The sequence below is a fragment of the Coturnix japonica genome, chromosome 3 (assembly GCF_001577835.2).
Source record: "Coturnix japonica isolate 7356 chromosome 3, Coturnix japonica 2.1, whole genome shotgun sequence".
In the NCBI taxonomy this organism is placed as follows: domain Eukaryota; kingdom Metazoa; phylum Chordata; class Aves; order Galliformes; family Phasianidae; genus Coturnix; species Coturnix japonica.
This window is the reverse complement of record NC_029518.1, coordinates 13,532,051-13,603,157: the sequence shown is the minus strand read 5'-3', so window position 1 is coordinate 13,603,157 and position 71,107 is coordinate 13,532,051. Positions and strand designations below refer to the sequence as shown.

General features: G+C 45.7%; 2 protein-coding genes and 2 long non-coding RNA genes across 7 annotated transcripts; 1 reads left to right on the top strand and 3 right to left on the bottom strand.

The window, feature by feature from the left end:
• Nucleotides 1-15,972: 15,972 nt before the first annotated feature.
• LOC107310890 lies at nt 15,973-18,989 on the bottom strand. The gene is made up of 2 exons (XR_001553790.1): nt 18,811-18,989; nt 15,973-16,695 (listed from the first exon to the last, which is right to left on the bottom strand). It is a non-coding gene; the product is annotated as an uncharacterized LOC107310890 (long non-coding RNA).
• A 17,149-nt stretch (nt 18,990-36,138) lies between these two features.
• LOC107310933 (cystatin) lies at nt 36,139-38,358 on the bottom strand. The gene is made up of 3 exons (XM_015857040.1): nt 38,041-38,358; nt 37,514-37,627; nt 36,139-36,534 (listed from the first exon to the last, which is right to left on the bottom strand). Exons 1-3 carry the CDS (start codon nt 38,266-38,268, stop codon nt 36,457-36,459), a joined length of 420 nt encoding a protein of 139 aa, XP_015712526.1. The 5' UTR covers nt 38,269-38,358; the 3' UTR covers nt 36,139-36,456.
• Nucleotides 38,359-40,209: 1,851 nt separating this feature from the next.
• On the bottom strand, nt 40,210-61,196 carry LOC116653173. 4 transcript variants are annotated; one of them, XR_004306626.1, is made up of 6 exons: nt 61,101-61,196; nt 58,943-59,008; nt 57,291-57,383; nt 48,222-48,287; nt 47,427-47,507; nt 40,210-40,610 (listed from the first exon to the last, which is right to left on the bottom strand). It is a non-coding gene; the product is annotated as an uncharacterized LOC116653173 (long non-coding RNA). The 4 variants fall into 4 exon arrangements; XR_004306624.1 differs by having other exon boundaries at nt 58,943-59,040; nt 61,101-61,184; XR_004306623.1 differs by lacking the exons at nt 47,427-47,507; nt 61,101-61,196 and adding an exon at nt 59,149-59,720 and having other exon boundaries at nt 58,943-59,040.
• Nucleotides 61,197-61,278: 82 nt separating this feature from the next.
• Nucleotides 61,279-70,591, top strand: DSTN (destrin, actin depolymerizing factor). Its single transcript, XM_015857039.1, has 4 exons — nt 61,279-61,490; nt 68,434-68,741; nt 68,966-69,042; nt 70,287-70,591. The coding sequence occupies exons 1-4, from the start codon at nt 61,488-61,490 to the stop codon at nt 70,394-70,396; spliced, it is 498 nt and encodes a 165-aa protein (XP_015712525.1). The 5' UTR covers nt 61,279-61,487; the 3' UTR covers nt 70,397-70,591.
• Nucleotides 70,592-71,107: the final 516 nt, after the last annotated feature.

The window sequence follows — 71,107 nt, the reverse complement described above, 5'->3', positions numbered from 1 at the left end:
GAGTAGATGCTCAAATACACCTCCTGCCAAGGCCAGTGTTGGACAGAGCCTTGGGGCACCCTGGGAAACACGACAGGCCTGTCATGTTGCCATGGATGCCTGCATCCATAACCATGGAGAGAATTACCAAATTGCCCTCTCCTTGACATCCTGCCTGCAAAACTTGACCCCAGTTTAAAATGGCAGTATAAACAGGCAAGCATTTAAATGCTACCATTGCAACTTCGTCAAATTACATGGTTTATAATAACCTTAATTACTTATAATTGCTTCACATACTAATGCCTAGATCTCATTAACATGGCTGAAAAATCAATCAGACCAAAAAACCTCCTCATATTTTACTGTGTACATCAAGAATATAGCGCTATAATACACACAGACAGCTTTTTACCCTGCTTGCCCAAGAAAATGTCTGTGTGTCTGTCAACAGCTACTGCTGGTTTTCTTCCCTTAAAACTTTCCCAGTGCAGTGTCTAAAGCTTGCACAATATGAAAGACACCCAAAAAAAAAAAAAATAATGCTTAACTCCTTCAAAAACCATGAAAGTTAGACAGGTAGGAAGAAGACAGAAAATCTACTGCTGAAAAGATCAGTTCAACCTTTGACAGACAGCAGTGTCCCCGTTAAAGAGGGCATTCTTGTATAAAACACCTCTCCAGGCTTTGCTGTTCCCTCTCTGTGATCACCCCAAGTGGTGGAAATGCCACGTGCCTGATGCCACCAGTTCCTCTTCAGGGGAAAAATGTACTCCTAGGAGCCCCATGAAAAGCAAATAAAGCAGAAATTGCATGCATTTAAGGATATACAGCATTCACAGACCACATCCTGGTCCCACGAGCTCTTCAGCTGCAGATCCACTCTGGCATCACATCCTCAGCTGACTCATGGCTTCCCAGGACTTGGTCTCTTCTGGTGGTAAGGCACAAGATCCTTTCTCCTGGAGGAATAACATTCTCATGCATTACAGACATGCTTGCTTAAATCATCCAGATTGCTATGGATTCCATCCCTCCTTTTTTCATTCTTTACCTTCCCGTCACCATTGACAGCAAGGCAAACATTATCAGCAGTGATTTCATATTTGCTTAAAAAGCTATAGTGAGAACTTTTAGACGCATATTGCATATCAGACTGGTCTCCTCTAGGTTTCTGTCTGAGGACTATGCAACACCACATCCCTCTGAAATATGCCAGGCCATTAGCTGCCAGTGTACTTCTTATTTCACATGCGATTCCTTCCTTCTGCTTCACTCAGACCCTCAAACGAGGAAAAAAAAGCACTTATTTGACAAAACATATTTTCCATAAACCTGCAGCGTCTGGCATTAATTTTGTTTGCAAGCACTCATTATTTATTAGTTTAATGCTACATCCTCTTTCCTCTGTACTACTTGATGCTGACAGCAGACTGAGCAGTTCAGTATTAATTGGATCACCCGTAGCATCTTTTGGTCAGGCACTGGCACTGCTGTCCAGGGAGGTGGTGGAGTCACTGCCCCTGGAGCTGTTCAAGAACCACAGAGATGTGGCACTGAGGGATGTGGTCAGTGGGCATGGTAGGAACAGGCTGTTGGTTGGGCACGGTGATCTTAGAGGTCTTTTTGAAGACCAGTAGATCTTTCTTTTTCCCTCCTCCCACACTGCAGTCTTTACAACAAGGAAAATTTGTGTTCTCTCTTTGACTTTTCTCTGCCAACACCGACTCCTCTCTATTGGAGACCTCACAATCCCTGTCCTATTCTGTTCTGCTTCTCTCCTTGAATGAGTGACAACAATGACAAAGCCACCCACTCGTAAAGGAAGATGTGAAGAAACCCAAAGAAATGTGTTCCTCCTCATCTCAGAGATGCTGAATTTTCTCCCCTTGCCAGAAAAACACACAGTTCCCATGGATGGCAGCTGAATGTACACCAGGGAAAATCCATATGGATTTATATTTCTCCAGGTGCTAACATCATTTGCACACAATGCACATGAATTTCAGCTTGACAGCACTTACCAAAATTGCATCTATTTTCATGAGTTACTAGAAAATCTTTCCTCCTTAGCCCAACAGCTACTAGATACAGCTACAGCACACAGGGAGCTTTGAAAAGGCTTTTAGAAACATCTGGCAAGATGAGGGCAATTCTCAGCCTGTTAAGCATTGTCTCCATTGGCATCAACAGGCCACATCTATTGACATCAGCCAGCATCAGGTCTGGCACTAAAAACGTATTTAGCTTTATTTTTATGAGAGCTTAAGAGATACTCGTGGTTCATAACAGAGTTCCATGCCAATGCTGCCTTGCAAAACCTGATGTGTTAGTTTAACGTTATTAGTAAATCTTCAGCTCTGCTGCAGCAGCACTTCATGGTTATTTAATACCTGCAGGGACAACTTACTTAAAATAATAGGTGAAGGTCTTGGGACTTGCGAGCACAGTGACAAACATCCCAGGGTCTGGGTTGGGGATAGTCTTATTTCCACAGGGTCAGTGTGTCCCTGTTCATCCTGTGAGGACTTGGTTTGGCATTCAGTCTTTGGAGTCTTTACCCGTAAGCATAGTGAGTGCTGGAACACACCCCAGATGCAAAGCTTTCAGACCTCCCCAGCTATTTATAACAGTGACTTTACACAGTGACTGCTTTTGTCATTCAGCTGCCCATACAGTACTACTTTCCTTGGCAGGAAAATGCTTCAGAATAAGAATGCGATTAGTTAAGAAGGTAATGTCAGGCAACCTGAAGGTGGGAAAGGCTACAAGATACTCAAGATCATTGTCAGCATCACTATTAAATCTGAAAGTCAACCTTTCATAAACACCTTCATTTTTTATTTCTCATGCAAGGGATATTGCCAATACTGAGAGTATCTCTCCTTTCACTAATTACCATCAAACAGCTTGGCACCAGGCTCTAATTCGAAGTTAATTATATTCAGCAGACAGTATGAAACAATGCTTACATTATTTTCCACAGATATATAAAACACACAAATGCATGACACTAAAAATCCATCTGAGTTTGATTGATAGATTCAGAACACACTGGACTTCCTACATACATTTATTTCTCAAATTGGATTTTATGAATACTTTCGTATTGCAGTCTTTCTTTGCCCTTTCTATAAAATGCTTTTATGATGACAACTTTATTGGTGCTGAAATTATTCCTTTCCTGACTTTCAGATCATACTAACCTTGTTTGCCTTTTGAATATTACCTATTATTATTTTTTCCCTATCATAATGATATTCATTATTTCCCTTTCTTTCTTTATAGTTTTTCCATAGCGACATCTCCTTGAGAAAAAGAGACACAATAATTAAAAGGATGGGATGTCTTTCAATGTCTCAAGTCTGTGATGTGTGAAATACTCAATTATTAAAGAGAACTTTGGCAAGTGTGTATTGTCTTCAAAAATACAGATGAGAATCTTCTGATAAAGCCTTTTTCTTTTTTTTAAACTTCCAGATAGCATTTATACGTGCTTTCTAAAATTGCCTAATTTCTAATATGTTCCCCAAAGGAACTTCAATTTTCAGGTTGCCCCATATGTGGCTGTGACGAGCTGCCTAGCATGGGATAATGGTGAAGCTCAGGCGTCTCCTAATGCTGCAACTGCAAGAGAACACAGATGCTCAAATTGGTATTGTAGAATCATAGAATGATTAAAGTTGGAAGAGGCCTCCAAGATCATCAAGTCCAACCTCAACCCACCCTCACTATCCATGTCCCTTAGTGACATATCTCCACCTGAACACCTCCAGGGACAGTGACTAATGGCCACTGAGCCCCAACCCCCAGCCATGGGCAGCACTGCCCCCCACCAGCTTGGGCTGCCCAAGGGCCTCAGCCAGCCTGGCCTGGAGCACCTCCAGGGATGGGGCACCACAGCTCTGGGCAACCATGCCAGGGCCCCACTACCCTCTGAGTAAAAAAATTTCTTCTTAACATCTAACCAGTATCTCCCCTATTTAATTTGAAGACATTCCCACTTGTCCTATCACTGTCAGACATGTAAAAAAGTCAGTCCCTCAAGTACTGAAATGCTTCAATGAGGACTCCCCACAGCCTTCTCTTCTCTAAGCTCAAAGTCCAGTTCCCTCAACCTTTCTTTGTAGGAGAGGTGCTTAATTCAAACAGCTTCAAACTGAAACATCATCTTGACGGGGAAGATTCAACATTCAGCAAGCATGTTCTGCTGTGCTGGGTATTTTCAATTTGCTACTGGACCTCCCAGTAGATCTCTCCCCCCTGCAAGATCTGCTGAGACCAGCCCCTCATTGACCAACATCGCAACCATTGCTGATCCATTCTGCTGGCTCTGGCAGAATCACTCCTCATTGCTTAGTCTGGCCATTGGAAGAGCATAGCTGCACTCACTGTGCTCTAAGAAATACAGAACACAACTCAAAGGCAAAGAGCTACAGAGATCACCACTTCTGGGACCTTCGGCTTTTGTTGGTCGATATTAAAAGTCTGCATGTGCTGGGGAAGCCCCACGCATAGAACTAGCAATGCATCAGTAAAGTACATTCTCCCACAGTACTTACAGGTTTTTTTCCTTCTGATCCTTGCCTTGGAGCTATGGTAGTAGAAGACAATAACTTCTGTTTTTCAGTTTTCTAGCCTTACAGCCACAGCTGAAGATTGACAAGATAAATCTCTAAAGGCTTAAAAGCCATTTGGTAGGCAAAAATTAACCTACATGCAGTCTTTTTAAAAAATCTCACAAGTCATTTTGTGGCAGAACTCTGGACTCACATTATAGCTCTGAGAGCTGATTAAATTGTTCTTCTGGCCAGAGTACATCTCTCTGTTTAAAAGTGACGTGGTCAGAATCACAAAACAGAAACCAAGTAGAGACGATGCTCCAGACCTTACCAAAGAGATGGATATGTGCTGCAAGTATAGCTCATGCATTTATAAACTATTAGACATCGCTCGTGTTTGGCAAGTAAGCAGGAAAGCGCTTTCTGACCCTCTGTCTGCTGAGCTTCTTGTCACAAAAATACTTTCCTGTATCCACATCTGTTAGCGGTTCTGCCATCACCCCCCTGCCCCGTCACAACTTCATCAATCACATATTTAAGGCTCTAAGGGAACGTTCATAAAGGAAATGTAATTTGGATTATTATGAATCTCTTCATGTTCAATTCATTAGCAAAGAAAAGCTGTTTGGAGCACCCTCGTTACTCCCCTTGCTAGTAATGGTTCAGTCATCTCCACCTTAATTTGATATGCCAAGGAGAGCTTCGTTTCCTTCATCCTTCTCAGCAAATGTAAACTGTGACTTCCACCTTAAACAAAGAAATAGGAGTGAAGACCAAACAAAAAAGAGACCTGGTTAAAGAATATCTGGAGAAGTAACAATGCCCGAAGGTACTGAAATTCTCCCTTCTACACTAAGACAAAGAGATCCCCAGGCCCTCAGGAGCTATCAGTATAGATTCCCTCCACCTGAGGAACTGAGGAGGGCAAGAGAAATAGATCATCTTTTGGGGACAAGGAACAACCCAGGAAATTGAAGTAATCTCATACTCAGAGAGACAGAAAAAAAGTATTAAACAATAGCTTTGTAGTCACCCAGGGAATAACAAGCTGATAAAAAAAACCAGCATAGATCATTCAAGAACCAGCTCTCTCAGTGCATTTCTAATTTCACTCCTTGTCAAAGTAACCAGCCAAGTGGATAAAGAGGAAGCAGCAGATGTGATATTTCTTGAGTTTATTAAGAGTATGACATTGTCTTGCATGATGTTCTCTTAGCAAAGAGGGAAATACTGCCAAGAGAGTGAAGTCATAAATCTGTGGATGACTGTCTCAAGAACAGTACTAAGCACACTGGAGAACAGGATGGGCTGTGTCTGGATTAGCTGGAGAAATTACTGGAAATAATAATAATAATAATAAAACAATGTACATAACTTCACTGAAGATAAATGCAAAGGAGTGAGGGCAGAAATGGATGACTTCCATCTACCACAAGAGGAAAGCCTTTGCTGTGCCAGTTCTTTCAGAAAATTCTGTCCCATTGCCAAAATGATTTATTTTGGGGTTGCTTCCCCACCTCACATAAAAGGTCAGGGGAAAAGCTCACAACTTCCAGACTGTATTTCTCCAGAAGAAAACCAAAACTCTCCATGCTGATCTGCTCCTCTCCTCAATTATTCCAGCCCCTAACCAACTACAAATTCCTAATCTAAACCTGTAGATCTCATGGAAAACAGCATCACTAACAAAACCAAACTCTCCTGTGCCATCAGAAATGATGATGTCTTGGGAGAAACCTTACAGAGCATTCAGTGACATTTTCCAGTGCTGAGAGCCCTCACTTCTGGTCAAAGAATGGAGGAAAGGGCATCACTATGAAGGTTTTTGGTTTGTTTTTTTGGTTTTTGGTTTTCTCCCCGTTTTTGTACTGCTGTAGATACTATTGAAGGATGAGAGAAGGGCCCCACAGTAAGGGAGAGAAAGGGACTTCACAGAAACTGGGACAGGGGTAGTGAAAAGATAGTTTATGTAGAAGTTGTTAGAAGAATGGGGATTGCAGACACTGGGTCTGGGATAACAAGGGGGATTGAAGGCCATAAAGATAAGGGCGCAACAGCCTAAGGAGATTAGACATCTACAGGGCAAGCTGGAACCAGTTTGGGGGGTGCCCCTCCCACAGGGTCGAAAGTTTACAGTGAGGAAGATGATGAGCCTTCATCCCACTACCACCCCCACGACTACGCATGGGGAGGAGGGACTGAATGCGAACGGGGTCTCAGGAATGTAATGAATACGTATCTGAATTCCTGCTAACATCATGTATTAGTTCAGCCTATATCTGTAGCATGCATTCTCCTAGCGGTGTGCAAGTGAGGTGGAGCTATCCCCCTTGCACTATGGTGCAATCATTCATTAAACATACCTGCTTTATAACCACTTCATGGTTGTGGAGTTTGATTTCTGCACATCACTATCTATCCTCTGTTCATTTGTGAAGGATGTTGTTGGACTGTGCCAATGAAAGAGAGGATGTTGTGAAAAATAAGTACATCAGCCAGTAAAAAATTCTTTGGCTTCTATAGGACGTATAAAATTGCTTCAGTACTGAAAACACTGAGATGCTAACAAAGCTATGTAAACTCTTACTAAAAAAGGGCTTAGAGCGCCTTCAGGGGAAAAAAAAAACTGTAAAAACTAAATCCTGTAGCAGGTAGTTTATCAGGAAGACAATTAAGCATAAGGTGATTTCTACAATGCTTGGGTTAGCATTATATAAAGGGGTCAAGCCAGCATTGCAGCTGAAGAGAAAAGAATATGCGACTCTAATTTATTAACATCCCAGGAAAATGCCTGCAGAATACAAACCCAAGAGTCTGCATCTCTGTGTAGAGCTGGAGGCACAGATGCTTAGATGAGCTCACATTTTCAAAGCTATTCCCAACCTGCCTATCATAAAGAAGTAATATTGTGTAGGGAGATTAAATATAAAAAGGAAAAAAAAAAAAAAAAAAAAAAGAAGTCATGAATTCATTCAACAACATGAATGCTTAAGTGAAAACCAGCCCCCAGACCAACACTACCAGCACATCCTCAGTTTGTCACTGATTGAAGCATTCCTTCTGACCTGCTTGCCCTGTTGCAAGTACAGGAGTAACCACAGTGACAGATGAACCCAGCATGAGGTACAAGGGGCAGCACCAGCAGACACACCTGAAGAGCAGGGGGGCTGGTGCACTGAGTTCTGTAAATGTGGCTCTGTAAGGGTCATTTTAACATTAACCAGTGAAGATGTTCTTTTTGGTTGCTGGGCCACCTGTTCTTCATTTCCTTTTGTGGAGATGGCAAGAGCCCTGAAAATCAGTAGAGCAGTGACAGAAATAATCCTTGCTACGCAAGGCAGAGGCATTTTAAATTAATCCCTTCCAAACACTTGGAAAAGCATAATAAAATGCTGCACTTTGAGACATTTTTATTATGACATATCTAGACATAAAAAACAGAAACTAATTTTTAAGTTCCCAGCAGCACACACATCCTGGAGCTCAGGTTAAACACAGGCTATGCATGTGATTTCCTATATGAATTAAGAAACTTGTTTTCATCTTCCCCCCACGCCCCCCCCCCAGGGTCTTTGAAAAGTTAATAGGACCAAACTCATTTTCCCTGGCTTCCTGCCAGCATTGCCACTGTAAATGCAATAAATGGGCACTGCCAAACGCTTTGCACTGCAAACATGCCAATTTTAATATGTCAATATGTTATTTGCCTAAAATCATCGTTCTAAGATGCATTCAACAAAAGCTGCTTGATGTACATGAGACGCAGGGCCTACAGCTGTTCCATCTCTAGTTCAGGGCTATTACAAAAAGCAAGGTGTCAACTGAGATTCAGGACATACCCAGGATTCACCTTTCTAACTTCACATTACACCAAAAGCAGGATAATATCTAAGGGCAGGCTCCACACAGAAAGGAAGAAAAGAAGCAATATTGTATGCTCACTGCATTTCCTTCCCCTGGATCCTGAGGTCCATGATATTCCCACCCGCTCTGTATCCCATCTCATATATCTGTACATTGCAGGCTTCCAGCTTAGTACCCATATTGTCACACTCCACACAGCCTGCGGCCCAGGGGCTCATGAAGGATTATCCCCGGGTCACCAAACGCTTTCCTACAGCAGGACATATCAGTAACCCCCTTTCAATCTTTAATCTCACTGCATTCATCGCCATGGACAAGTTGTCTCCCTGAAGGCTTGCCCCAAAGTAAGTCAGATAACAACTCAATCCCTCACAAAATTATGGCCGTGTTAGATGTTTATTTCCCACCCTTCTCCTCATTTTCATTGCTGCTCACACCTCTGTCAGCTGTGCTCTCATTTGCCAGCCTTGCAATTTCTTTGTCAAAAATCTCCTCCACCATTTCAAGGTCAAAAGCCCCCCAGTATCACAGCAGTTTGTAGGTCCAACAGAATGAATTGCTCACCAGAAAGATGCCAGAATTACTGAAGCACAATTAAACCTTGTTGTTTCCAGTGCTGGGCCAGGTTTAACCAACCCCAGACGAAATTCATCTGCTCCATAAATCCCAGTTATGCTAACATTTGATGTCATAAATGCACACAGTCTGACAGGTGTATTTCTAATACGCTGGGTACAATCTCCATTCACATGGTAATGAAGCCTTCCAAATGCATTCAGGAGATGAGATGAGAGATGACTTCCTTCCATCAGCACCACTACCTGCACCTCATGACCAGCAGTTATTTATCAGAAAAAGGAAAAGCTTATGTAAAAAAAACCCTCCAGCTGCAATAACACACTGTTGCCATTATGCTACAGAACTCTTCTAAACAAGCTTTGCTTGAGCACAGAGCTAGGACCTGCCACAAGCAGAACATGCTGCTGCTGAACCTGTTTGTGGGTTACCCAACTCAAAAAGATCTTATTATACGTTAGTTTATACTCACTGTTACCTTGATACTGGATAACTTTGCAGTCCTTAGTGGTTTTATGCTCTGACATGCTGTGTCTTCTGTAGATAACCTTAAGTCTTCGATTCCACAGAAGAAGAATTTTCTACTGCCAGATATCAGAGTTAAACTCTTCGTAGCTAAGAGGTTCACTACATGGGCAGCACCTAGCATCAGAAAGGGGACTGTTCTAAGGCAAAGCTCAGACCTACAAGAATAAACTTCTACAGCAATACCTACATCCCAGCTGTAGCATATAATCCTAAAATAAAGGCAACAGAGAGATCTTGTTATGTCTATTCTGAACCCACACTGGCTCCTCAGTTGATTTGTTGTTAATTGATGCAATCAGGAATTCAGCTGAGGCACATTAGATGCTCAGCATTTGTAATGCAACCATTTCTGACAGCACATCAACAAGAGTGGTGAGGGTAAGCTCTGCGTTCTGGATGTGGTTTGGCAGTGGGGAAGCTTCTGAGGTCTGTGTGAGAGGTTCATGCTGTAAACAGCAAAAATTACCCACCTGTATGCAGCTGGAGAATCCCCTTCTTGGCTAGGTGTGAGAGCGGACATGGGCAAGATCCCTGCATCTCCTTGGGTCAGGGTTACTCCAAAACCTCTGTCTCCAGATTTCTTCCCTTTTTGGCCTGGTGACATAAGGACAGCCCATCAGGCCTCTCATGGTTCAGCACATGCAGGTGCCACGTGGCATTTCCTTCTGAAAACATCCCATTAAAAATGTTTTTCCCCTGAGTAGTCGTATTTTAAACATGCAGCCACAATAAAAGTAATGATGGTATGGGCATTCTTTTACTGAACTTTGCATAACCCACCTCCTTCAGTGTTTTGAGATGATTCCTAAATCACCAAAGAGACTATTTTTACGTGCTAACCTAGTTTCCAAAGTATCCAGAAATGCAGAGATGTTATTTACTTTGGGTAAAGATTTCGTAGTTTCTGATTCTAGCCTGGTTTTTCATCATCCCAAGCAAAGCAACTTAAAAGCCAGTCATAACTTTAATAAGAAGAGTAGGCATGCAACCAGAAATAATAAGGAGCCTATTTAAACTGAGCTCTGGTGGGCTCTAACCCCACTTTCATAATGAGACAGAGTTTGCACACTGCATACCTCATCTGCCTGTCTGCCTTCTCGCAGTTATTACTGAAGCGCTTGCCCAATTTAAAGCTCATAATTTGAGCTCCTGAAGATAATTAAACTCCTCTAAGTTGTGAGAAAGTTGCTGGCTGGATAGAAAAATGCAAATTGAATGTGTCCTCTGTGGGAAAATTACCGGGAAGAAATCAGCAGTTAGTTTTATTGCTGGCAAGTCCATGGGCACAAAGGCTCCCACTGGCCACCAGCACAAGTGGAGCGCAGGTCAAGCCTCTTATCAGCAGAGGAGGTTATTGCCTATTACTCCCCTGTGCACTGCCCAGCCCCAGAGAGGAGCTGCAGATGGTGTCCAAGGTGCAGCCTAGCAGTAACCTCCACCCAATGCCATAAAAACAGTGTTCTCCAACACCTTCATTCCTTCTCTAGCAATGTTTAACACTATATTTGTTTTCCCAACGTAGGTGGCATTTGTCCAGGCATCTTCTAAAGCTGTCTGTTGTCACATCTTTCCTGGCACTGGTGCTGGCCACTGAATGTTTTTCCTGCATTTGAGATGGTTCAGAAGATTATGTCTCAGCCTCTCCTCACATTGCATGGAGGTTAAACTGGACTCATGGCTCCCATGCATTCTCACTATTTCATTAGGTTATCTTGGAAGTTAAATAAAGATGTAACGCTGCACTGAAATGCCTTTCCCCAGACAGTGATTGAATTCTGCTGATGTCATAAAAGGATTTGTTCCTCCGTTGTTTTCTGTAACATCAAGTAATTCCCATTAAATAGTAAGTAATTTATTTACCATGTTTGCCAGAGGCTTTTTTTAAAAAGAGTAATTGATTTATTTAGTCATTGCAATTACGGTAATGCAATTAACTAAAAATAATGCCAAATAATTAATTTACTTAGTATTTAAATATTAGAAATTGCCATGAATAACTACAAATTGCTTGCAGACAAGGCAAATTTTCTTATCACTTGCAGGAAATGGGATGATTAATTTTAAAACGTTATTTATATGCGCTGGTTTTGGTGCTTTGCCACTGCTGTTCCACCTACTGAGCAATCCACAGAGAAATCCATTGACAGGCTGATCCCAAAGCACCGAGCCTGCTGCCTCTCCCTTCCCAGCCTCTTCTCATCTGTACAAAGCAGAATTATGTCCCCAGGAGTGTAAAGAGGAGTTTAAAAAGCCTGTTTTCACCTTACATTCCTGTTGTTCCAGTTGCTCCTGCAAGGTCTTCCTACATGGCCATCTCACTAAAGGGGTAAAACTTTACTTGATTACTGTGAGATCTCTTCCCTACTGTTAAATCTGTTGGAAACTGACTAGCAGAGTGAGAAAGTGATGGATAGAAAACTGAGACGTGCCACCAAAGCTGCATTATCTTTGCTGCTGTGAGGAACAGTTTGAATAGAGAGATTTTGTTCCTTTCATTTCCTAAGATGCTGAAGTACCTCAGCACTGGGGAGGATGGGATTAATGGTGTGTGCTGCTCCAAAAGTGCTTCATTCCTAGCAACCTGTCCTTAATTGCAACACCTGCACAGCAGAGATAACAATTCATGCACTTGGCTGTCACAAAGCAACCCTCAGCTGCTATGGCACAGGAAAAGGAGTGACATACAGAGATCAGACTTCCCTGTGAGCTGCCTCAGTCTTTGGGGGCAACCAATAACCATTAGATATATTTAAGTATATTACTCTGCACACAATATTTCTTGAGGAAAGATCTGTACTTTCATGCAGATGTGTATTTCTTTAAAGCCAGGAAGGAAATGTAATTCCTGGAAATCTCTCTACAAGGGAAATTTGTCTGCTTGCAGATGGAAGCATTTGAGATACTCATTAGAAGAGAAATATAAGAGATCTAGCACATGGAATAGTCCTGAGATGGGCAGGGAAAGCAAGCTTCCCTCTCCATGATTGTTAGGACATATCTGTGCTGTATTCAACTGTGATTAGAGGGTAAAGAGCCAAAAAGAGAGAGGTGTGATGAGACAGTGTGATATGACCTGAGGACAGGCCAACCAGGAGGTTTTCCAAGACAGTCTAAATAGATTGGAAAGAGCAGAACAATGTGCTGCCGGGGGACTCTCCCTCCCCTCTTTTCTGTGTTTATTTTAAAGTATTATCTCCTCCACTGGAGACGTTCAAAACTCAGTGAGCAACCTTCTTCAGCTGGCCCTGTTTCCAGCAAGGGGGTGGACCTCCAGAAGTTCCTCCTAGCCTAACTTATTCTGTGCTTCACATGTGTGCATTACATATTAAATCCTTTCTGCCTGAAAAGGCCCAGTAGTTGGTATGTCTCAATGACACCTCTCAAAACTTCCTATCGTAAGATTTCTCTCCTCATTTCATCTGTCATGTGCTTACGTGGGTGTTGGAAATCCAGATTAATTCTTCATTTCAGCATGTCTAATTAACTCTAATTGCACCATTCTAATATTCTCACCAGTCTCACTGACTCCTTAAATTGGCTTAATGTCTTCACTGTGGAAAGATGCTCAAGGCAGGACAACGTGTGTGCAGGGAAAAACAAACCAGACTAGTAAAAACTCTGCCTGGATCACTTGTCATTCTCTCCCTATTCTCTCTGTCTTCATAAAACCTTAAAATAAGAATGTGAGTGGGATTCTGTGGTCAGACCAGAAGTTCACCTGATGCAACACACTCTCTGGCAAGGAGAATACAGATGACTCAGAAGAAGGGTAGCAGTCAGATGCACATGCAGCAATACTTCCAACTAAATTCTCTTGGCCTCCAGGTGAATCCCACTTGAAATCAGCAGATCCTCTACTGGAATCAGTTGGAATCAGGGAACTTGTTACTCCTGGAGCATCTCAGAGAGACGCTGTTGGAATCTCTATTTCCAGAAGCTCCTTTTTTTTTATTTTCTTTCACTTCTGAGGTGAAAAACAAAATGAAACAAACTGGTATTACATCTTAAATACACTAGTCTGGAGTTTACTATTCCAGAACTGCTGCAGCAACCGGTGTGAGCAGGAACTGTTACTGAGGCCCATATTTGCGGGGCATGTAGGCAAGTACTTCAATGAATCTCATGCTTGCTCAAGCGTTTTCTTGTCTAAATGGAGCCTGAAGTGTTCCCATCACTCCTGCTAACCAGGCTGGAGAGTAACAGTGATTTTAACTGCCTCCCTGCAATGCCCACCCTGCCCGGAGATGGCTGGTGGGTGAAATCTTTTTCTCAAGGGAGACAAAATGAAAGAAGCCTGTTTTCACAGACTGGCATATTACTATGGCAACCAACACACTTCCTCCCCTTCTCTCCCCTTTCAGCACTGCTGAAAGAGGTCAGAGAGAAATTTCAGCTGACTCTGCACATCCCTTTCCCCACATTGCTGTGACCACGCAGGCAATGCTGGAAGTGATATTAAAGGGAAATCCAATTAATCAACATGCCGCACATATCCGGGCAGCTTCGCTAATGAAGCACCCTCTGTGCTACCTGATCTCTGTGGAGTGAGGAGAGCCTGAAACAGGGTTTCTCTGTTCTGCATGACGATGACAAACAGCCACACTGCTGCAAAACCAGAGCCCCGGATGTGCAGCCCATGGAAACACTTTGCAACAGCACCTCTCATTCTGGGGAGAGGCAGAGGGTTTGAAAGTGAAGGGCTGAGATTGGAGAACAGTGTGTTTGCCAGAAGGATGTGCAGAAGTTTAACTTGCCATGGAAGGAAAAGTAAGCTTCTGCTTGAGACTACTTGCTTTCATAGCTGCTTAAGAAGATTGATTTGTTTTTAAGAAGGAAAGGGGTTCTCTTCTTCATTTCTAGCCAAAGCAAATGGGAGACAGAGACGAAGCTTCACTTTGGGCAGTCTAAGCTGCTGGAGCATTTTACTCTAAGGTATTTGCACAGGATGCTGAAGCATTAAAATGGCTCATATTCCTGCAAAAACAGCCCCAAAAGAACTCTATCTCACCAGAGAGCTTGGCTTGCCCTTTCCTCCTGCTCTCAGATAATTGGTGTTTGCAGGTCCGTCAGCTCTGGCCTCTCCTGCAGCCTGATTGCCTTCTTGTTTTCTAACATTTGCATAGAACATGCTGGCAGTCCCTTTCCTCCCCATGGAATGTGCAATATGGTTCCAGCACTGGCCATCTCTATATCTATACCTGAAGTTAATGGAAAGATATCACTGTACAAGAGGAGGGATGTGTTTCAGAGACCAGTGTTTGGAAAGCCATTGATTACCACATCCTATGCTGCTTCTTTATACTGGGGTCTGTTAAAGGCTTTGCTGTGTTCCACACAAAACGTTTTCACTGTTAGAGAGTATTTATCCTCTCCTAATGTGCAAAACCATACTCATAGACCACAGTAAGCATAAATCAGATCTGCATATGTTCAGAATCTTGACTGAGCATTGATTCACTTCGCAACAGCGACCTCGGTTCTGCTCGTGTCAACTGATCTGTGAAAAATCTATGCCAGCAGGAGAGCTGGTTATATTGCATTTCCAGCCTCAAAGCCCAGAGGGCAAATAAGAAGAACCCCTGATTTATCGCCTTTTACAAGAGAATGAGTTCTGAGCCTGTCCTACAAATTCGGAGCATTGTCTCCTCCTCCTTGAACTCATAAGCTTGACAATGCTAAGGTGAAAGAAAGTACATCTTAAGAATTCAGCGGCACAAGTTCTTCCCAGAGTCTGTCATTCATCCTTCCCCCAGAGAGCCAGGAAACTGAAATGAATGTCTCTGCTGGATTCACCCTGCCTGGATTAGTGAAGCGGGACTTTTCTCCCATGCGCTGATTGACTTCGATTCAGCCTGGCTCAGTTTCAATGAGCCCTGTCCAAATGCAGCCATCAGCCATACTCTGAGGGCAGGAGGGCTAATTGATGCTTTGGGAATGGTCCTCTAACTACAAGCATGGTAAATGAGCATAGAGGGAGGATACACAATGCTCTCATATATGTGTGTATTTTGGAGAACATCCCTGTTTGAGAGCCATGGAGATGTGGCACTGGGTGACATGGTCAGTGGGCACAGTGAGGATGGGTTGCAGTTGGACATAATGATCTTGGAGGTCTTTTCTGACTGTAATGATCTTGTGATTCAATGTTTCTAAAGTACAATGTACACCACATGGGTCAGTGGATGTGACTAAACCTTGAGACCTCTGGAACTGCTATATCCCTCACAGGCTTTTAGTTTGAAATATTCCGAGTATTTCATGGTCTTCTTGGATTCTGCTGTCTAAGCAGTGGCACTCAAGTCATCCTGGCACACTGAGCGGGCACTCATTTTGAACACACTCCACAGTTAATTGCAAGTAAAGAGGAGAGACATATAAACCACTGCAGTCTCCCGGGCAGACTTTAACACTGTTAAATCTTGACTCAACAAAGCACCCTTCAGATGGCAAGAGGGCAAAAGACAGCAAGATTGAGAAAAGGACAAACCAGACCTGCAAGATATTGATAGGTTCCCTCTTACAGGTTTAACCTGTTTCCTAGATGGCTGATATACAGCCCTACATTTTATAAACATTTTTGCCATTTTAGCAGCAAAATTCTGTCTCTTCACCCCATGCTGGACACTTTTCTTCCCTTGAAAGTTAGTTCATGAAAACCAATGATGAAAGTGGAGTTGGAGATTATTGGATAACCTTTAGTATTTAAAAATGACTATGTCTCAAAGGAACCCATGCCAGCATTTTGCTCCCTTTGTTTGTTCTGATCTTGTCAAACACTTAAATCATGAGGCTACGTGGCACAGACTGAAGCCAACATCATTCACACACACTGCATTTGTGCTTTATGTAAACCACTTTCAGTCAAGAGGAATCTATGTATTCAAATGTAGCCTCTAAAACACTGTGCAGAAAGCCATCTGGACCCCAGTTAAGTTGCAGTGTGAGTCCAAGATACATCATCTTTTAGCTGGGAGTGATCAGGAAAGTACCAGGCTAAGGCACTCTGAAAGCACACAGTTTCTGGTTACAAGTTGGTGCTTTCATTAGGAAAAGATTTCACTGGGCCTTTCATTACAGATATTTTCAGCTTTCACTGGAAATCCTTGAATCTTTCTCTCTCCTGCCTGCTGCTGATGGCTCTTTCTAAAACTTGATTGACAGCTCATTGTCAATGGCCATTATGCTCCTGCCAGAAAAATGAGAGACATGAAATAATTTGATTTTCAATAATTCAACTTCTGTTGCTAAATTTGAGGAAACAGGCACTGAGATGAATGGGGACAAGATAGAACTTTTCAGAGGGAAGGGTGGAGGGGGGATAAATGTACATCTTTTGTCTGAGTTTTAACATGATGGGGAGTGCAGTGACATCAGTAGACTCATACAGAGGCAACATTATTCCACTCCTGGTTTGAGGGTGGCAAATAACCCCACAGGACAAACATACCCTGTGAAATCTGACTTTTTCCACAGGAGATTTAAGCATGCTTAGTCCTCTGGTTCACTTCTCTTGTTCCTGAGTCAACTTGGGACTGCAAGGAGCAGAGCAGATGCAGACATCTTACCCAGAACATCAGCCCACGTACACTGAGATGAAGCAAGTGACCTGCCTGCCTTTGTCTGCCCATGTCTGTCACCAGGTGGCAGGTAAACATCAACATCTTTAATCCTGCCCTAGGACCACCTGTAGCATGTCAAGGGAGGGGAAAGAGAGGAATGGGAGCTGGCTGATCTCCAGTCCTAGCCCCTTCTACTTGTGCCTACTAAGGTTCACCCCAGGGCTGATGCACTCTCTGCAGGGAGCCGTGCTTCTCTAGTTGAAAGACAATGGAAATAGACTTCAGGTTACAGTTCTTTGTCCATGAGCAATACTTCACTTCCCACCTGGCACCTGCTGAGTTCTGTGCTGCAGGGCCAAGGCCAGCCATCAAGTAGCCTATTGATTGGTAGTTTAAAAGCAGTGAAGGCAAGAAATTAACATAACAGATGGAGGAAGCCTGGATTAAAAAAATACTATCATGTCTTAGGTGGATTTAATAGTCTTTTACCAGCTGACACCTCTCCTGGAGGTAGTTACACTCTTTCTGTGGAAATTAGTTTAATTGAAGACCCTATTCTGATTCATTTTGACAGTCATTCATCACTGTGTTGCCACCAACCCAGGACTTGTGCCTTTGTTTCTCTTTATGAGAACAATGCTACCCAGTGTCCTCAATTCCAAGAGGCATCCTAGGCCAACCACTGGTAACTATACCTGAAATGTGACCACGCTGCACAGGCATTGTTGACTGGGGACTTTTACAGCACTATTGATGTTAGCCATGAGGAGCTGAAACCGGGCAGATGAAACATGGCCCATTTCCCTCCAAGGACTGAGAGAGAATGGTATGCTACATAGCTCCACTGGAGGAAGCTATAACAGAGACACTGAACTCAAGGTACACTATCACCTCTGCAACATGAGTGAGAACTCAAAAACCTAACTTTATTATTCTTCCCTGCAGGGCGTAAGTAGTCCAGAGATTGAACTTGTCACATCAGGAATTATACCACAATGCTCAAGTGCTGTACTCTGAAAGGGCAGTAATTACTTGACCGCTAGCAGCCCGCATGCCATATCATGTTTGTCAGAGCATTAGGGCATAATCAATAATCCTGTGGCCCAAATACCCTACATGAATAGGGCGTATACTATCTCCTATCAGATCAAGCCTCAATTCCCCTTCTTAGAGGGCAAGAGTGATTCAATTTCTCCAACAAAGGACAAGGGCACACTTGGTAGCTACTGAGACACAAAGAACAGCTTGAGCACCAGCTACCTTGTCTTCACCAGCTGTGTGGCTCGTTTCTAAAGACACCTGAAAGGCCACGTGGGAGAATCTACCATGGAGGATTAACTGCTTCAGTGTGGAAGTTTCTTCCAATGGATGCCTCTATGACAACTACCACTTGTGTGACTTCTGGATTTCCCAGTCAGATACCGTATCCTTTCCTTCAGGTGGCATTAGCAGGGTTGCTTTACTTTAAACTAACATTGTGAGATTCCCTGCTAGTTTTTCAAATTCTACCGAAATGAGGCCCAAATGTATAGATCTGAGGTGCACAAATCTGCACGTGCAACTACACATACACACCATCTGCTAAATGCAGTTTCATAGGAAACTAAGATAAAAACCTACTCAGAAAGAATTAGAGTTCAGTTCCATCCTTAGAAGGCAGAAGATATTTAAACATCTAAGCTTGATCAGAGTTGGAAGCATAGAAGTTTACTCATAGTTTCTTTAGGATCATATACACCTACCTGATGTTCAGACCTCTAAATGGATGCCTCAGAGAAGGAAGGAGCCCCCTGTTGACATGACAAATTCAGGGTCATCTTCACAAGGAACAGCCCAAACAGCAGCTGCATAATTGGAAGAGAGCTCTCCTCATCTACCACAGGGAGCCAAAGCAGGTGCATGATAGCTTCTCCATTACCTTTCATGCTCAGATATGGGACAAAAAAAAAGTATATTATATTTCCTCTTCATGGCCTTCTGATCTCATTTCACTGTGATGATAGACAGTATCATCAGCAAGAAAGTGACTAGAATTTTAAATGGCAAGAGGACAATTTCGCCAGCTGTCTCCTCTTCAGATACGCCTTATCTTCTGCCAAATTTCTTCTACCCATTTTCAGAAGCATTTGAATTCCTATCTTCCTAAGTGGGGATTTCTCAGAGTCTCACCAGACCCTCAGACCAGGGGTCAACCTTCTGAGATACCACCATGGAATGTTCCCACGGAACATTCTTGCAAGTCAAACTGACCACATGGACAGCCAACAGGGCACTGCAGGTAGGAAGCAGCACAGAGCTTAGTTTCTAGCTGCTCAGAAAAGCATGTCTATACAGCCTCTCATAGCATATATATCCCTTGTTTTCAACCCTAACAGTAACCCCAATAGTAGACCCCAAAGTCAAGGCCAGAATTTCCAGTAGGAGCACGCTGGTGCTGTTTAAAGGAAAACAACAGATTAAAAATGACTCACAGCAACCTTTCTTCCCATTTCAAACACAATCAAAGTCAAATGTCCTCATGAAAGCATTCTCTTTCCAAAATTGCGGTTTCTGATGGCAAAAAAAATGCTCTTTGGAAAGCTTCCTGTTTTACTACAGTTGGAATGCAGGGTGAGATCCCGAGCTCTGGAAGCGCTGTCAGACAATAAACTCCTATCTGCTCCATTCCTGCTGTAAAAATGGCAAGCACTCCAAGTACAGATTTGTGTTCGACTCCACGGGGTCAATTAGGAGAGAATCACACAGATTCCAGCCATGACCTTCTTACTGATTTTGCAAAGCTGGGGAGAAAGCCGAGCTATTCATCCAAGAATAGTAAAAGAGAGATGTGATAATACAGTCAGCACTGCTGAGTAGTGCAAGCAGGCACAGCAACACCTGGGCTGCAGTGTTAATGATTTGCAGGAAAGGCTGTGGAGCACATACTGCTTTTCTCTGGGAAGTTCTCTGCTTGGACTTAATAGGCACAAACATTATTCAAAACATGCATGTTTCACTATCCAGCACCTGCAATTTTCCCACATGCTTAAGCCAAAGATTTGCACTTGCTGGTTGCTGGCTCAATTCGCGTCCAGCTGTGAACACTGCAGGGAGCCATACAAGTGTTTGTTAGGTCTTTAAGGAGGAAAGCTGTGCATTAAGGAATGCATCTTGAAATAATGAACCTGAAGTCCCAGGGCATATACCAAAAACTTTTGACCCCAGTTCATTCTAGGACACAAACTATCTGCTTTCATAACTGCATGCCTGCACATGAGCACAGTGACGCATGTATATGCATAAGATCACAAAAGCTGTAACTGACCAGGAGATGTTTACCAGTGTATGAAGACACATTAGTGTTGAAAGGAATGATCCCTCAACCACCCCACCAACCACTGGGAGCCACAGGATGAGGGACACATTTTCCTCAGGCTTCCCAGACCACAGAAGGATGAATGCAAGAGCTGAAGAACTGATGCCAGATGCAGCATCTCCACCTTCTCCTCTTTCAGATCGTCTAATTTGGAGGCAATAAAGCACCACCATTTACTGTCAGAGTGATGGGGCTTTAGGCAGAGTATCTGGAAAAGGAAATATTCTGGCTGTAGGCAACTGAGCATCTCACAGTGGTAACTGACTTTTCCTGTGTTCTGGGTGATGCTCAGTCCCTGCCTGTGCCAATACAGGGAAAGCCCCAGGAAGAATCGATCAGCTGCTTAGCTGAGCATGAAGAGAAATTTTAATGTGGCCCAAGGGATGTGAAGGAAAAGAACCTGAGATCATAATTGCTGCAAAGGAAGCAATCCCACCTGAGGCTAAAACAGTGCTGGTAGTAGAGAGGAACCTTACTCCAGTAGGAGATACCTGAATTTCTTCTGAGAGAATCAGTGCTTCCAGGTATCCCACAGCAGGGGTTATAGATGAAAGGAGTTAACTCTGCTAGTCGGAGATATCTCCTTCCTTGCTTTTCCATCACACAAATCTCATCCCCCTTCTGTGAGGTATGGCTCTCCTCATCACAGCAGGGAACCCTTTGCTTCAACACCAATATTAATTTCTTCTTAATTTCTGCCTGTGGCAGCCCACAATCACACAGCCTGCTGCCCCCTGCTCCAACCCCTAGCCACTGCCAGCTCTGTGTCTGCAGCCCTTTCTGTCCCTCTGATGACTTCCTTTCTGCACTGTCACCTCCCTTTAGTGCTCACCCAGCAGTGACCCACCTCATATCTCCACAAAGAATTGCAGGGAGAAAGCCACAAATTGCATCCCTTAGACCCTCACCTGTCCCATCCACACTGCATGATCTCACCTTCCTGCCTGAGAGATGAAGGATATAGGCTGAGAGCTATTCCCACCACAGTGATATCCAGTGATAAATCAATGGGCCCTGCTGATGTCCATGGATGAAGTTAAGAAAAAAAATCCATGTGCTGGAATACTGCTCTGGGGAGAAATCAGCTGTGATTCTGCAGACATTGCAAACTGGGCACTCCCACACTGAGAGAACCAGGAAGGCTAATGAACTTCTCTTTTTTTGCTGAACCAGCCAGTTGATCCATTCGGTGGCCGCCCGAAGGTATTAAATAGCAGAGTCCTTTATAAATAAGTAATGCCAAAGAGACGAGGTTGGATTCTCAATTGATAAAGCTCCATTGATCTTTAGATTTCAGGGAGCTGCCAGCTGCTGTGCAGGGGACCAGCGCATCCTCGTCTGTAGCCTGAGCTCTGCACCCTTCATTTAGTGCTCACCCTCCAGCCATCTCAGTCTGCCTTCACCTGCACAAAGATCTGCAGAATCCTTACAACCCTTCCTACATCTGTTCATAGAAAGGCAAAGAAATGTAATTTTTATGCAGCTTAGGTTACAGAATACTTTCAATCCCGAAAAAGGCCGAGACCTCCTTATTACTATGCTTAATATCTGACACCGCTGTCTCCTAAGGGCAAACTATCTAAAATGGATTAAAGAGAACTGATAGGTCAGGTGGGAGTTAGGGACAGACTCTACCGCAGAGCATGGTGGGCACAGCAAAGCAAGCAGATGAGTACATTTAAAGTTTCCTACAAGAACCCTGGGAAGTATTCCTGCCTCCCAGCCTCCTTCCTTATCACCATCAGAAAGGAAAGCAGACCAGCTTAGAGCACCCCACTACATTGGAAGTCACCAGGAGCATATTCATGACATCTTTGGACAATATTTGCACTTCCTGCCTGAAACAATAGTTTGCCACAGCAAACACTACAGCCCAAGCAAAGCACAGGAACCTCCAGTCACATTGGTCCCCATCTCTGCCTTCAGAACGCAGGACATTTGTAATACATGAAGGCTGCAAGAACCACCAGCTGACTGAATTACAGACTCTGCAATAAAACTAGGGCCGTTTTTGTTGTTTATTTCTCCTTAAGCACTTGGACTTATTGGTTTTCCAGTGAAAGTTGATTTACATTGCTGCCTGGGGATGGGTTTTCCAGTTATTTCAATGATGCCAGTAGAATACGGAGAAGCAAACTCTCCCTACCATCTTCTTTGTTAAGCTTCTCTAAATTTCAGAGCGTAACTCCTTCATACAATTATATTAGGTGCTTCAGAGTTGCTCCCCCTGGGTGAAAGCAGCTTCCCACTTCATAAAAATCTCTAGCTGGACTGTGCTATTTGTTCCAAAGGCATAATGCAATGAATGAGTTTTCGTTGCTCTTCCCCAGCGATGCACTGATTGATCATCCCTTTCATAAACCTATTTCTTGCTTCAAATGAACCAAAAAAAAATCACCTGGGAAATAAGTTGGGATCTATACATTGTTCATAATTGATTTGATACAAATATTTGATAGTCCTGAAACTCAGCTGTCTGAGCAGATTACAGAGTATTTCTCAACACTTAAACAGAAACTGCTCCCCTCCCACACACACACACACACACACACAGAATTGCCCCTGGAGAGTCTCTACTTCTAAACTCAACAGCAAACAGGCACAAAACTTTCAGGAAGCCAATTAGTGGTTGCCTTTCTCTGTGCTGTTGTTTTTGTTGTATTTTGCTTTTGTCCAGACTCTTCCTCAAGACTTTGGTTTTCTTACTCATTGGTTTGGGACTTTGCCAACACCTACTTACTGAAGAAATGCTTGAGCAGTGCCCCAAAAACAGAGCTGACACATAGGAAAGCCATGTGAAAACTGCCTGTGAAAGGCAGGAATTAACATCAACTCCATGGAGATCGGGGTAAGAAGTCTTGGTCTTTTTGCTATTTACATTAAATGGAAAAATAATCTCTCTAGGGAACATGTGCCCAGTGACTACATAAATTCATAAGGTCATAACAACCTACTAAAGAGAACAAAAATACAGATATTTCGTTAAAGAAACCTCTACATATCAGTGTTAAGAAGAACTCTGTGGCTGGGAGTTTACTTGAAATAAAGCAAAACTGACAGATCATATGCATATGTAGCAACTGGGTGCATTACTTCCAAGCTTGGAGTGGCAAATAGTTGCAAAGCTATGAGAGAGATTTCCTGCCCTGAAGACCTCACAGTTTAACAGGGCATTGAATTAGAAGTCCTAATGTGAAGTGTCACCACTCTTTAGAAATGAGAAACCATTGAGGTAAAGAGACCAGAAACACATCAAAAGTCACTGATAAAGTAATGACCGGGGCCCAAAGACAAGAGCAGCTTGCAGCAGTCATGGCCTGGATGACATCAGGGTTCAGTTGGAGGCTCATCAGATTCAATTATCTGAAACTGCTTCATGGGTCTTTAAGAGCAGCTCTTGAGTTCACCTGGAAACACACTTCAGCAAAAGGCAGGGATGAACAGGTCCCTAGGTTCTGTGGCTGACCTGCTCCCCTCCCTCAAGGCATTAGATTTGAGCTCTGAGTTACAGCCTCTCTGTCCAGGGTGATGGATAACCCCTTCAATCTGTAAATCAGAATTGCAGCACTTCAGGCTAACTCCTGAGCAGCCTCCCAAACAGGAGATGATGGATGGGGTACAGATGCTCTCACCTAGAGGAACTCACGACAAGCCATGGAAAATGCTAATTGTCACAGCATGGTGAGCAGCTTGGGCACTACTTCTTTCCAGTAACACAAAGGAGAAGGGAGAAGCAGAGCTGCAGTGAGGACAGACTGGAGGTACATGTGCTCAGTGCAGGGCAGTGCATTCAGAAGCATCCTAGCAAGGACATGGGAAGCAACATTGCAAAGTTTGCTGGTAGTTCTGCTTTCAGTTGCAACAGAGCCAGGTGCTGAGTCTCACATCCTGCCTTCATCAAAGCCCCAATGCAGGTGCAGGAGGAAGGCAGGAGACATTCAGCAGCTAACTGCACAGTTCACTTGTGCTGAAAGCTTGTACCCACAGAGCTGCTTTTCAGGGCTAGCCAACACCAAGAGTTGCTCATATCTCTTCTGCATCTGTTGGCTTTAAAAGTAAATGATTTTCCCAAAGAAAATCAGCATTCTGGTAGCAGTGCACAACCCTCTGTGGAATTTTTCCATCCTCTACAGGAAGACTTCACCTTCAATACCTCAGGGAAAAAGAAGAGGCAAAAAAAAAACATGCCATTCTCCCTAAGCCACATTTTAGAAAGAAATCTTAGACAGCACTTCCTTTTCCATTCTCTGGTGTTTCTGAGGAGCAGGCAGGAAGCAGAATTTGTACATTTAAGCCCTTGTCCTAACAGCAATTCTGCCTGATTCTAGTTTTATTTATGTATTTAACACCAGCTGTTGGGAGCAAGAGAAGCAGCACTGACCTACGAGTATGGATGCGGGTGGTACCCATTCTTACCATGACCACAATGCACATACATACAGCTCTCTTCTAAGTGCATTTATTGATAGCTGTCAAAGATCAGTCATGTTGTGTAATGACTTTCAGCCAGTATATCCACACACGCACAAAATAAGTCATCTTGTTTTCCCCAAGTCAACTCTTAAATCTTTCACATTCAACTGGCGACACAATTATTATTGACCTATGGAGGTGAGAGAAGTCTGGCTGAGTTTGCCAGGGACAGGCTCAGAAGGGAACTGCAGCAAGTTTAAATATCTGTAAGAAGACTAAACTACATGGAGTATAAGAAACATAACCAATTCTTTAAGAAGTTACAAAATAAGTGAATAAATAACAAAAGCCAAAAACTCACAACTCCCCCCTCTTCCTTAGGGAAGGCAGGAATAGTCTAAATGGAAATGAAGGGATGCTGGACTCACCAGCTCCACAGCCAGCTGCCCCAAAACATGCAGCAGCTGAATAGCAGAGCTGAGAGAGAAGTCACGGCTGCTTCTGCCTATGCCTTCCTATCAGTGCTCATCCTGTGCTCTGAAAACATTTAGTGGCATCACAGAGACAGAAAGAACAAAGAGAATCCAAACATCTCAGGCATCAGTGACCTGGAGAGGAATGAGTAGGGAAGACAAACTCAGAAGAAATGAATGTCAAGAAGAGTAGCATGAATGTCTGCCAAAGTAGACCTATGCCATTAGCAGTCAGACAGTTCAACCACAACAAAGCCTGGAGCAAATATGTAGTAAAGAGCTGCAGGCTGCATTCTCCTCCTGTCATCAAGATTGTCTGGGACTGGAGCACTCGTCCCATGGGAAGACACCGGAGGAGCCGTTTGTTTTCTAAACTAGTGAACTGAAGGCTTCAGGGGGACCTAACAGCACACCCCTTATCTATAGGGAGACAGGAACACAGCATTGTGTCTGTCTGTGGGACAACATGCTTAAGTTGAAATGAGATCTTCAAGCTGGATAGAACAAGAAAAGACTTTATTATGAAGATAGTCAAACCCTGCCCAGAGAGATGGTGGAAGATGGTGGAGTCTCCATTCTTAGATAATTTCAATACCCTACAGGACATGGCCCAAAGCACCTGCTCCATATTCCCCATTGACTCCTCTTGGCCTGCAGACCTCCCAAGATCTTTAACAGTCTGAATGATCCTATAATCTTTCACAAGTCGGCTGGTCTCACTGACCTCCTGAATAGAAAAATATTTCTCCCATTTTCTGGGAAAATGGGAAAAAGAGTGCCTGCTCTCTTATCTGCCTATTTCCAGACTCCTAGAGAGTGAACACTGCAGGCCAAGAGCAAGGCTGGACTGAAGAAGAAAATACTTGCTTACTGCTGCTCTAGCTGATATCATGCAGAAACATGCTTCTTCTCATTGAGAATTTGAGAACTGGGGCTCCTACACCAGGTATATCAACTTCTAAGCCAGTGAGCAAACTGCCTTCAAATGGGTTTGTAGCATCAGAACTCAAATCCTACATCAGCCTGCAGCTGGGGATGCACAGAGCTGTTTAATAGTTAAAGACACCATTCCAAAGTCAAGCAGTAGAGAAAACACCAGTTCTAAAGCAACAAGGGACTACGATGGACTTCATTGTAAATTGAGAGGAACATTCCTGAAAGTCACAGCAGTAACCATTTACTTTCCCCTAAAAAGTCATTAGGAGAGCAGCAAGGGGTACTCCACAGCCCTGCTCACAGGCAGTGGGGCACAGGAGAAGCCTCCCAAGGGCTGGCATTGTCACAGCACACTTCTTGTTAAAAACCACTCTCTGTCCTCTGCAGAGTGAAGAAAATAACATTAGAAGAACCTCTCCATCCCAAATTATCTGCCAATAATTTGGCAATAAGACTATCACGCCTCCAGCAATGCATCCTCCAGCAGCCAGATTCTGTGCTGGGTGACACGCAATTATCCAGTGCAGCATCAGCTGTGAATCTCACAATGGGCTTTCTGTGAAATAGTTATTCTGAAAGGGGCTTCTCACACATTCACACAACAACTTGGGTTGGGGGGAACCTCAAAAAAGATCTGGTTTCAATCCCCTGCCACAGGCAGGACTGCCACCCACCAGGTCAGGCAGCCAGGAGCCCCATCCAATCTGGCCTTGAGCTCTTCCAGAAAGAAAGAAAGACATTGATCACAACCCTCTGGCTGTGACCATCCAACCAATTTGTTATCCACTGAATTGTCCACTACACAAATCCATATCTCTCCAATTTAGATATAAGGATGTTGGAATGCAACGGAAAGGGTAACAAAATGGCAAAGCAACAAGACCTTACGCTACAGAGAGAAAAAAAAAAAACTTATATGCAAGAGTAAAAAGTACAGAAAGGAAAGCACCCGCTTACCCTTAAAAGGCCACAAATACACAAAGATCCACAAAGAGCTACCCTTACCTCCATTGCCAACCCTTAAGTGATGTCTGGGAAGGGGTGGAACCTGGCTTGGTTACCCAGGAGCATTGCATGCACCTGAGCTCCCCTGGGATGGCCCTGCCCTCCCACCTGGTGCACAATCACTGATTCAAGCCATGACTTGAATTTCTACTACAGATGTGGTGTGGGATCATGTCAGGGGCCTCACACAAGTCCCTGCAGATAACATAAGTTGCCCTCCCTTTCTCCATTGATGCCATCAGCTCATCATTGAAGACCACCAGATGGGTAAGGCATCATCTGCCCTTAGTGAAGCCATGCTGGTTTTCACAAGGATTCAGCCCTGCGTGCCAGCAGTTTTTGCAGGAAGTAAGCAAAAAACAGAACTGCTCAAATGAAACGCAGCTTATGCAATTCTCTGAGCATTTACAGGAAGAAAAGGAGGTTGAGCTGCTCATAGGCAATCCAGCATTCTTAAAACCAACCCCTACAGCTCAGTGCCAAAGGGCTCTTCCTATTTAATGGAGGGAATATCATTATGGAATTGGTCTTTTGCTGTAGGCGGCTACAAGCTGCTGTAGGATTTCTACCTCCACAGACATAAAGCATCGCATTGTTTTCAGCTGCAGCCCCTGGTTTCAGTGTTGCAGACTCGCGAGGCAGTGCAAAGGCAGGCAGTGCTGTGTGTACATCACTATCAGACTGCATACCACCAGCCAGGAGAGGTAGCTTTGGGATCCAAAGGACCTAAATGGTTGAGGCACTAAAACATTCCGTCTGTTTTTTAATCTGAAGAACCACATCTAATCTTAAAACTCCTTTCTAGACTCTGTGAGTCCTTCCCAGCTCAATGCACGTTGCTGTGACTGCACAGCACACCACACCTCTGGGGAGAAGATGGAAAAGAACATTTTGACTTGTCTTGAACCCCTCCTTATAGCAAGCTCAGCTGCAGGCATGTTTTGGCACCAACATCTTGTGCCTTTGTTCAGCTGTGAAACGCCTGTGCACACGCACTTCTTTACTAAGAGTCTGGATGATGCAGTTTGCAGTGCGGGCTTAATAGATAATGGACGAGCTGTAAGAAGGAGAAAGGATGTATAATAAATTTGCTGGAAATAATGCAGTTGTGAAGGTGCTGACATGAATTACAAACTGAGAAATTTGTTCAGTAGAACGAGTGGCTTTTCTTCATGCAAATCTTCCTTTATTCCTTTGGAGATTTCTACTTCGGTTCCATATTTATAAAGGTATGATAGACAGAGTTAAATCATCTGAAAACGATGTGTGATATTTTACCGCAAGCCAGGTGGCACAAAAAGAGAGCAGTGGGGTTGTCTTTCCATGCGGCTGTTAGCTTTATCCCTGAGCACTGGAACTTGGAGATCCTTTTTAACTCAAACCATTGCATGATTATTTAAGGGGGCAACGAGGCTGCCCAGAGAAGCTGTAGTTGAAACTACACTGTAGTTGAGACACTCCAGGCCAGGTTGGATGGGGCCCTGGGCAGCCTGAGCTGATGGGGGCAGCCCTATCCAGAGCAGGAGATTGGGACTGGATGGTATTTAAGGTCTCCTCCAACCCAAGCTGTTCTACGACTCTACATGAGGCCAATGGCCGACCTTCCAAAGGAATAAACAAAAAGCACAAAACGTTTTTCAAAACACAGAGCACCCTTGTAGCCCTGGCACTGACCCCAGCACACCAGGTTCCCCACAGCACTGCTGGACACTGCCTAAATGCACAGCACAGAGCATAGCTCCAACAGACACCATACTGCAAGAAACCTTTCTGACTTGTGCTGATAAAATGCAAGTATTGATTTGTGTTGATAAAATATATGCATCGATACACGAAACTTGTGGAGACAGAGAAAAAAAACCTCAGAAGGATGAATTTTGCATGAGTGCCCGAGGCAGAGCAAATCCTCATTCCCTACTGGTCCATGCAGGACTGTTCTGCTGATCTAATGCTGGTTCAGATAATGGGGAAAGGAAGAGGGAGGGAAAGCACAGCCAAAGGGTGGAGGGGAGCAGAGTGCTGTGCTGGGACACAAGGACACAGAGCAGCTGCAGATGTGCTGCCTGCAGCTCAGCACCAAGGTGTGTAAGCCCAGGAGGGGCCTGGCAAAATGGCTTGCTTTCTGAGTGCAATTCATAGGCAGAGCATCACCCAGTGAAAGCAATCCTGACCTTTTCTATGTTTTGTCATTACTGTTTAAGAATGGAGGAACTTCCAGCTTTCCAATAGATGCACTTTGCTCTCTGCTCTCCTCCTTAGAAATATACTCAAAGGATTTTTTCACCACTGCAATACTCTGCAAATATGAAGCCTGAGCATTTGCAGCTCAGGCCAATAGCAGAAGTGAAGAACTGCTGCAGCAGAGATTATTGCTTCCTCTGCCTTAATGAACCAGAACTAGTCAAAAAGGAGTTTTGCTCCTTCCTCCCTTTCCCAAAGGGAAACAACCATGAATTTATACAATTCTATAGTCAGTAAGAAAACAGAGGTTAAACAGATGCTTCATACAAAAGACTGTGATAGAAAGATAATCCACAACAAATGGAAAATACTCACCAATGTTGAAGGTTTGCAGTAAACTCCACACAGGAGCAATCTCCAGGGAAAGATCCTGCCCTAATGGTGGTCAGCCCTTAAATGAAATCTAGGAGAGGTGCAGCCAAGATCCACCCTTTCTGGTAGCACAGCTGAATTACCTTCACCTGTGCTCCCACAGCTGACTCATTGATTGCCTCAGGTGGTCAATCAGAGGTTCAGGCTGTGATCAGCAGTTTCCCATACAGAATTATATCATACCAGTCTGTAACAAAAGTGGCATTGTAGGTTTGTGATCAGCTGAAATTTCCCCACAAAACCAAGGCCCAGCTGTTGTACCAAGGGCACATTTGGAAGGAAGAAGCCAACAGAGCACAACAAGCAACGCTGCCATTATTCAGCAAGTTCTTTGTTTTAGAATCTCCAGAACCAATAGGGAAACCAGGTGCAGCATGGCTCTCCCCAGCTCTAGCATGTGTAAGCTCTCTGACAACTGTTAGCATGTATGGCACCTCAAGGAGACGCAGGAAGACTTCTTAAAGAGATGAAGCAATCCAATCCCTGAAACAGTGAACTCCTCTGATGGAACACGCGGGGCTGAGGCTCTGAAGGTTTATTAGTCCTGGGGTGAAGCAGAACTAAATTAAACCCCCAGTATTTCTGCAGGCTGTCACAGGAGGACAGTGAGCGCTCTCTAGCTCCTGTTGCTTCCTCACAACTCGAACCTCTCCAGAGCAGGTTTTCAGAGGCACTTTACCTACCTTGGGTAATGAACTGCACAGCCTCATGTCGTTTGCTCCATGCAAAACTTGGAAATCAGAAGAAAACTGTATGACAAAAGAAGCAGTTTGACATTCTTGCCTCACTTTGTGCAAAGCGTAGACCTTCCCCTGCCTGAAACTATTCATTTCCTTTATGAGAATGAATAAAGCCTATCTTCTAATCATTTTTTAATTCACTGAGAATTGGGAACACTTGAACAGGAAAATAAGGCAAGCAATTTATAGTCAAATATTCATTGAAAATCGTCCAGGCACCCGCAGCGCTATCTGGAAAAAAAATGGTCCTAAAATTTCAACTCTACAGGTGGGTTCACTTCAGAGAAATTCAATATAATTAAATCCTAATGTTTCTTTTCTGGACTGCGTACATGATCATAAGCATTTTGTATAGCAGCAGGAAAGTGCAAGGCGCTGATGCTGCAAGGCACAACTCATTTCTCCATGCAGGACATTGACCCACGTGCTACGAGGGCCAGACAGACAATAGAAAGTGTTGTTCTCCATAAGCACCCCATTGATCTTGGAGGGGGCATCCTGGCTCCCCCTACAGCCCCAGATCAATGCTACCAAGTACCCCTTCTCCCAAACTCAGCTCTCACTCGCTGCCTCATTAAGCTCGGTCTGGTCATCCCATGTGCCAGAGCTGGGGCAATCAGCCATGCCTGACGTTAGCAGTCTCAGCACCACCACAGCAGTCTAAGCCACAAGTACTCCCCTTTAATTGTTGTGCCATCAAGACCTGGTCAGTTTGACAGAAGGCAATTAGCAGTTCTCCCAGCCTTACCTCGAACAAGGGGCTCTCACACAGGCATGGAACAAGTCAGCTACTAATTGATGGTACAAAATCCAGCAACAAGGAAGGAAGCAGCAAGCAAACAAAAAAACAATCATGATTTTCATTTCTTCTGCACAACGATCCCAATTATACCACACAGTGCATCATTTGCATAGCCACAGCACAGTCCTTTGTGCCTGCCTGAGCTGCGAGCCGTTTAATCTCAGCCTACCTCTAAAAAAGGCCTGCTCAAAAAGAGACACCTGCTTTATGCTGGTGGGGTTTAAGGAAGCTAATTTCAATTCCAGTAAGATTTATCTAAGTTAATAGCCCTGGGGGTCCAGGAGCCAACTAGACCAAAGCTCCTGTTGTTCCATTTTAATAATCCATGGGACAATCCCAGGTATTTACATAAATCGAATCCTCTGGGTCATCCAATTCCCATATGATGATTTCCTAGAGGGGGGAACACTCACTGCTCATTTCCTAACTGTGCATATTACTTTAACAGGCTTTGCACAGAGCCCTGAAATGTATTTGGGGCAGCAGAAAGGTGGTTTCCCACTCGGTGCTTCTGTGCCAGAGTTAAATGTCTTTGGTGTCAACAGAGGGGGCCCAGAGGCAGTGCTTCTCCCATTGGCACAAGCAGCTGATATTCAGCAGCACTGCTATTTACAGGCAATGTGGTGACATGTGTCAGCAGGTCTTCCTGGAAAAGCTACACCAACTGCTGCAAGAGCATGAGAGACTACATTTCAATTAGGCCAGGAATCCAGATAATCACTAAATTAATTTAATCTATCACGAATATGCTACGACTCCTGCATTTCATTGAGCACGCTGGAGGAACATCCAGTTTCCATCTCTTCTTTTAAGGCAACGGGCTGAAAAAGGGAGTATCATTTCATCACTGAAGGATTTGGGCAGAGCAGGGAGACCCTGTGTTTGCTCCCGCATCCTCTGTGAGATGGTGACCCCCTGTGGAAAGCTTTCAGGTTACACGTGAAAGGCTTCAAGGCATGAGAGCTCAGCACAGGAAATAGGAAGTTTACCACTGGGATGTTTTTCAGACTGGAAATTCATCCATTCCCTCACTTGCCCTGCTCCTTCCTCCTAACCATGCCATATCACCTTCCTAAGGAGCTCTTGGAGAACACTAGAGAGAGGGAATGGCCTCAAGTTGAGCCTAGAGAGATTTAAGTTGGGCATTAGAAACAATTTCTTCTCAGAAAGAGTGGCAATGCCCATCCAGGAAAGAGCACAGTCCTGAGTGGGGCAAAGCCTGGAAGGGACCACAGAAAGCAGTGAGGGTTGATACCTCTGGTCTTCATATGGTAATGGTGCCTAACATGAATGCTGATGGTAATCCCAGATGTCAACAGAGAGATGTTCTGGTCACATCACTCCTTCACCTGAAATCACACTTTTCTTGATAACCTGTATATTCAAGGAACAAAATCAGTTCCACAACCCGGCTTCTTCTCCAGCTGGGGGAGTGCCTCTGTGGTACCTGTACTCACTGGGGAAAGAAAGGAAAAACTTTCAGTTTAAGCACTTGTGCTGGTTCCTAACTGCTTATGTCAATTACTATTTATTATCACTGACATAATGTTGAGAGCTCAAGATTTTAAGTTTCTTCTTCCTTCTTCATTCCCCAGGCTAAGGAAGACAAAGTAACGCTATCACAGTGTCCCCTATAGACTGCTGCTGCAAATGGCCAGGATTAGGGAACCAGGACACCTATTTATAAGGCAAGAGACCCATCTGCAGGAACAGGCAGGAAATAAATACAGAGAGGAGAAATTTTTATCACCAACAATAGCCTGCATACTTAAAAAGCTGGACGTGGCACAACATGAGGCATCGAGGGCACTACACAATAATCAGGGCACACACCCCAACACTCGTGCCCTGGCTTATCATGGAGTTGGGTGTGTGAGCTTCTCCTTTCTCTCTCTGTTGCAAAATCCTACAGTTTGGGCAATGGGATGGGAGTGACGATATGCAACCATGTCTCCTCTAGTCCCAGTATCTGCTGTGGCACTAAGCCACAAGGGCACAGCAGGGAAGGCCTGCTGAAGGGCCTGCTGCAGGGAAGGCAGGCTGCCTGCTCCTCTCACCAATGCCAGCCAAGCACCAAAAACACTCCTTAGCCTTCTACATCCAGCCTGGAGCCACTCAGCTCTGAGGTAAGCACCTCATGAAAGAGGTCTGTATGCCTTAAGCTAAGAAATGGACACCCAGAGTGTATACACATTGCAAATGGTGCTGGCCACCTCAGCCCTAAGTGTGCAGGGTTCCAGAGTGGCCTGAATTCTTACACGGTTATTTGCTGCAATTTAGGCTATGTGCAGAGCGTCTCTAGCAGTAGGAATGCTGGTGGCTTCAAGGATCTCAGAAAGTCCCAAAGAGCTGTGTGACAGATACTGCTAAGAAGGGCTGCGCTTCACAGCCTGTCAGCCCTCAATATCCCCAAATCCCAGAGACAGGAAAAAACACTGAATTCATGAGCCATGCCAGCCTAGAAGCACCTCGCCCAATAGCTCACAAGGAAAACACTCTGGCTATCCTAATTTTAAGGAAGCACAACCCCAGAACCGATCCATCACATGCAAGCAAAACATAGCAAGAGACAAAAAGAAATAAGCATGACCCTGATCGCTTGTTCACATCTGTCATTCATACCTGATATTTGAAAAACTCAGGCAGTGAATGCAGCTGAAAACGAAGGATTGGCATTCAGGCGGGTTTTGACAGCTGACCCAGCTAGCACCATCCAGCCAAACAGAAAGACCTGCCAAGCAGAATGCTCCTGGCAGGGGAACTTCCATTAATGCTCTTATCCTGTTGCAAACACAAAGTAAAACAGCCCACAGCAGAAGGAGCTTAAATTAGGTCAGGCTTTTTTAGCATTTACTCCGGGTGGAACGCACACGGGGAAGGTCACTGAGACCAACACTCAGTGGCTTGTGAGGATGGGGTAATCAGTGCCATTCATTTGCATCCTTAGTCATTGGCACTCTTCAGTGTGAAAACACAACACATTCAAATGCAGGAGCTCATCACGTCCAAACTCTCATTTTCTCTGGCACATCCACTGTTTTTCCTACACTCTGTTTAGAGCTGCTGTCTAATAAATACAGCTAAGGTGGTAAAATGCTTGGCTTTCCTCCCAGAAAGAACGGTGAGATATTGGCACGTGCAGGAATAGGGTCACTGTCCCTGGCGATGTTCAAGGAACGTGGAGACATGGCACGAAAGGACATGGTTAGTGGGCATGGTGGGGATGGGTTAGTGGTTGGACATGATACCCCTGAGGTCTTTTCCAGCCTTAATGACTCTATGATTCGCACCCTGCCTTCTCCTTGCCTCATCTCCTTACCAACGAGGCTAGGCCTCAAGCCAGGATAATAAAAGAGGATGACTCCCTGTTCCTAGTCCTTACGCAGATAAGCTGGAAAACAGGGATTAGGAACATAAAAATGGAGAGTGTAGTTAGAAAAAAAAATGACAAGGACATTTGAGCAGCTTGGCACCAGGATTTAGCCACTCAGCAGGGACACTGACCCAGATACCATCTGCACAGCCACTAACCTGACACGCAATAGAAACAGGCTATCTCTGAGCGCAGCACTCAGCAGGGACAGGGGTATGATGGAGTGGAAGGAGGAGAATAATTCCTGTTGGATCTGAGCATGTCCTGGATGAAGATCTTTCCATTAGAAACATCCAGTCTCTAGTCACACACTCCATTTGTTCTCCTTCATTAGACCCAAGTCACCCCGAGCCCAAAGATGTGATTGCAATCGCTCTCACCAAGGTATCATTTTATTAAGCAAGGAGTAACAGCATCCTTATGCTTCTTATTAAAAGCTGCTTTCTTCAGATTACTTGTACAGCTTTCAGATTACTTGTACAGCTTTTCTTTACACTGTTTTTAGTTTACTCACCTCCAAAACAGGACCACCAGACCTGGACACACCACTCCCATGACTGAAGGAGCAGCACAGGACACAGAAAGACACAGCTTATTTTGTCTTTGGGTAAGACATGCACCAAAGGGTGTGTGTTTAATTCAGAATACAAATGAAGATACAAGAGACAAAATAAGTCTGTTAGAACCACAAAAATGAGAAATATTCTCATTGTTCAACCTCAGCAGCTTCACACTGACCTGACAGCTTCCTCTCCCAACTAAAGATGAAACTCTTTTCAAGGGGATCCGGCTCCTTCCAGAGTTAAAAACCAAGATCCCATTAAAACGCTCCTTTCTTACTTATCATCTGCTCAGAGAAGCTCTTTCTCTTCTGCCTGAGTAGCAGGACATCACATTATAAGGTGTCGAAAAAGTAGAGTTCTTTTTCTGAATCCAGAGCTGTCATTCCCTGTGACACACAAACTGATGCCACAGGCACTGAAACCAGCAGCAATGTGCTCAGCGGGAAAACCCATCAGGCTCATACACACACTTAGATCTAGAGGGCTGTGTCTGCGGAACACCCAAACTTGCAGAACAAAGACAAGTTTTACAGACTTGATCCATTTGCTGTAAAACCAATGAGGGAAGTCTCTTGTCAGTTATTCAACCAAAGCCAGTAACTTTCCTATTATTTTAGGACCTTCCCAAAAGATGGCATTGCAATCTAGAGCATTTCAAAGCCCACTTCTTCAATCAAAACAGCTACAGACTTTCAACTCTCACAAAACTTATTCCTTTGGGCATTAGCAGATAAATATAAATTAACTGTCCCTTCAAGACACCCATCACTCATATAAAGGCAACCACACACAACAGCAATGGTGAATTGAGTTTTAATGTTTACAGTAGTCACTTCACAGGGACACCAACTTTATCCTCAACACTGGAGTTGCTTTATTGGGCAAGCTGTGAGAAGACAAACAGCTACTCCAAAATATAACTACAAAGAGGAAAAAATAAAGTAGAGATCATTCTGTGTTTTATACGAAGATTACATAGTTTTACTTGCATAGCACAAGCATACAGAAGTATGAGTTAACTGGCAGCAATACGACCCATCTCGATTCATGTTATTGCTTCTTTTTTCCTCCATCTGAGTAACTGGTTGCTGGTCACTGCTGGAGCCGAGAGAGACTTACTGGCAGGAACTTTTCAGGAGTTTAATTTGGTTTAGCCAAGGAATACTGTACACTACAAAGTTGCATGTGGTATACTGAGGAGAAAGAAAAAGAAAGCAATTATCATATTAAGAGCATACAACAGTGCCATTGATCACTGTTCTACTCAGATCTATTCCATTTTGTGATCCCTGACTGTATGCTGCTCTTATGACCCTGGATTTGCACATTCCCAGCAGTGCATTCTAGAACCCCAAATTTAGAACCTGCTCAGGACTAAGTATTTATCCTAAATGCTAACACAGAAGCCAAGCAGTCTACATTTCACAATACCAAGCTACTTCCACACACTAGTCCCCTGCAGAGGGGAACCACAGAGCTGTGGAGCTTTCAGCCTGGGTAATTCTCCAACATAAGCTCTGAGGGCACAGGCAGGCCGGCCCCACACAGCTAACCAATTTGTTTGTGCTCGTCTGCCTAACAGTGGCAGCTGTGTTGATTCACAGGCAAGCTTCTATCCATGTGCTTAGTGGATCGCTTCTGTGCAGTGTCAGCTCTCGTGCAGGCACAAAGAACATGCAGAGAGAAGTACAGCCCGTCACCAATTAACACCAGTAACTCTAGAGAACCAGGGTAATCCAGCTGTGATCACTGCTTAGCCCAAGGTAAGATTCACAGAGATGGGAGTCTCTCAAAAGAGGACCAAGTTGAGTTTGTTCACATGTGCATGGGAGGAGATGAGTATAAGAACTTAGGGCACCAAACTAACAGCCAGGAGACCCTTCTTAGGGTCTGCATATCCCTGGAATCAGGACTACACACACTCATAAGATTGAGGCATGTGTACTACTAGGCACCACAGCCTGAAATCTCCACTTAAGCATGCCGGAAGGCCTTTCTTCCCCTGTGATCATTATGTAGCAAGACAAGTTCTGCAAGGGCAGCATCTTGCCCAGTCAAAAGGCATGACGCATCTAATCTCATAGAAGCAGAAAGGTGATGCTGCCCATACCTTCCCACAGGGAAGGAAGGCACCAGGAACCTGGGGAGCAGGACAACCTGCTCGGAGCCTACCTTAGCCATCTCCGGCTCATCGTGGAATTCACAGCTCTGGAGATCAGCTGATGACTTGGGGCAAGTTGTCCGACCAATCTCAACCTCCATGATGTACTTGATTCCAGACACAAGCTGCAACAAGATCACAGGCAGCAGCAGTTTTATTTGCAGCACAGAGCTCTCTAAAGAGAAGAATCTCACAGGAAAGAAGGTACTTTTGCAGCCACATTAACACAACCACCCAAAAAGTACAGACAGGGCAGCGTGTGGTAACCCTCACAGTAAAGACACAGCACCCCTTGACAAACAGGAAACAAGACCCAAGTAAACAAATTAGTGCAGCTTCGTAATCAGTAAACAAGGGCACCTCAGCTCATGAAATAACATTAGCATTCAGAGCTGTAAGCCCCAAGCTTTCATCCACCGGCTGCGGCAGAACAGCCTGAATTAACCCCAGAAATCCCAACCCTCGCAGCACTCCAGGCACACAGAGGCTTTATATGAGCCGCAGGCCGCCCGCAGGCCGCCCCCAGCCCCGCACCCACCTGCTGCTTGGCGCTGATGATCCGCACCACCCGACTGGAGTATTTATCGTTGCTGGCCTTGTTGTACTCGGCCATAGCGAACTGCAGGGCCCGCTGCAAGCCCTCGTCGTTCTCACGTACAGGCACGGGAGCCCCCAGGAGCCGGGAGCGTCCCTCACTGCCCAGAACAGCGCCAGCAAGCATTAGGGCCGCGGCCAGGAACACCACAACACCACGAACCCCCGCCATGGCTCCGCACTGTACGACACTCGCCGCCGCCGCTATTTTAAGGCCTGCGGAGCGGGGTGGGCGGCGGCCTCGGCCCACACTCCCCGCCCCGCCCCGCCCCGCCCCTCGCCGCTATGGGGTGGGGCTGGGTGCTCCCCTCCTGGCTGGGCAGGGCAGAGACAAGAAATACACGTAGAGTGACAGGAGTAAAGAGTACACTAGGGAACGTCGTGCCTTTAAATCTTCGCAAGGTGGGCTTTCAGAGCAGCCCCGCAGCACCCAGCTCACGCAGACTTTCCATAGGACAGGCCGTGGGTGGGGGCTCGGCACGGCAGCAGTGCGGCTGTCCCGTCCGGAATTACAGCACCCACAGCCCTGTTTGGGTCGGCATGGAGGAGGCTGCTTTCCCACATGGGTCCGGGAACTTGGAGGCTTTTCCAGGCTCTGCCTCCTCGTGACTTATTCTAGAGCTTATTTCCCACTACTGTGGAGAGGCGGCAACAAAGCCACAGAGCGTTTTAGGTTACTAATTCAGCTTTTAGCACAGAACACCGTGTGTCATTTCCTATATCTGCCTCCACAGCACTGGTGTTTCCTCATCTACATCAATTGCTCAAGGTCAGAGGGGTATCAGTGGCTTCCCAAACAGGTGGCTTAACTTCTGGTTTTGTCTCATAACCACAAGGCTGTCTTTTTCTCCTGCCAGGAACCCTAAGTTTGGCAAGACAGGACCTAATATAGCACCGCAGGGCTAGCGTGAGTGAGATTTGAGGCCTTGCACAGTTATTAGGTTAAGAGAGCGTGACATTTTATGCCTGAATATCCCCAACACCTCTGATAATGAGAAGGAAAAGGCTTGTGCACTGACTGGAAAGGCTGTTTGTAGCCTGCTGAGTGCCAGCAATATCCAGCATGGAAATCACCACAGCTGGCAACAAGCTGTGCAACTAATGCTGCAGCCACAAGACATGATGGTAGCTTTTACTGCTAAGAGAAAGCAGAAGTATCTCAGTGCTGTTGAGATTGAGGGAGCTTTGGCCACTTCTTCAGAGCCAGTCCAAGCTGGCACTGGGCAGAAAAGGATTTACAGCCACCCTTTGTGTATCTGAGGGGAAAAGCAGGGAGAAATAGCTCTTGTTAAGAGCTCAATGCTTTGCCTACAGTACAGGCAAACAAGTCACCTCATTGGAGTTAAGATAAAGCAAGCCATCATTGGCCTGCGTCATTCTGAATTATAGCAGCACACACTTCATTGCAGAGCTGCTTACCTAGGACTACGTCCAGGCAGCTTTTGAAGAACTCAGAATACGAGCCTCCACAACTTTACAGAGTAGCCTGTGACAGTGCAGTGGCACCCAGACAGCATGTGGGGATTTCCTAATGGTCAGGGGGAGTCTGCTGTGTTCAGCTGGCCCTCCAGCACTCACCTACAATTCCAGTTTCTTCTCAGATGTCAATCTGTCATTGGCCCAATGAATACCTGATCCCACAAAGCCACTCCAAGAGAAAAGACTGAGGAAGCAGAGGAGGCTTGCATCGGTTATGTAAAGGGATGGTGACACCTTTTGTGAGGGAAAGGCTTGTTGTTCTCCTTAGGCAGGTAATCAGCCACACATAATAGAGGACGTTCAACACTGAGGGTGACCATTTCACCCCCTGACAGGCCACAGTGTTGATCAACATTGTTGTCCTCTTCCTTGGATATGGATACTATACTCAGTCAAAGATATATAACTGCAGGAAGGAGAGCTGGTCTTTGGCCAGCAGTGTCAGAACATGTTTCTGTTTTGCCAGAATTTCTCTTTGCCCTTCCTAACAGATGTACCACTATTTGTTCTGCAAAGTAGTGGCTGCCAGAGTCCCTCTTTGATGCAAAGGATGATGCTTTACAGTAGGTTAATAAAGGGGACCTGGTTCATGAAATAAAACTCCTTTTGTTTCTGACAGGTACAACTAATCGTCTGTCTCACAAGCTTCTTCTTTTAATAAACAAAATAGAAATCCTCAAATAATCAGATGACCCAAGGATTTAGGTAATATACCAAGCAGTGTCAGACTCCTGACATAATACTGGAAAAGTCTGTGATGCAGCATGCTATCACTATTACCATAATCAGAAACATAGCTTCAGTGTCTTCTTGTGTCAGACCACACAGTTGGTTCAACATCATTTGTGCAATATCTGATGTATTTTCATCTATGTTTCAGTTCCAATCAGGATTGGTAAGCTTTTTAAGTCAGCAGGCTTTCTTGTCATTGCTGTTAACAACTCCTCTCTTCAGTAGCTAACGGAGAGCTCTGGGATACTGTGACATGTCTTTCAAAGTACAATTAGACAAGGAGGTTTGGAAAAGCAGCCAATCCTGTAATCAAAAATAACAGTTTCTCAACAAAACTGAACTCTGAACGACCCTCAATAGAGAGTAATTACTGTGATAGAGGCAGGAACAATAAGAAAAGCATGATAGAATGCTGAACATCTGGTTTAAATTTCTCATAACCAGAGGATCAGCAAAAAAAATGCAGGCCAAGCCTATGCTGGGGCCAGGCATTTGGATCCCACTCAGTGGACCCTGAGCAGCAATAGGGGGGGTGCTGACATGGTTCCCCCTCTCCTCCTGTGCTTAGTAACCCACATGAGGGGATGGAAGGGAGATGTTTTGTAAAAGGAGAGATTTCAGAAACTGAAAGCCTCTTGTGCAAGATGGTCAGCAATTTATGAGACAGGGCTGGTCAGCAATTTATGAGACAGGGCTGAGAGTGATTCAGTGCCAAACACAAAGCCACTGCTGTTGAAGAGTCTTGTGCTCATGGAGATGAGTCCATCCACACCTCTGGCACACCAACTAATATTCAGTGATGCTGGGAAAAGCAAAGAGCTTCTCCCTTCCTCAGAGACCACAGCCACCTCTGTCCACACCCTGCCCTTGCATTCTTTTTTTTCAGGTACTAATGGAGGGAATTTTCCACACAAGGAAAATCATGGACCTTTATTCTCTCTCGGCTTCCAAAGGTCATCTCTGAAATCTAGGCAGCTGACCTGAAGCCCCAAAGGAGCCAGAACCATGGGCACATCTTTCCTGCTTCTACACTCCTTCACGTACTGCCAAGTTCTCACCACAGACAGCCAAGGGTGGCTTTTCTGGATAGACCACAAGGCTGAGTAGATTTCAGCTGGTAAATACCATGTGCCAGGACAGGCTTCAAAAACATCTGAATATCTTTCAGTCTTCATAGTACAACTGGCTCAGAAAAGACTGAAGCTGCCATTTTCTACCAGCTGAGAGTCATTCCTCCAAGGCACAACCATGCATTCTTTGCACAATAGCCAGGAAAGATCTAACTGTTGTCTACTTCTAATAAGCCAAGCATTTTGTGCCAGATAAGTCTTTCAGGCAATTCAGTGGGAACAGACTCGCTAGAAAACATAGGCCTAGGTGTTCAATTCAATCAAAAGCACAGCCCTACATTTCTCATGAATAGCAAGGAAAAATAAAACCACCAAAACAATAAACCAGCAAGCTAATTCAAACTAAAAAGAAAGGAGCAAGTCCATGTAGCACAAAGCCCTGTTCATTCACTGGCAGCCACTTTGAAGAATTAAATGCTAAACAGCAAGCAGGACCGATCTCAGTAAGGTCAACAATTGGCTCTGTCCTATGCTTAATCACCCTTCAGAGAGTGAGTCCTAGGAGATGGAGGCAAGGTAGGGGAGCAGCCCACTTCTCTGCTGCTCACATCATTTGAGGGTAACAGCACTGCATGATTTGAATCCCTTTCCCATATGCCAATGCAGAAGATAATCTGCCTCTAAGAAATGGGTATTTGCTCACAAACATCTGCTTTAGTAATTACTGATGTTAATCTGTCCACAAGGAAGTGCATCATTGTTTTACAGCCAAGCAGTAAATAAAGCGATTGCCAACAAAAAGCTGCATTTAAAGTAACTCCAAGCAACCGTTATTGTCACATCATGCTAAAGAGGCAGTGAAGCCATACTTGTGGTAGTGAATGCTAACTAAAGTGCAGTCCTGGTGTGTTAAGGATGCTAGCAAAATACATTAAAAAACCCACGCCAGCATTCTTCTTCATTCTGAGAAACACAAATGCTGGCACAGCTATCCAAAATTATCAGGGATTTTGTGCAGCCAAACGTCTTTGGCCACTGCATTCATTTATATCTGCTGAAAATAATTCAGCCATTCTCTATTCTTCTCTATTTGTTCACCTGAGCCTGCAGGAGAAATAGCATTCCTGCTTTAGATTTCTAATAAGTAGTTCACAGTGGATAATCTTTCCTTCCCTAGGAATCATTTGGTTCAGAGCTTACCAAGAAAATGAGTTCTCCCCAATCCAACCAAAAGTATAAAGAACACGTTTGAGTTAAGCCTCTGAAGAGAACCAGTGACTTTACAAAGCTAGAAATAAGCCTAAAATTAAGTATGTTTGCATGCTGCACTGAAGCTGGCCCTCCAGCAGCTTGCTGGGGTACATTGTGCTGCCCACTCTCATCTCTTCCAGCAGCAGACTTTCATGTTGAAGTGATATAGTTGGATGTTTCAATACAAGTTTGCTTAGTGGAGAAGCCAGATGATAAAAAAAAAGAGTATTTATTCATGTTGGCCGCAGTCTGCACACAACAAAGGAACAACACGCAGCAAAGAAGCCTGCAAAGACCACAGCTTGTGCTCTAGGGCTTCACAGGTCCCAGGGATGCAAAAGAGGAAAATTTCCTCTGCATCAGCGTGGTGGCTGTGCAGAGCTCTGCCAGGCTCCCCAGGAGAGGAGAGCCAAAACATCTCCGTCCTCTGTACAAATTGAACCACACCTATCCTTCCTTGAAAACACTCATAGCATCACTGCTGCTATGCCCAAGGGCTTTAGGACATACAACAAACGTGGGGATTCAACAGGCATGACATCACTTCTTAAATACGCATAGGTGCATTTCTGATGAAGGTCCTTTGTGGGGAGCAAGACTACAACGCCCTATTGCTTGCACAAAACCACAATTAGAGGGCAATCCCGAACCTAACTTTTGTGTAGGTTGGCACAAGCTCCTTCACCATGTTCCTTTCCAGCAGAGCCAACCAGCTGGGAGCCATAGACCAGGCAGTGTTCAGGGCTTCTTTTTCTTTTTTTGGAGGTTTAGATGCTGCACTAGGTTTAAACCAGTTACAATTTCTGTTCACTCAGCATTTCAGAGCAGTAAATTGTGCTTAGGTTAGGCTTTCTTATTGGTATAGTGAAGCAAAACTGGTCACTGAAAGAAACATCTGAGAGCAGAGAACAGGCTGTTCTCAAGGGGCTGGCTTGCCAGCATAATGCCTGGCTGCTACTCATTAGAAAGGACTTAAGCTCCCTTCTACATTGTGCTTGTTGGATCTGAAACATTGGGAAGGGGGAGGGATGCATAGAATGTTTTAACAGTAGCAAGAGAGAAACCTCTAGGAAGTCAAGGCAGCTTGCCAACGAAACAAGACAGTCACCCACACCACACAGAGACACTTGGCCACAGAGATTTTCCCTAGAGAGGGAAGTGAGACTGCTAACAACCCCAAAACTCACCCCATCAATCAGCTGTACGTACGCTGCTCTACACACATGCATTCAGCAATCCCTCAGGTTTCAGTAAGCCCAGGCACATAAGCAAAGACTCACATTCAGGGTAAGGCTTTTACTCATGAAAGATGCTGGTTATCTGTGAGTTAGGCTGCTTCGCATGAGATGGCCACTGGTTCACTCAGTCATCCAAGAAGGAGAGAGAAAGCCACATCACTGCATGTCAGCAGCCTATGACACAGCCACAAGATGCCAACAGCACGATTTGAAGAGGAACTCTACAAGGGAATGGGGAATAACACGGGACTGTTCTCAGCACCTCGGATGTCTACAATGGTCTGTGAAGCTGCTCACAAACCAAACCACGTGCAACTTCTGCTCAGCAATATGCATAACACGTGCTACTAAAGAAGGGTCCTAACACATTGGCTGGTTAGCTTAGAAGGATTTGTTTGATTGGGAAAAAATAAACTGCTTGAACATATCCCTTCTCAGTTTGCAAGCTGAATACTGATTAGGTTTTAATGAACACGACAGCAGGGCAGGGAGAAGGAAGCTTTAATTTCATTGCAAGTCACTGAAGGGGTTGAGTGCCCAGAAAACTCATCCTATCGCTGTAGAGGAAGATGATCCTGTACTGCTTATGGGCAGTAGAAGCTGCAGGGCTGGTTTCTGTAGGAAAAGCTGCTTTGATCAGGTCTTACTTAAAATCAGAACAGCTCAGCCACAACTAGCAGAGCCCAGTTCCAGCCTGGTTAGACACTTCAGCCTTCTCACAAACCTCAGTGCACAGACTTGACACAGTCACAGTTGTTTGCTCAGCAAATGCCTGCCACTGAAATAATTAAGCTCAGAATTAAGGGGCTTTGCAATAGCTTTGTGAGGAAACATGCAGAGACCCACCACAGGTCTCCCGCATCATCTGTGGCACACTGCTGGTTTTTTGGCTATTAAGTCTTTCACAAGCATTCAATACTAAATTAGGTAACATTTTCTTCATTCTTTACCACTCCAAAAATGCATTTCTTAATGGCACACATCAATGGGTAGCGCTGCTACGGGTCACGTTCCCAAGTTTGCTTAAATAATATGGAAATAAATACAGGGCCTTTTTCTTTTTTAAAGACTATACTTAAGCATGGAAGATTTTGTCAATTGCTCTCAGCTTTAGCAGTTTCTAACTTGCACGTAGAGTTATTCATTGGGCACAGAGTTTAAGATCTTGGCTGCACTTCCCAAAATAATCACCAGTATTGCAGTTGCTTGGAAGTAATCTAGCCACTTCTGTTCCAGAGCCACTATCTGCATTTATCTAATGAGAATTTCATGTAGCCCAGCCCTGCGCTGGTTTCTATAGGGCTGGAAAGCCAACTTTCACAGCTCTAATCTCTGCGAGCCACTCAGGACGGAAACCAGAGCATGCAAATGGTACCAAAGTTTTTCCTGTCACTTAGCAACAAGATAGCAAGGCTCAGATGCTGAAAAGAGAGTGATTGTGCTTCCCAGCGTTAAGTGATTACTTCTGAAATACCTCAAGCTTTAAAGGCAACACAATCTAAATGCTTTGATTTATCTGTTTTTTTAAAAGTTATTTTCCTTAAAACATATCAGTCATAAATCGTGGTTAAATTCTTAAGTTTTCCTCGGCAAAACCGGCAGCCAGAAACAAATGCAGTATAACAACTGACAGGATCTGCAAATATTCATATCACTTCAGAGGCTGAAGCTTAAACAAAATGTACAAATTAGTGTGAAATCTCTTGAAGTAATCAAAATCCCCACGAACTAACAAACCGAACTGCCACGCAGATGTTTGAACAGCTACTTCCTGGTCAGACAAGTAGCCTCGTATGGGAACACCAACACTGTGACTCCAACCCTTCCTCTTTTCAAATGCCAGGGAACTCCACTAGCAGGAGGGACAGAATAAAAAGAAGCGAGGCAGCAAGATGAGGAATTAGTTAACTTCAATGATACTTGATATCTTCTTTCCAGATATCCTGAATCATTTTGTGTCAGGTCAAACTATTACATTAGTCCATTCTGGCCACTAAACTTCAGGACTCCAACCAAACAGACCTACAGCTACTACAAAATCACCCTATAACGAGGCCTTATTTACCATGGCTGCACTTCTCTACAAAAATAGAGAGTGGCTGAGTATGCCTCGAGGCAGTCATTACAAGCCTGCCACAGCCACTTCAGCATCAAGCAGTGCTCCACACCCAGGAGTCCCTCTGTGCTGAGCACAGTCTGTACACAGCAAGAAGCCTGCAGGCACTACATTCCAGCGCTCCACCTTTGGGTATGAAAACCCAGGCAGCCAAATAACATCAGTCTGCCATGTGGGGCGATGCTTTCTCTAATGCCAACAGAAGAAACGGGACTTAACTCCTTAGAGCACTTCATAACTTCCAAATATGAGGATATGTCCCCTCACACGCTGTTGGCTCCATGGAGAAAAAAAATCACTTCTCCTTGAAAAGTAGTCATTGAAACTACTCCCAAAGCCAACTCCCTGATTTCCTTCTAATTCCAGAACAAAATGTTGCTTTGCTTTGATAAGGGGAAAAAAAAAAGCTGAGTAGGTAATGAGTGCATTAAAGCTCTGCCTTCCTGCTGCTTGCCATTGCCTCTCTCTCCCTAGCTCTAGCTATTCATGTAACACAGCAATTTGAAGCTCTCTGAGTGCTAGAAGTTGCTTCTTCTCTGCAGTACAGCATTTGAAGACAGGTGATGATTTCAGTATCTAGCTGCCACTAACTAACTGGAGTTCACTGGGCTGAAGTCAGCTGGCATTGAGTGAGGAGGACCTGTCCTGTGTGATCCTTCTGAACATTTATTGAAGATTAGAACTTCTCTCAACAAGAAAATCACGAATTCAGGGAACCATCAACATTCTTATGTATTGAAATTCTAGTGCAACTCATTGCTTGCAAAACCAGCACAAGCAAGGTTGGTACTCGAGAACACAGAAAGGAACTGAACGCTGCAAATGATTTTTGAACCACAACCCAGACTCAGGAGAGAGAGATCAGAAATAAGCCCCAATACCACTCATTTAATTCCATTATTATTTCCATTAGTATTTCTTTCTTTCTGCCCTCAGCATATTTCCCTTCTTTCATAGGGAGAAAGTCCCTCCAGTAAGCCATTGCTAATGAAGGAAAAGGGCATATTACTTCTAATTCTGATTGATTAGCATTAACAACTCATAGCATGCCATACACTAATCCACCTTCACACATAATTAATGTCCACTTTAATATGGTCAGGAATGCAGGCTCTCCTCTTCCACCCTAAAAGATTTGGACCATAAAAGGGTCCAACATTTCAAGGTCACCTTGAAGTCTGTTTCAGAAATTATTATTTACCCTTTTGCTTACAGGAGAAGGAAAGTGAGCAGTTCCAACTTTAAGCAAGACTAAGACATCCTCTCCCCAGTGCCAGATGAAGACACTTGTTATGGTTCCAGAATCGGTTTCCAGACTTACAAGAGAAACTAAAACAGCCTCCTCTTTTCTGTTATGAAGACTAGTCTGCTGGAAGAGGGAAAAGGCAGGCTGCAAACCTCTTAACATTAGACAGAAAAGACAGAGACAACATCTACACAGCACCTCAGCTGCTGGAACCCCAGGGCCTCCAAAATCTGAATAACTGCCCCGTTCAACAGCCACACCAATTGTCTTGATGGGAATCTGAAGAAGGAAAAATGAAATGGAAGAATTTATTGTAGAATCTATAAAGCACTGAGAGGCACGCACCTTGCAACAACCCCCAGCTAGGCAGAGAGAAGGAAGAAGTGAGCGCAGAAAGAAATGAATCTATGAGAAACTACTTTCAGAACACATGACAGCTCATAGATAAGGGCTCTGATGACCAAACTGCCACACACAGAGGAAACTGAGGAGAAGCTGAGACAGCCTGTGGAAAAAAAATAACAAAAACTGGGATATTTCAGTTGTTCTGCTACTGAAGGTACATCTCGCTCCATCAACCTCTCCAAGTCCCACCAGCCCCACTCTAGCTGTGCTATCTATTGAGTCCTTGCCTAGGAATTTTAAGCAGCAGTTCAGAAATGAGTGTTTTACTGAGTGAGTTGCAAGTTGCTTTGGAGACCAGAAGTTCCACAGTACCTTCATAGTTTGGCCATGCCACCTCTAGCTCTCTATGTCTCTTACTGCCTTCTTAAGTTTTTCTAATCACTATTTGCCACCCAGCAGTTACCTCTGTAACGTGCATGCACAGCACTTACTAAAGGCTGGCAAACACAGATAAGTGAGTCCACACTATGAGGCATGACTTGAGGTGTGGCTCAAAGGAATGCCTCTCTCCACTCCTTTCCTCACAGCCATTCCACTCTTACTTGTTTGTGAGGCAGATGCTGGCAGGGCTGGGATAGCTCAGCCTACCTTAGGGACTTCCATGGCCTCACTTGCTGGCAGTATGTAGCATTTGTTTCCATCTCTACCAAATGCCTGTGGAAAAAAATAATAAAAACTGGGATATATATAAGACAATATAATGCTAATGAATTTATCACAGGATAATACAGGTTTTCAAAGAGATTTCTAGAGGTCATCAAGTCCAGCTCCTTGACCAAAGAAGATCCAGTCCAATCAGGTTCCTCAGCGTCTTGTTCAACGGCTGGTAAACCTAGAAAGCAATTATCTCTGTTGGCTTAAAATGGGAGTAAAGCTACCCCTGCCCAAACCTGCTGGCAGTTTGTCCTATATGTTGTTTAATGTTGGCCCTTGACTCACGTATTTATACTACCCAGTGCATACAGGGCCTTTTGAGGTTAAACTGAGAAGGACCTAAACAGAAAAGATTGATTGCTAACCATCTATATGGCCTCAAGGTCCTGGACAGCCACAGGTCTACAGCTCTGAAGACAAGGACTCTGATAAATAATCTCTACCAAGCGGCTGAAGACATTTGTTTCTATCTCATACATGATTTTTGGAGCTCCAAATCTTAAACTGAGGATATCCAACCTTATCAAAGTAATAAAAGACATCTGGAAAAGGAAAATTATGCCAAAAGTAGTACATTTGTCTCATCTTTAAAAGTTAAGGTCCAGGTCTAAAATCATCATTTTGCCCATGGATATCTTGTGTATGCAGTTAAAGATATGCAATATCAGCACCATCTTTCAGGTGGCCAGACAACAGTGTTTATGTATAGATAGACACAAATAAATGCTTCTTTTATAAATGCTTCTCACTGAATAGGAACCCAAGTATGGTATTTATCATGACATGGAAAGGTCTGAGAGCTTAGCTTTGGAAAAGCTGAAAAGAATCATTACTGACCTATTTCTAAACTTCAAGTAGAAGATGCTTTCTTTTTCTCTCCAGCATGGCAGCCCAGCAGTTGGCCGTGTTGCCCTCTACCTTACCCTGTGTTTGTCTGAGCCAGGCAATCTCAACTGAGAGCTGCAGGAAGGTAGTGGCAGAAGTGGCAGAAAGTCTGGTGACATCACATCCCCCCAGGATCCTAAAGCATGGCTGCCTGCAGATGCTAGAAGCAATCAGCAAGGGTTGTTGTAGAGTTCAGTACTGGCTGGAAGCGCCACCTACCACCCCTGGTCCTGGGAGAGAAACTATATTTGTTCCAAAGTAGACATTCCTAGAGCAGGACAGCAGACTCTGGACAGGAGCCAGTGGTTGCATTGACTCCAAAGAAACTATTTCATACACAGCTGGGATATGTGGAGATACACAAACTTCACATAATCTTCCCTTTCTTTTTTTCCTGCACTCATAGCAATCATATATACCTCAGGATTTTCTTTAGATGGGCTGTTGGCCTTGGACAGCACTACATGCTGGTTCCTCACCTTCCCAAGACCTCCCAAGTGTATGCTCCCACCACAAGTTTTCTGAGTAGGTCGTACTCACTCCACTATTGATTCTTAGGACTCCAACAAGCTCTGCAGACCTTTTCTTTCTGCAGAAGGGGGATACAGATCACCACATGAATTTAGGAGTCAGTCAGGATGGTCAGAAACTTGATCTCTTTTGCAGGATGCTGGGCAGGACAAAGCCCTGGGACACAACAGAGCTTCTGTTCTTATCACTAGTTGCTAGAGTGGCTGGGGCTCGAAACATCCATGCTGGAAGGACTACACTCTGATTAGGTGCTTCAGATAGGGCTGTGCCCAATACAGTCAGCTCCCAGGCACAACATCATAAGCCTGCAACAAATGTGTTTAGACCTTCATCTTCCACATTTCAGAAAGCATCACTGTCTGGGCTAAGCTGGCACCTCAGTTTGAATCAGCCTTTTAGCTTCAGGAACGGTGTGCAAAAAAACCCAGACTACAGACTGCAACACAGGTAACAACGTAAAATCATCATTCCCATGTCGTACAAGTAGGGGATAGAAGAGAGAAGGATCTCCTTGCCTTTCATCCTTCAACTTCTTTCACACCATCCAACAGCTTCATTGGCAGTACGGCCCCCTACAGGCCCTCAGGTCTGCTTGGAGAACACAAATTCCATCCCCCCAAAATTCATACATTATGCATGTCTTTCACCAAAAATTCAGCTATATCCTCAGAAAAACAGAACTAGACAACAACAACTTCTCCAGTCACGAGATGATGAACTCAAATGTGACTTTGGGTAACTGTGCTGAGCCACTCGGAAACTATGTGCGCTCAGCTGATGCAAGGCAGATCTCCAGGTGCACCATTGCCTACCCAAAGTGGAATTTTCCAGCACCAGATGTAAAAAAGAAGCTGGGAAACAACAGATCAGATGAAGAAGCTAAAATGAGGAAAGGGAGAAAACACCAAAGCCAAGGTCTACGTCAAAACCTAACCAAACTGAAGTACTCAGGCAGAAACATTAAAACCAAGGGGGAAAGAAGAGTGAACCAAAAGAGATTCAGAATGAAATTCTTAACCCAGAAGGTGAATGAAGCGCAACAGGAGGCAACGTGAGATGGAAGTGATGCTAAAATGCAGTTGAAAAAGAGGTATTCTAACTAAATATTTCACAGAAATGATGACTTCTGATGAAAATCAGTAAGGCCTGACTAAAGAGAAGCTAAACTGATTCTGAAACCATGTGCCCTCATTCCAGCAGTGAGAACCAAAAAGTGAGATATTGATACATCTCCAAATGACGGACTAAACCAGTCTAAGGCTGTTTATTTGCTGTCTAGATTTTAAAGCTGTGAACCAAGTTTTCCGTTGTGTTTGGGTTCGATTTCGACATCCTATCTGGAACACTCCGCTCATGTTTTCATGTTTTTCTAAGCAACCAGGAGGATTAGAAATTTACTTCTTTTTTTTTTTAATGAGAAAATGGAGATTCTTACATAATACCTTCCTTCCAGCAGCGGGGAATCCAAGAAAAGATATATAAAACATCTCAAGACTGCTGACACAACCATAACGCTTAGTAACAATACACCATAAAAAATGCTGTCCATTTCCCTTCCACACATAACTCTTATTTTTATAATTCATTCTCTCTGCCAAAGAGTTTACTGCAGTGTTTACCGAAGCAGTGTACTGAAATGAACTATTTGCAGCTTCTTTAAAGAACTTCCATCAAAGCATGTCTTGGATGGTTCAACAAGGAAATATCAGCGATACTACACCTGTCACGGACAGACAAACAACATCTGTGCTTGGATGCAAACAAGACATTGTTTTATGGAGCAGCAGCGCTCCCAAGACCATCACAAATTCACAAGGTGCCTCCAAGTGCCAGATTTTATGCTCACATCTCAAAGTCGGCTCAAGCAAGTGGAAAATCACAAGTAGACATGGAGTCCCTTAATGATTTCATCAATTGCTTAGAAGAGTCCTGGGCTGTGTTTGTTCTGGCAAGTACATGAAATATCTAAGCCTCAGGAAAATGCAACTGTGTTGGAGCCTGTAAATAAATGATGAAGCAAGTTCTCCCCCTCTAGAAGAGCCCTGGCTCTTTTCTTTGCATGTGAATATTCACACCTGATTGCATGGTGGCATATGCTGATCTTGTGATAGGTATGACCCCAAATGCACTCTAATCTTTGAAACATTTCCCCAGACCCTCACCAGCTGCAGATGCTCCACTCTTTGGAACTACCTTTTGGAGTAGAATTGCTTCCAGGCTGCCTGTCTCCCCAGGGCTTTGGTGCTCTGATGCAGTTACATTGCAGCTTTGTTGCAGCAGTAGGGTTCCTCCAAGCTAAAACCCTGTTCTGGTGATCTCTGAAGGGATGTGTTCTTTAGGGATAAGTTTCTAGGGAAAATCTGAATAACAACAATGCTTCACAAAAATGCAACCTTTTTCAGTTTAATGTGCAACTTGTTTAGCTAACAATTGCTGCAGCGTTAGAAACTGTTCTCATCTATGCTAATGATCTTTTATGCTGCTCTGGACCCTTCATGAGGCACCAGCATAATTCAAACCCCATGTAAAATCCCAGCATACTGGTGAGAATCGGGTGCTGCACCCAGAGCAAGGAGGTCAGTGGGACAAAGAGCACCTTGCCTTAGCAATTCTGCCCAGCCCTGCATTCCCAAGAACGTACCCATTCCAGGGTCTCCCATAAACTGCTGGAGCTGCTGTCCTCTCTCATTGCAAACACAGATGTACATGACCAAGCAGTACTTAGGACTGTTACTGGGATAGCTTAGGGCCATCTGCTTTACATGCTGCTCCTCCCCAGAGCAGCTGGAACTGAGCAGAGGTGATAATGTTGCCAAATGGGCCTGTCTCCCCAGGTGATTGCTAAAAACTCCTGAGTCCTCCCTTCCTTAAACTAAGCAACCTTCCAGCTCCCTGTATATTCCCTTGAAGATCATGCTTTTTAATTTAACATAAGCCTTTCTCTTTACCTGCTATCCCTGTTTCCCCCTTGTGGCTGCAGGCCATTGCAGCCCACCTCCCAAGACCAGATGTGGGACTCCGAGCAAGAAGCAAGATGAGCAGTGGAAAACAACCCTAGGTCTCCACCAGACTCTTTTGAGAGCATCAATAGCTACAAAAACTCCCACCAGACTGAGCTGTGGCACCAGGAAGCAGGGAGCTTGATGGTTCCACATCATCTTCTCCAGGAAAGAGCAGGGATTTTGAACAGAATTCCATCTTGGCCACAGCTACAACCAAATGTGACCCTTCTTCATCTTCAGCCAACAAGGCAAGTTGGGAAGTGGTCAGTCTTTAGGCCATGGCTGCACAGTTAACACCCAGTGGTCTGAGGCTTTAGTGGTAAAGGCTTTTTCTAAGTGCGGAATGAAGGCAAGACATCACATCACCCCTCGGGGAAAGGAACACAGTCATTTCCCAGTGTTTACAGTCATTGACAGTGTTTACACTGTAACATTCAGGTTGCTCAGCCAGGTACAGCTTTCAGTTATCAGTTTCACATTTAAGCCATTCACTGAAATAAATTAATTACCCATTTTTTCCTCCAGGTGTGAAAGACTTCTCAGCAAAGCAGAAATGGTGGTGGTAGGGGGTGATGTACATGTGAAAGAGCCAGATATAAGCGGGGATGGGAGCAAAGGGCTGGCAGGGAGGAGAGCAGGTCATAAAGGGCAGAAATAGATTTTTCTGGTGAGTTAACCTAGTAATCAAACAGGAAGTGTTATCATGTGTGATTACAAAGTCTAATTAGTATCAATCAAAAACTCCTTCATGTGATAACACTGTTTATAGAAGCCCTTACTATGAGGGCAGGTTTGTGGTGGAGGCTGTATTCCCATGTTGATCAACATTTCCTCACCCCTGGACTGGTGTGAAGGATGGGAGCTCTCTGGTGGCAACATGTGGACTTGCAAAGATGGATGCCCCACTGCTTTTCCTTACCCATGTGGAAAGGCATGTGAGCACAGTAGAAAAACAGTCCTGTGCTGCCCTCTCCTAAAGGAACTCCAACCAAAGCATGTCTCCGCAGAGAACAGCTTAACTAAACACAGAACAATATGCTTTTATCTGCAGGGCTGCCTATTTCAGAGCCTGACACAACTCCTAGCTTATAGCCTGCTCCTCACCATGCTTTCTCCACACATTAGCAGTGCGAGAAAGCAGGGAGGCTGATGGAATGTCTCATGGGAAGGCAAGGGCAAAGTGAAAAGGAAGGGGGTGAAATCAATCTGCTCTCTAACCTGTCAGCTGAGGGCAAAAATGCTCCAGTCATCTCCATCCAGGTATTACAGGACCCACAAGACCCAGTCAACAAACAAGACAATCTGTATGAGAAATAGCTTAAACTGCCATTACTTCGTGGCTCTCCAAAGGACCTAGCAAAGAAAGACAGCAGTTACATAAGGCCCAGCATGCAGATGAACAGTACCCACCTCCTGGCCCAAGATCAGCTGCCCCTCTGCAAGGTGTCATGAATGCTCAGAGTCTTCCAAAGTTCAAATAGTGATTAATCTAACCCAGTATGGATGAGATCCCTGAAAAGTTATTCAAACAGAGGGACTATGTCAAAGTCAGGATGTTTCTACTCTGCACATTTGGAAGCTGGAGACTGCTGAGCAGATCTGCTGCTGGCTCATTGCATTCATCCATCCTTCTCTAGGGACGCTAGGTCAGATGGACCTCTGATGAGACCTCAAGCAGCTCTGATAGAAGCAGAGCTACCACATCCCTAACCCTAGCAGAACTTGTCCTTGGAGAATTCCCTCTGCAGCCCCATAATGCTTCTTCCCACTCTAAGAAACTGTGTCAGAATCCACCTAGAGCTCGCCAAGTCTGCTAGCTTAAGCCTCTCTGGAAGAGGTGATCCCAGCAGCTGGAGAAACAAGCACATTATGCATGCAGGAAAAGCCACGGGGGAGTTAAGGCCACAGAAAAGAAGCCCAGCTGCAAAAACTTACCTCACTTATCTGGCTAAGAAAGTCAGCACTGCTCTCCTACAGATGTGAAGAGAAAATACATTCATGCCACAAGATGGTGCCCTGCCTTCACGGCTGGCCTGCACCTTCTGCTCTGTTCCACCTGTGCTTGGTGGGCGCTGTCCTGCAAACTGCAGTGGGAGATGAACCCCAGCTGCACTTTGCCTGCCCAGCAGGCGGTCTGAGGTGGTCTGGGACCCTCTGTACCTCAAACAGGCTAAGCTGGATTTGAATCCAGGGATGAGAGCTGGAGAACCCAGCTAGAGGCACAGCTAAGCTCAGCAGCACCAGTCTGAGCTCCATGAAAGTGCCGTGTGTTGGAAGAAAGACTTCGGAGATGGGGGAGCACGGTCCAAGGATTGGGTTTTGGTTATATTCAGTCCTTAACGAATCCTAGGGACGGATGGCATGGGAGCCTGCCAGAGGGAGAAGCTGCTCCAGCAGGCCAAAGAGCCCACACAGCACCAACAGGCTGCCTGTGCTTCCTGGCCTTCTCTGGCACTGCAGCTGTGACCACGCATCTGCAGCTTCCACGTATGGCAGCCGTGACCACTGCCTGAGCACTGAGCTGCCTCTCTGGCAATGCTCATGGCTGGCTGATGAAGGCTGGAAATGTGGCATCACTCAGCTGGCCACCTCATCAGACCAGTGGCCCTCCTCCAGCCAACACGGCAAACACAGGCCTCCACTGTGAGATCAGAATAGACCTAAGAGTGGGGTGGAAAAGGTCTGTGAGTGGAACCACTCACAGACCCTGTCTGCCAATGGAGGCCGTCCCACAGCCACTTTCTTGAACAAAGCCAGCCACAGCAGGATGACACAGCTCACCACGGCCCAACCAGCAGCACAGCTGGCTGGCAGAATTGCTACCAAGCCAGTCGCGACCCCATTCTTGACCCACACAGAGACCACATCCTGCAGGCCAACCATGCCCACAACACAGAGAAAGAGAGCTCGGAGATGGTCAGAGCTCCCTATCCACCCAAGGACTGCCATTACATGAGGAAGGACAGCTGGATCCTCTTCTTCCCCAGAGTCTGTGCCCACAATGTCCTCCCACTCCTCAATAGGAATATTGTCTGTATGCACCCAAGGTCAGTTCATCAGGAAGGTAACACCCTTTTTTACATTACCCAATGTATCAGAAGCCAGATGGAATAAGCAAGCACAACTTGTGGGCTTCACAGGCACTGGCAGTGCTGCACAGCCTGCAGTCAGGGCTGGGCTTTGGAAATGAGTGACTGCCTCTGTGTACCTGCCTCCAGTAACCACCTGGATGCAGTAGGCATCCAGAGCAGCACCCTCTGCCTCATCACAAACCTTTCCAAAAACCACATGCAGTGTTATCACATTATCTTTGAAGAGAGCTTCATTAACCCCCTACAAACCTCCCCCAAGACTTTCCCAGCTCTCAGGCTGCTGTTGATGAACACCCTTCCTGCTGACTAATATGGTCTTGTTGCTTCCTTTTTCATTACCCCATGCTCTTCTTATCTTACAGTTAGATAGTAAGCAGATTAGGGCACGGATTTGCCAGTCGATGACTGTGCAGCACCTCACACGACTGGTGATACGTGTGGTAGGGCTAATTCTCATGCCACCCCATTGTACCCTCAGAAACCCTCCTGATAATGAACTTTTAACCATCCCCAAGCCCCCCCCCCCATTCCCAGACAAGTTCCTCAGCCCCAAGGAACACAAACAAGTCTGAAGTTCCCAAGTCAGAAGAAACACCACCAAGAGGTTTTGTCATTATTCTGATGCAGCCAAGTACAAAGCCTGTCACGAAGACAACCGACTGCAACAACTTTCTTCCTGGGTTGCAGTGTGAGAGTAGTGGGAGTTAATTAAGTCAGGAAAAATATATATATATTAATGACATTGCTGAGAGATGTCAGCGGCAACCACCTCCACACTGGAACAAAGCCCATATGAGCCACAAGTGCTTATTCTCTAAGAAACTCTTGCAGCCGTGCTGCTTTCAACAGTATTACCACCTTACACACTCAGAAAAATGGCCTAAAGGTTAGGGTGTTACCTCATAAATGGCAACGAAGGCTGCATCAGCCTCACTGTGGATTTCCTGCCTGGGGCTGGGAGCCCTGCCCCTCTATAAAATCGGTGACAAACACAGCTCTGTGTCACAGCAAAAGCTCAGGAGCACAACCACACTCAGCACAGCAAATCATTCCGATAGTACAGCCAGAGATTCTGCTCAAACCTTTACCCACTGCCTAAGAACAGTTCAAGGCCTCAGTGTGCTTAACATGCATCTCAGACAGAGGGGAATTTAACATGCAGTTCATGCCTGCACGGGAAGCCAACACATCATTTTAAGTTTTGCTTGTTGCCTACTTTGATTATTTAAATGAGACAGGAGTGGTGGTTAGTCTTTAAAGTGATTCGGGGGCAGGAATTGTTTCATTCTCATCATACAGGGGTGCTCTGTCGGCAACAACAGAAAAAGAAGAAATAAAGAGGCCAGGTAGGAGAGTAGCTTGGTGACATTCTTGCATTTTTAAATTAACACGGGGCTGTTGTATTCCCAAACTGCCTTCTCATTTTATTCCCTCCTTTGTCCTGCTGGTGGTCAGAATGCCACCGGGTGGTAACGAAGGAGCTCAACACCTACCCCAGCACTCGATCTGGTTCTGATGAGGTTGATAAAACTGGCCAGGATTCACAGCAGCAAGCAGGGTCAGATTCTGCTCCAAACGCTCATAGCCTGCAGTGGAAATTAACCAATTAAGTTGGACTGCAACACGCAGCAATTCTGGAACTTGAGAGCAAATTAAAAATTAATGCAAGTTCTGGCATTTATCTGTAGCAACTCGTGACGGCCTTTTAATTACTGTAAAAATAAGCAACATGCAGCTCTGATCTCCACTATATCTCCAATTGACTTAGAGGAACACCAGCACTTCACAGATGGGAAACTAAAAGGCAAGACAGCTTGCTAGCCTCACCCAAGAGGCCAGGGCAGGGACTTGGGCTGGACTCCAGGCTCCTGCACACTGCTGGCTGTGCATCATCAGCTCCTCAGCAAGGGAACGGAGCATAGCAGCGCTTCTGGAAAACACCTTTAGGAGCACCTCCTCCCCTAACATTTCCCCATACGTTTTGATTCCAACACATCTACTAAGCTCAGTGTTTCAGCAATGCACTGCAGCGGGTTTCTCCCTGCTTTGTTTCTGCCAGTGAAAGAGCTCTGACTGTAAGGTTTACAGAGACTTTCTGTTCCTGTCTAAAATTATCTTTGCTGAGCCTCGCAATGCCAAGAGCACAGAGCCAATATTCCATAAACCCTATGAAAAAAACGGACTACTGAATTTCAGGCAGACAGAGCGAATTTGGTCATAGCAGCATCCATGAGTGGAACTCACAGCCCCTACCTCGTACAAACGGGACCACCCTGTTTCTTTGCTGCCTGAGAGCACACAAAGGCAGGGCCTGACCCTGCCTGCCAGGAGGGCTGTCCAACCCAAGAGGAGTCTCCATGATCCCCGCGATGGAAGAGTGGCAAACTGGGGGAGCAGGGTAAAAAGGTATGAAAAGGCAGCAGGTGGGGACAGACAGATGGGGAAGCAGGGGGCTAAGAGCGAAACAACAGTCATTAGCATAAGCAGCAGCAGCCTCAGCTCACCAGCTGCTTTGCCAATTGTATGCCTCCCTGATTTCCAACAGCAAAGAAGCAAATTGCCTAAGAGTAGCTTTAACTGCCTCACTGAACTGAAAGTACTGGGGGGAAAAGAAATGATTTCTGTGGTACAAAAAGAAAAAGGCTTGCAGGGCTGCCATGTAGAGGTTTGCCTAAGTAAGGCATGGAACAGGCGGCTCAAAACAGCCACCAAATACTTGAGAGCGAAAGGCTAAAAAAGGAAGGTTTCAGAGGAGGAAATGAGTCAGTAGCTTGGAGACAGGAGGGGGAGTACACATAGCTGAGGCATACAAAGCAAGCAAGTAGTCACCATCTCAGATGCTAGCAAGACAGTGAGGTGGAGACAGTATTGATCATGTTAGACTCCTGTAGATGCACAGGCGACCATTTACATTGATCATGCTAGGGTTGGAAGCAGTCCTTCACTCAACAGAAAGTGGATGGCTACAGCTCATGCAGGTGTTTTAGACTGGAGCCAAAGAAGGCAGTTACCAGCAGCAATAGCATTGCTGAAACTTCTCAGCCTTTCTTGTGGGGAGAAAGGTGGATTTTTTGGAAGGAGGTTTCAGGTAAATTGCAAATACAGTTTGCCATAAGAGAGGAAGGGGTATCTCAAGGGTATTCACCTTTTGAGGTGGCTTGTCTGAACATCCAGCTTCAGCTTTCAGCCTGGCTTATTCATAGCAGTAACGCTGGGGAAAAAAGGACAAGGCTTCATCAGTACCTGAAAGACACAAGTTTGTTTTTACAGAAACCTCAATTTCTAAAGTGCATTTGTAAGCAATCTGCAGTGTTCATTTCTTTCCTCTTCATAACTTCACATTGCACTTACATCCTGGGGCCAAAGGGGAAAGTCTCAGCTCACGGAAGCCTTGCTCACTCATACGCCATCACAGCAGCTGGCTATAAGAGGCATTAGCAGAGCAGCAAGCCACAGGGGGTTGGTGTCAGTGTGGCAATAAGCCAATACAGGGCACAACTTCCTCATTATTCTCTCAGGTCCCTGTTCCATCAAAAGACAGGGCTGATGATCAGAGGAAGTAAAAAAGAAGCACCAAAATTCCCTCTCACCCACACCAAAACAGGGAGCTCCTCCTTGGTTCAGGCAGCCAGAAGACAGTTTTAGTTCAAAGCCTGTGAGGAACAGGCTGCTCAGGACTGGAAAAACAAACTCCCTGTCCCCTACAGGAAAAGCAGCACAGGATCTCCACAGAGCAGGGGTTCCCAAACCATAACAAACTCAAATTGCACCGCTACTCATCAACAGCGAATGCCACACAGCTACCAGTACAGAGCCAGAGCTCAGTGCCCGTGTTGGTACTGCAGGTAGAGCCCACAGAGCTAAGGTCCCACCACAAGCCAGGCAGCTGCCAGTGCCCCTTGGCTTCTTCAGAGCACCACAGCCAAACGTTGTGCCTCACCAGGCTATGCTGGCCTGTCTTTTGGTATAGTGTCTTCGGTGAAGTCTTTCAGAAAGCCATCATGGTTCTCAGTAATGTGTCCTTCCCAGAGCAAGCATGTCTTTCACATCAGACAGAAACAAGTGAGTCCTTGCTAAGGCTCCTCCTTGTTGAGTTTCTTTTAACTCGTTAACATACCTTCTCGACTCACTGCAGTGTGCCCAGAAACCCAAGTCCTAGTGAAACAGGCTGAGCCAACAGCCCAGTTTCAATTCATTTTCCCTTATAAGTATACAACACAAAACAGCCCCAGTTCTCATGGCCTTACATCATCCCTTCACCTCCTCTCCAGGATACTTTATTTCTACACCTTTCTCTCTCATAGTGAAACCAAATCATTAAGAGTAAGCTCAGAACAGTGACAGACAAATCACCCACAGCAATTCAAACCGAAAAGCACAGCTGCCCATGTTATGTGCTCCAGTTCTGTGCAGAGGCTCCAGCAGCCCAACAACATGGAGGTGTTCAAGAAAGGCACAGATGTGGCACAGAGGGACATGAGTTAGTGGGTGTGATGGTTTGATGGCTGGACATGAAGGTATTTTTCAATCATAATGATTCTGATTCTATCATGTGGTTGAAAGCAGCAAGGTAAATGCCTTATATCTTTATTACGGGCTCTTTATGCTGGCTGTAAGCTCGGTTAAGCCGTGCTGCCTCATGGCTCAGCCCTGACACACACTATGAAGCCTCGCTTTGTTTGCTGCTGCCACAGACACACACATCGCTGTGCTGCTGGGCGCTGCCCATCACTGCACGGCCATGGCAGCTCAGAGCACCACAATCAGCATCTTGCGACAAAACACGCCCATCTCTACTACTTTTTAACACAGAATGCGCTCTGTGAGCAGCTCAGCGTGCTTACAAGCACCCCAACAAGGCAGCGCCATGTCTGTAATGGCAGCGTATCTCCGCACAGCGCCCTTTGTCTGACAGAACGAGCCGGCCGCCCCAGCCCGCGCCCCCAGCCCGCCGCAACTCTCGCGGGATTTCCGCCGCCCTCCGCGAGAACGGCAGCGGCAGCCAATGAGCAGCGGCCGACTGAGATCGCACCAAAGTAGGTATTAAAAAACGCTCAAAGAGAGAAAAAAAAGCCCCGTGCTTCCTCCTCCTCCTCCGCCCATCACCGCCCATTTCAGCACATCACACCCATTCCAGCCCATTCCGCCCCTCCCCTCGGCCTCATTCCCCCACATTCTCACACCCGCTCCCCGTGTTCTCCACACACCCGTCCCCTCCTCCCGACCACCCGCACCCTTTTACCCCCTTTTACCCCCCCTATTTTGTCGCTCCCCCCCCCTCAGGCCGCCCCCCACGCACACACCTTGGGGCAGGTAATCCCGCCCCCCTCGCACACCGCCCGCCGCCATTGGCCGGCCGGCACGGGGCGCCCGTCAATCACCGCGCGGCGCGCCCTGTGATTGGACGGCACACGGGCAGGCGAGCCAAGGGAGCTCTCCCCCCTTTGCGGGCGGTGTGTGGGTGGTGTTTGCTGTTTCGCGCATGCGCGCTCTGGGTGTGCGGAGCGGGGCGTTGCCGCTCCGTGTCCCCCCATAACAACCGCTTCCTCCGCCGGACACGGCGCCCGTGACGTCGGCAGCGTTTCCGCTCGCCTCGCGCCCGACCCGCTTCCCTTCCTGCCCTTCCTGCCGCCGGAGCCCGCGCCGCGCTCAGAGCAGAGGGAAGCAGCAGCCGCCGCTCCGCAGACACCATGGTAGGAGCCGCTCCCACAGCGCCGTGAGCCGAGCGGGGCGCACTGAGGGGCGGCTGGAGCCGCGGTGCCGTGCCGCAGCCCTTCCCTGCCCGCAGCCGGCGGGGCCTCGGGGCTCGAGTTGGCCGCGCTCCGTTCTCCTTCATTCCTGCCCCCTCCTCCCCACACACCCCGCCATGAGGCGATGGGGCCGGATGGGGCCGCCCTCTCCTCATCGCGCCCCCCACCAGCTCCCAGCCCCCCTCACAAGGCGAGGGCCATGGCGGGGCTGGGGGAAGGAGGGAAGGAAGGAGGGAAGGAGGGCATGGCGGCGTGGGGGAGAGCGATGCGCGCTCCTGGTGCCGCAGGGCGCGGCCACGGGGGGGAGGGGCTGTGAGGGGGGAGGGGAGGCGGCGCCCCCTCACGGCTCCGTGTGGCGGCAGGAAGCGCGGGGCCGCATCCGGCTCGGGCCGGGAGCCATCTTCCCGCACAGCGGGGCCACGGGCCTGGCCTAGAAAACGGCGGCGGGAGGGAGGGAGGGAGGGAGGGCCGAGGAGCTGCTGGAGCGGGGACACGGCTCCGTTCGGCGGGGAACAAAAGGAAGGAGCAGGGGGCGGCTCAGGAGGTGCTGCCCGTCTGGCTTCCTATGGAGCAGCTGAAGCTTATGGCAGCCCTCAGCACGCGGCACAGCCCAGGGGAGGTGCAGGGGGAGCTGCTAAAGCTCTGCCGAGACCTGCAGCTCCTGTTTAAAGCAGGCGTGTCTGAACAAGCCGGCTGCTACCTCTGCACTACGCAAACCTGCTTTGAAACGACTGCTCCATGTGCCAGGCTTCCTCTTGATTCAGAAGCAGGCGATTCCCAAGTTGGCCGAAACACGTATTTCTCGTAGCTGTCTCCTTTTTGGAACAAGCTTTAGGGTTGTTTTTTTGTTCCTTTTTATTTGCTTTTAGGTGCTTTCTTGTTGCAGCAAATGAACTTGCTTTTAGGCAGCGTAGGCCTTCTGCCAAAGTACAGTGATAGCAGCAGGAGGGCATCGCTGGGTATCAAAAGAACATTGGAATTCCTGCTTTTATGTGTCTTGCCATAAGGCTTAGAGTCTTTGGTGCTGGATTAAATGGTTTCACAGTCCTCGGAGGACCGTGCAAATTATTTTCCTTGCTTGTTAGTCAATAGTATTCCCAAATCTGTGTAACTAAGAGCTGTGTGTGCCTCGTGGATGAGAAGACAGCCTCCCGATGCTTGGTTGGGTGGGTGCCTGGTGTGTTTCTACCCCTGCTGCTGGGGTATTACTAGTTCTATCAGGGAGCAAGGCTTGATCTCATGCAGGAGAGCTATGGTTAGGTAGAGCTATTCAGAGCTGCTTGAGAGCTTCACACTTGCCCAACACCAGCCATCTCCGGGACAAATAACTTGTTAGTAAGTGTCAGGGTTGCCCAGGGAAGACTTTCAGAAGCTGTTTTTAAGGGTGAATGTTACATAGCCATGGGATTGTGGAGGGCCGCATGACCATTCCTGCAGACACTTGGCTCATAAGGTCTGATTTTTGTGCTGAGTGTGTTCCTAAGAAGCTTTGCTTTCCTGCAGGAGTCTCATTGCACTCCAGCTTAGAGCCGCATTACCTCAGAAACGTGTGTTTCAACGCAGGAATGAGAGCTTTTCCAAATTGCTGCCCCTCTAGTGGCTGCCGCGCTTCCTGTGTTATTGGAAGCGTGGCTGGGATCACCTTTCGCACTGGGGGTTGCCTGTTCTGCCTGCCTCAGTAAATACCAGGAGCCAATTTCATGGTGGTTGGGAGAAGGTGATGATTTCCTCTGGCTGAAAGGTGAGGAAGTAACCTCCAGGAATGCAGTGGATACATTCTCTTGTCTTTCTGTGGCAGCTCTCCTTGTCTAGTCGAAACCTTTCTTATTGTCAGGAAAAAGAGGCTGAATGGGGTTTTGTTTCCCTTTCCCACATCATTCCCTCATAAGAGAGATCAAATAATGCAAAATAAAATAAAAGCCTTGAGTCAGGCTGGCAAGATGTGCCTACAAGTGGAATGCAAATAGCGCTGTTCTTCTTGCTGCTTTATGGTGTGTAAATAATGGCCTCTTACACAACAGCAATAAAAAAAAAGCAGTTATGTTTCCTATCGTGCTTCAGATCTGAACTAAAGCCTGGATGTTTTCAGATGTGTGTTCTGCCTTGTGGAAGTGTGGGTGTCCGTCTGGCTGCTGCTAGTGGGGGCAGTGGGCCAGCGTTGGGCTCAGGAGGGCACTGCTGTAGCTGTGCTGGCCTGCTCTGCAGGATGAACTCACAGCAGCTGCTCCACGTGTTGCTTCCTTCCCTGCTCTGGAAAGCAGAAGTGCTGCTATTAAATAGGCTTTCTTGAGCGCTGTGCTAACGGATGAGGGGCAAAGCAGTAGTTAAGATCCATACATCTGTAACCACCTTGTTTTGGGGCATCTTGCTGACCACAGCTGGCAGCTTTAGCTGACACCTTTTCGTGCCTGCTGTGGAATCGATGTTCTCCCAGTGGGCTCAGTGCAGCCAGGCTGCACAAGCCTCCCTGCCTGCTGGGTGCTCATAGTTCTCCCTTCAGGTCTCAGCCCTGGCAACATCCCAGAGCTGCGTGGCACTGTAAGGAACAGCTTTGCACAGTCTCCTGTCCTGGAGCACTCGGGTGGTGATGGTTCTAGCTGCAGACGTGTGCCATGACACATCAGTGAGTCAGATGAAGGCGCCACATGGTAGCACACACAGTGCTGGCAATGAAGGGGATTCAGAAGGTGGTTGGGAGGGATGGTTTGCCAGGGCTGGGGAAAACAAGATGCTTGTATAAGAAACCCAGAACCAAATATGTGGCGGTGGTGTGACTAATAAACATGGGCGCAGTGTTGTCAGATCTCTGCCTTTGCAGTTAAAGCAGCCGTGCTGCAGTGTATTCTTGGTATCAATACTGGAAAAATTGATGGTGCTTTTCCAAGAGGAAGAAGTTTCCACTTGAGTAGCTGTGGATGGTCCGTGCTGATGTACACAATGTGTGCACAGGGCTCCCAAACAAAAGGAGGCAAGAACTGGTTCTTGAAACGCCTGAGCTGTTATCTACAGAAACATGACAAAGGAAGTCTGCAGCATGAAATTGGCATGCACCTAAAAACAGGTTTAATCTGTCAGGCTTCTCGGGAGACAAAGTAAGTCATTAAAGCTGTCTGTCTTACTGCTGACCAAGGAGCAGAAACTTGGAGGTGAAGGATGTTAAAGATTCAGGAGATGCTGGCATTCACTGTAGTACCTAATGAAATCCAGTGCATCCGAGTCCTGGTCCAGTGCAGCCGTGCTGCAGCTCAGACTATTGAGGATCTGGTAGGTGTCTTGCTTGAAATCTCAGAGGAGAAATTTGTATTATTCTTCAGCCTTTCCCCTCCATTTTCTCACCCTGCTCAGATGAAATTCCAGCTGCAGAGCACTTTGTGATGAAGGCAAACTATTGGGAGCTGTTAGCGGAGCCAGCTGGAGCCAGCCATTGCAGTCAGAGGCCTGAGAGACAGAAGGCTCTCTCTTCAGCTGTGCTATTTGGGGACAGCATTCTCTCTCTCTCTCTCTCTCTCACAGGCTTCTGCAGCGCTTTGCACTTGAGGCAGGAACGGCAGCTTTGTGAAGGGAATAAGAGCCGCTGTGTTACTGCAGTGCATGCTGACAAGGCATTTAATGCAACCATTACCTCATGTGCCTACAGCCGGCTGTGTGGAAATACAATGGGGCAGTGGTGTGAGGGCTCGGCAGTAACGTAGGTGGAGGTGCAGCCCACAAGGCGTGCTGCTCTGGCCATGGTTGCAAGAAAGCATGGGGGGAGAACTCTTTGTTAAATCCCTTGGGGAAATTTGCACATTTAGGGAGTGCAAGCAAGAATCTGCAGCCTTATCGTCATTTCTTTCCATCTGATAACAGGGTGGCTTGCCTCCTCCTTGCTGCTTTGGTGAGGTTACCTGGCCCTGACACCCATGGAACAACCTGGCTGTTTGCCTGTGTCCTGAGAAAGGGTTAAAATTAATGTTGTGTGTATTCAGGGATTGCAACCAAATGCAGCCAGCCGATGGCCTCGTGTCCCACCAGTACCTGCCATGCACTGCTCAGCCACCCGTGTGTGCTGTCTGAGTTGGATAATTGCTTTCCTATTGAAAAGGAACAGAAGCAAGTTATCTGGTCTCAGCTATGCAGCGTTCTGGCCACCACGCCTGAAAAAATAATGAATGTGCTGTATTGAATCCTCTGAGCAGCGTAATACTGGGCCAGAGAGAATCCAGGCTAACAAATAAGTGCTTATGCTGCCATAACTGGCAGCAGGTGGAGGCTTCTCAGCAGCTGGTTTTCAGGACGAGTCAGCAGAGACATGGTTAAATTACCACTTGGGAGCGTGGCGTTTCTCTGTGTTCCAGTGGCCTTCACAGTCATCTGTCCTGTTGCTGCCCTACCCCCAATGGCTGTGGCCAAGTTACAGCAAAAGCCACCTAGGGTTGAGGTTTTTCCTTTTTAGGTATGTTTGGGGAAGCCATCAGAATTGGTCGGAGCCCGGGGCTGGAGGGGGAGCCCTTTTGTTGCAACACACTGCCTTCCTGGAAGCAGTTGTGCTGGGATTTTATGGGCTCATTTCAAGCCCTCACTGACACAGCTATATTGTTTGCTCAGAGTGAAAGAATCTATGCTGTCCCTGGCAGGTCAACCTCTGTATTGGTTCAGAGGTTGTATGATATGTTACGAAGAAGAGCTGCACCAGCTATTAACGCTTTACTTGAGAAAATGAAGACAAAAGATGCAGTTCTTACTGTTGCCCTTCAGATTCTGCTCAGTGCCAGTGGTCAGCTGCAGATGAACAGTGGGTTTGGAGTTTCCAGACCAAGTGCTCTCAATGTTTTTGGAATCTGAAGCAACTTGCCAGCCGTGTTCAATTCCTTTATAAGGAAATAACTTGTCTCCCAGCTTGGAGAAATGTTTCTGGCTGTGCATCTCCTCCTGCCTGCATAGTTTGCATCTACTTGCAGCTCCATTGCTGATGCTTTCTTCCGGCCCTATGCTCAGTAGTAATGCCTTCTTTCAGAGCTGATTTCTTGGTAACAGAGGTCGATACGGAGGGACTAGTGATCATGGAGCAAAGATCAAGTGCTGATAAAGGCGGAGATGGTTGATACCAACTCCTTTTATGGCATTACCGGGCTGTGCTGGGTCAGACTTTGTGCATCTTCTGTGTAAACTCCTCAGCTTTTTGCAGGTTTAAAAGCTGAGCCTTAAAGCTCTTGTCAGCTGCTGAGGTGCCATTAGCTTGAAAGACAAATCTCGTAGAAAGGAGTGGAAAAATGGCTGTCAGGAGTTCACAGAGGATCAGCCCGTAGTGGATGATGCAATAGTGTTAGTTGCTGTTTGCGTTATTAGGGCAACCCTGCATTATTTCCAGTCCTCACAGAGAGCTTGCTGCCTACACCAAGCACAGCGATGCAGAGACAGGAAGAAAGAGGCATTTATTTCTCATTAGCTCCCAGCCACGCTCTCACAACGGTGCAGTCCATTGTACAGACGAGGTGATACAGGAGTACGTCAGTTCACATTGATGTTTGCACTGCTGCTTGTCTTTATCCTGGAATGAGCTTTCTCTGCTTACTTTCCTTGTGCTGTTGGAGACATGCAGCAGGGTGGCTGCCTGCCAGGCAGCTGAGGCACAGCAACTTCCTCCTGTTCTGTGGGCCTGCTCTTCTCAGAGCAAATGCAGAGTGCTGTGATTTGGTGTCCCCTGCACACAATGAATCCATAGGGCACATTTTTGCGGGCTGAGCTGAAGGGAAACCAAAACAAGGAACAACCTTTAGTCTTTTTCCGTTGGTATCTCTCACATGATGCTGTACCTGCCTGCTTAGTAGTGCTGACTGCGCTCAGAGTGATGACGTGTGGCAGTTTGCACAGAGGGAGGAGGGTGACTTTCCAGTATCTGACTCGCTGTATCTGAGGATAATGTGCTTTTGGAAGCCCCAGAAGCAGCATGGGAAGAGGCTATATTAGGAAGGAGTCTCGCTGTTTACATGGCATGCTGTGGTTTAACAGATTGATGAGTGTTGGGCAGGCTCTGGTTTGCTGTTTACTGCTCTGACTGGGATGTTTTTCCAGCAGCGTGGCTCCCCATATTTGCAGTATTCTCTATCTGAGTGCTGTCTTTAACCTCTCAAACTTCATTTCATTCTGAGTGTAAAACACAACTATAAATACTGTGTTACTGCTGAGTAACCAGAACTTCTCACCAAACTTGCAGGGTGAAGGGGGGGGTGAAGAAATCCTTTTAAAGGCAGCCTGCTTTAAACACTGGGAGAGGAAATGCTGGGAAATCGAGAATTTTTGCAGTTAGAATTGCAGGGTCTGCCTTTAAAACACTGAACTGAGAACGACTTCAGAAGGTTGTTTTGTTGATGGCTGAGAACTGTATTCCAGTGCCCGCACATTATCTCTCTTGACTTCTAAACCAAACCCAGTCGATAAGCGTGGGTTTGACAGCCTTGTACCTCTGTTCCTGAAGCTGGTGGCAAAGAGGCAAGAAGTGACCAGGAAACTGAATAGAAGTGACCCGAGTTCATTCAGTTGTCTGCCTGTCCTGAGATGGCTAATGAAGCCAAGCTGCTGTAACGTCAAAGGATTTGCCACAACTGAATCTCAGAGGACAAGGGGTGGACATAAATGTGGAACTACCCTGACAGCACTGTTCTAATATAAGTAGGATTGTGCCTTGTTCAGAATAGTTTTGGTTTGGCAACTTACTGTAGGCGGCATTGAGGCTCCGGATTCTTTACTTGAGAAGGGCCTGCAGCTCTCCTGTCTAGACTCTGAGGCTGTCGGCGACTATCACGAGTGTTGCTTGTCTTCTAGCCTCATCTTGGAGGCACTGTAGGGATGTAGTTGATAATATACTCAGTGGTAACCCTATGGGTCTTTGCTCTGATCTTTGCAGGCATCTGGAGTACAAGTTGCCGATGAAGTATGCCGTATCTTCTACGACATGAAAGTGCGGAAATGCTCTACGCCTGAGGAGGTGAAGAAGAGGAAGAAGGCCGTCATCTTCTGCCTCAGTCCAGACAAAAAGTGCATTATCGTGGAAGAAGGCAAAGAGATTCTAGTGGGAGACGTTGGTGTGACGGTTACTGACCCTTTCAAGCACTTTGTGCAGATGCTTCCCGAGAAGGATTGCCGTTATGCCTTGTATGATGCGAGTTTCGAGACCAAGGAATCCAAAAAAGAAGAGCTGATGTTCTTCTTGTGGTAAGCACTCTTCATCACTCGCTTGTTCCTACCACGAGGCCTGAGCTGTGCTGAGGCCTATGAGCGTTTGTTTTGTCTATGGGAGGTTTGAAATGTGCTGGACAGCGTGATACTTGTATTGTGAGCCATTAGAATTCCCTTTGTTTATAATCAGTGGCATGCTGTTTGTCTTGTTGCTGGATGATAAATGCTGCTAATTGCACTATCTTCATGTATTCCATTAGGGCACCAGAACAAGCACCTCTCAAAAGTAAGATGATCTATGCAAGCTCCAAGGATGCAATCAAAAAGAAGTTCCAAGGTATGTAGTGCAGCTCACACTCCTGGCTGCCCTCTAAAACGCTCACACTGCAAGGCTTAACCATTCTCTAATTGGCTTTTTTCTTTGAGATGCGGTGAGATGAGAATTTAACCATGTGAAATGCCCTGTGACAGAGCTGAAACAAGCTCTGGCTGAAGCCAAACTTCAAATGCCTGACTCGAGGCATTAGAGGCACTAGAACCGTGCTCAGAACTAGAGCGGGCTTGGCAGTGTACAAGAGTGTCTGCCATGCAGAGCAACTAGCTTACACCATGCAGCCTATACACATCACATTCTTGTTAATACTGCCCTGTATTTTGTGTAGCACTGTCTCTGTGGCAGAGGACTTTTCAGCTTTGTATCTGTTGAACTGCAGAATCAAGTAACAGTAACTGTGCTGTACTGGTAAATAATGGCTGGCTTGATTTAGAGATGCAATTGCAGTCGCTCCTTTCAAAGGCATTGCATCTCTGAGTGGAGAAGCAAAGTGATGTTCATCCTGTCAGGCACCAATGACCAAAGCCTTAACCTTGCTGCAGCATTCTAGAGTTTCATTCTGAATAAATGATTGTGATGGCTCCCAGCCAGGTAGCCGTGCCCCCTTCAGTTCTTTGTGCCATGCTGGACTGGAGTGTGTAATACTGATGGGAGCGGTGCATGGCAGCACCATTCTTCACAGTATGGCTCAGCAGTGAATTGGAGCTGGTCAGGGATAACATACTGTGCTGAGCACACGTGAGGGCTGAAAAAGAAACACTGTGCTTTCTCTGCTTTTCTCAGTATAAAGCAGGGCTGGGCCTGGCTCCCTTGTCTCCAGAACAGAAACCACTCTTAATTCTACGTACCAGCAAATCTCTACAGCATGTCCCACTTCGATTCTGTCAGCTGTCTCAGTGCCTGCATTCAGCAGCTCCCTCAGTTGACATATTCGGGGTAACAATAGAAGTGAGACTGTTTCACTCACAGGTTGATTTGCCATGAGAAGCTGACAGTCTGAGCACTGATAGTAGTGAAAAGCTTCTCCCTGATACACGTATTGATTTGTGATGTGTAGCCAGATGTCCCTGTGATATACTGGGGGTGGGGGGGAACCCAAATTCCTTAGTTTTCCTTAGCAAAGGCAGGACTTCACAGCTTGAGTGACCATTCTGCCTCTCCTAATATTACTACTAACTGTGCTTCTCTGGTTGATTGCCAGCGTATTGAAATACTGCATTATTGAGTGTTTTGCATCTTTTTTTTAGGCATAAAGCATGAATGCCAAGCAAATGGGCCAGAGGACCTCAATCGAGCTTGTATTGCTGAGAAGCTAGGAGGCTCCCTAGTCGTAGCTTTTGAAGGAAGTCCCGTGTAGATGTCATACAGTGCCACAACTCTACAAGCATTCCATGTTTTAATATATCAGTCATGTAAAGCAACCATTCTAGGCAAGGGTTTCACTAACTGTAGGGAAGCTGTCTTGTAGAATAAAGTAGATTTTGGAGATGTAGCTCGTATGTAAAAAATGACCTTAAATAAATCAAATTAAGGATTTATCTTGGTGTATGAATATTCGCATTGGTTGTCTATCCCAGTACTATCCCCGATGAATTAACACTAAAGGTCTCCAAGGATTCTGATTCAGCATCATGGGATGAAGGGGGGGAGGGGGGTGATGAGAACAATCTGGTTCCTGTTCTTTTCTAAATTAAAATGAACAAAATGATCAGTCTTTCTGAGGCTGCTGGCCAAATTTGCCAAACTCAAAACGTTCCCCTCGAATGCAAGACTTGAAAGCTGTAGTTAAAGTTAGGCACCTCAACAGAGCTCAATTCTTAGTGCTTGCAGTTGCACAGCGTTACTAATAAGGGTTAATTAGGAGGTTCAAATAGAGATTAAGGTAGGCACGCTTTCCTGGAGAAAGTCCTAATCATTCCTGTAAACTCGCTGTGCAGTAATCTTTAAAGGTCTGCTTGTTCCTACAGGTTAACATTGGTTATGAAGTGTCTTGAGGTCTCCTCCAAGGCCGAACGATTCTATTAAAACGGCTTTTCTTTTGGCATAGGTGAACTTAGAGCTACCTTTA

Coding starts and splice junctions, on each gene's coding strand:
- LOC107310933 (XM_015857040.1), bottom strand. CDS start 38,268: ATGGCGGGGGTTCGTGGTGTTGTGGTGTTCCTGGCCGCGGCCCTAATG. Junction 37,628..38,040: donor TCATCAGCGCCAAGCAGCAG/GTGGGTGCGGGG, acceptor ATCTTGTTGCAG/CTTGTGTCTGGAATCAAGTA. Junction 36,535..37,513: donor ATGAGCCGGAGATGGCTAAG/GTAGGCTCCGAG, acceptor CTTTCTCCTCAG/TATACCACATGCAACTTTGT.
- DSTN (XM_015857039.1), top strand. Junction 68,742..68,965: donor GAGCTGATGTTCTTCTTGTG/GTAAGCACTCTT, acceptor GTATTCCATTAG/GGCACCAGAACAAGCACCTC. Junction 69,043..70,286: donor AATCAAAAAGAAGTTCCAAG/GTATGTAGTGCA, acceptor TCTTTTTTTTAG/GCATAAAGCATGAATGCCAA.